Source organism: Idiotropiscis lumnitzeri, unplaced genomic scaffold (assembly GCF_059441095.1).
Source record: "Idiotropiscis lumnitzeri isolate Australia: NSW breed Sydney's pygmy pipehorse unplaced genomic scaffold, RoL_Ilum_1.0 HiC_scaffold_30, whole genome shotgun sequence".
In the NCBI taxonomy this organism is placed as follows: domain Eukaryota; kingdom Metazoa; phylum Chordata; class Actinopteri; order Syngnathiformes; family Syngnathidae; genus Idiotropiscis; species Idiotropiscis lumnitzeri.
The window spans coordinates 2,413,186-2,485,274 of NW_028283568.1; the positions used below are offsets into that span (position 1 = coordinate 2,413,186).

General features: G+C 44.5%; 2 protein-coding genes and 1 long non-coding RNA gene across 3 annotated transcripts; 1 reads left to right on the forward strand and 2 right to left on the reverse strand.

Moving 5' to 3' along the window:
* Positions 1-1,337: 1,337 nt before the first annotated feature.
* LOC148315954 (uncharacterized) lies at positions 1,338-4,380 on the reverse strand. Its single transcript, XR_015840492.1, has 4 exons — positions 4,291-4,380; positions 3,513-3,632; positions 2,749-2,912; positions 1,338-1,520 (listed from the first exon to the last, which is right to left on the reverse strand). It is a non-coding gene; the product is annotated as an uncharacterized LOC148315954 (long non-coding RNA).
* A 467-nt stretch (positions 4,381-4,847) lies between these two features.
* LOC148315955 (uncharacterized) lies at positions 4,848-9,529 on the forward strand. Its single transcript, XM_088287130.1, has 5 exons — positions 4,848-4,961; positions 5,288-5,380; positions 5,704-5,787; positions 6,673-8,308; positions 8,913-9,529. The coding sequence occupies exons 1-5, from the start codon at positions 4,896-4,898 to the stop codon at positions 9,104-9,106; spliced, it is 2,073 nt and encodes a 690-aa protein (XP_088143256.1). The 5' UTR covers positions 4,848-4,895; the 3' UTR covers positions 9,107-9,529.
* Positions 9,530-10,353: 824 nt separating this feature from the next.
* On the reverse strand, positions 10,354-12,679 carry LOC148315956 (uncharacterized). The gene is made up of 2 exons (XM_088287129.1): positions 11,274-12,679; positions 10,354-10,686 (listed from the first exon to the last, which is right to left on the reverse strand). The coding sequence occupies exons 1-2, from the start codon at positions 12,102-12,104 to the stop codon at positions 10,354-10,356; spliced, it is 1,164 nt and encodes a 387-aa protein (XP_088143255.1). The 5' UTR covers positions 12,105-12,679.
* Positions 12,680-72,089: the final 59,410 nt, after the last annotated feature.

Below are 72,089 nucleotides of genomic sequence, written 5' to 3' on the forward strand. Positions count from 1 at the left end.
GAAAACTAAAAAAAGGGTTTTAGTCCAGTTTTAATCGACGGAAACGCAAAAAAAGTTTTACCCTAGTTTTCGTCAATTTATTCACAAAGGTTTTAGTCCAAGCGGCACGGTGGCCCAACTGGTTAGCAGGATGGCCTCACAATATTGAGGTCGTAGGTACGATTCTGGCTCCGGCCTTCCTGCGTGGGTTTCCTCTGGGTAATTCGGTTTCCTCCCATATTCTTAAAACATGCATGGCAAGTTGCTTGGACACTCTAATTGCCCCTAGGCATGAGTGTGAGCGTGGATGGTTGTTCGTCTATGTATGCCATGCGATTGGCTGGACACCAATTCAAGGGTGTACCTCGCCTACTGCCGAAGACAGCTGGGATCGGCTCCAACACCCCCCGCGACCCTAGTGAGGAGAAGCGGTACAGATAACGGATGGATGGATGGATGGGTTTAAGTCCATTTGAGTTAAAACAAGGCATTCAAGGTTTCCACCCAATAACAAAGACTTTTGGATGGACTACAAAGGATTCTTCATTACAAACAGAAAAAAGTGGCAACAGTGGAATCAATGCTCACTGCTCCAAAATAAGCAGAGAAGCAAAACATTTTGTTGGGCAACTGTTGTGGCTTTATTTCACTAAAAGCAACATAAAATAATTTATGAACCACATGCTAACAATTTTGTCTCGTCAACGAAAAAAATTCATGTACATCACGTCATGTTTTCGTCATAAAAGAACCTCGTTTAGCTTGTCATCGTCATTAAAAAAGGGGCGTTAACGAAGTATTTTCGTCATAGTCATCAGTGACGAAAACAACACTGGTTGTGACTGATATTTCAGTCCCAGGTTGTCTCCTGAACACCACCAATTGGGCAAGGGAGCGCAGGAAAGCCTGGGGTCTTCTATTTTTACAGTATAGAAAGGCTAAATATCAAATTGAAACAGTGTTTTATATCATGAATATACAGGGTTGGTGCTGGTTCTGGTAGGGAAACCACAACATAAAGATGTCCTTAATTAGTCCCACAATGGGGATATTTGCAATATGGCATATGATGGCCTAACAGGGCCACCGCCCAGAAAAGAGTAACGCAGAACTTTGTAATACTGTCACTCCCTGACCAGTTCGTTGTTCCTGAAGAGCCAAACTTTGACTCAGACCCACAAATTTGAATTACAGATAGTGGACAATGGAGAACTCCCCCAGTCAGTCAGCATGTTCAACTTCCATAGAAACCTCAACATACATTTATTAGATTGCCAAACTAATTGGAAACTACATCACCAGAACACCACAAGTGGGCTCTGTTATTGTACTTAAAGATGCATCTTACAAACCTGTGTTCTCCAAGGCCAGCTGGTCCATAGTCTTAAGTTATTTCTTCGCCAACATCAATGTCTCGGAGCGCAAACAGACAGAGGTGTGGTCTGTCCTCTGTTGTCTTCTTCTTCATTTTACAGTTGGGGTGCATGTGGTCATCATTAACCAGTCTTCCCAGACTGCCATCTTCTTGAGCGGCATCAACACTTAAAATAGATTTAAAAAAAAAAAACAATTATTCAATCAATGTCAGAAATTAATCTTTGAGACAATCTTGTGTACACAAAACATAAAAATAGGAAATCCACAATTTTTAAATCTTCTAAATCAAATCATACAAGAAATTTCTATTGGAATCAGACCCTATTAACAGCTTGTCTTTGAGACTTCATGGTCTATATTTTCATTTGTACAGATTCAACGCATGAATAAAAGTAATCACCGTATTTTCGCAGTCATAAGCAAACAAAGCGCCCTGTCAGTCGATGCGTCCATTAAATGGACAAAGTACCACTCACGTCCATCAGCCCTTGTCATCAACGAGCTGTTGGAAGTGCATGTTAGCACACCCTGCTGGGCAAAGAGTGAGTTGTCCATGCTTACAATCGACCGTGACAAATACACCATCTGACTATAATGTTTGGGTGATGGTGTTGGAAAAAGCTGGACAAAGGGCAGCTGTCCACAATGTTTTAGTCTGTCTTATCATTTATGTTATTGCAAGCAAGAAACGTCCCAGGTTTAGACAACAGACAAAAAGTCCAAAGCATAACAGCACATCTCTTTAAACAGCCATGCAAATCTCTCTAAACAGCTATGGGATTGTGGGTCTCTGCTCCCAGAATGCATTGCTTGAATTAGCTAAGGCTGAGTGGCTTTTGTATTATTTTCATTTTTTTTGGGTATATTGATGGCATGAGAGATACATGTTTGTGTTAATCTTATTTCTATGTTTCATTGTTTGCTTGTATGATGAGTTTTTTATTTTTTGTGTGTGGTGAGCAGCCAAGTCCCTCCCCTGACGTTGCTTTGTAGGCTATTGCCAATGCACCTAATATTGGCCTGAGCCATTGTCAGCTATTGTCAATAGAGACTTGGCGTCTGCTGCAACAATGGGGTGATTGCTCATGTTATTGGGGCATAGTAGGCTGCTATCGGCTGTGTCAGTGTGGGCAGCTCTGCCAAGTTCATGCTATGCTAACAGCAGCTGTGCTATCGTCTTGTCAGGCGGTGCGTCCAGTATATGTTACAAAGACAGAAATAGCGGCCTCAACAGGTGTTGCGCCCTTTGACACGGCGCGTCTTTTGGGTGCGAAAATACGGTATACATTTTTGCTTAGAGAATGATTTTTCCCCTAACACTTATGGGATGAGTATGTGTTTATTTTTTTAAATAAAAACAAAAATAAGATAACATCTCAATCTTTGCCTCACCTCCAAGTTTTTTCTTGCCGGCGGAAGTCAAACAAAAAGACAGTGCCTCTTCCATCCATCTTCCTGCGTTGAGATTTATCAGAATCTATCAATTTTCCTCTGTACTCCATAATAAAGAATAAAGTCGTCTTTCCTGAAAGGGGCCTTGGTAAATACTCCTCGACCTAGTTAACAGGGAAATCAAGATAGCTTCGTCATATTTTTAAGCACACAAATAAGGAGTCATCATATTCATTTGGGCCACTATACTAATGTAGGGTGGTTTGAAACATTGCTTCTTGTGAGGGATAGAGCAGAGCCCTTCTTTATGATTTTAAAGGAACAGACCAGCCAAAATTCATTTTCCAGCATTGCATTAGCCAGTATGTATTAGGACTGAAAGTACAAATGTCAATGGCACCTGGTTACGTAAAAAAAAAACTTTAAGATTATTTAGTTTCATAACAATGACATACACTGTATACACAGTCATATTGGATCGCGTCACGTGATCTCTGTGACGTATAACGTGCTTTACACTAGACTATCAATATCGGACTTGTTCACCGGTCTATTGTGGTATAAAAATGCCGGAGGGCGTCATCAAGTACAGCCTTAATTTAGATAGAACTCCTACCATCAGGTTTCACGCTCACTGAAATAACTTGAAACTGACAAAAGAAAAGGTCAAGACACTCTTAATGTAAAATAACCACTTAAAAAACGATGTCAGCTTGGTTATCAGAAAACAATAATATATCTTAGCAAAAGCGTTAACATCATACCTTTAAATGAGTTTATATACTTCGCTTCGAACTCTGCAGTCTTGTCCAGACCCTTGACTGCATGTTCAATAGTATCCTGCTTTGGGGACTTCCTGCATCTCAGGGAAGGCATTGTTTATTCTATAAAGAAAAAAGACAGTTTTGTGTTGAGAATTATTAATACTATAGGCTAAATGGAGTTTTAACAATATCAGTGTAAGAAAAATAAATTATAAATTAAAAAAATATCAATCCCTCCATCCCAATTAACGATTTCAACCATAATAGTTTATATTGAAGTTTAAACAACAGACAGACAGATTTATGCAGTGTGACTACAAAAATCTTACCAAAATTGCATTCACAGTAACCTTTGCTTTAAGAATCATGTAATTAACCAGTGAACATCGTGTCTTACACAAAAATTAATGACAGAAATTATCATGGTACTTGCATTCTGTTGTTCTATAACAAAAGTGCAAGCTGTTAGCTCCGCAAAGCTAACGCAACAAGCTAGCGTCCCTCGTGCTCACATTCAATGCAAACCTGACCACCGGATGAAAATACGCGTCGGTTTAGTTCTTTAAATGAGTAAAAGCACCATGACGTTTTATAATTATTCAATGCTTAACTGGAGCTCGTCAATTATGTCGATGTAGGAGCACATGTTTGCTAGGCCAGTGTTGTAGGCCCACATCCATGGTGCTACTTTGTATAGTGTTTTCCACACAACTATCTCTAACCATGAACAAATGCACTCGAGGCATGTTTTGAATAAAAACAAACGAAAAACACTTACCTCTCCGTTTCAACAGCAGTTCGAACTTCGAAGTGGTGATATTCTCCAGCGTTAAGCACCTGCTCGAACTGCGAATAGGTCAAATTCAACAGCGTCTTTTTTCTGTCTTAATAAGGACGCGATGAGAGGAGGAGCGCTTGCCTTTTCGTCAGCACGCCCCGCGCGGGTGGTGCTGCTTTATCACTCTCTATCTGTGCCCGCCCGCCGGCATGTCGATAGAAAAATAATATTCCTTCAAACATTACTTTCATCTTCTTAACGTTTTGTAGTGAATTTAACAGGTTCACCACTTTTTTCTACGGAGCCCCTCTGGTGCCACAGTATGAGAAAAAAATATTTTTTGCTAATCTGTACCCACAGTTTACTAAACTGTACCCACAGTTTACTAAACTGTACCCACAGTTTAGTAAACTGTACCCACAGTTTACTAATCTGTACCCACAGTTTACTAAACTGTACCCACAGTTTAGCTAATCTGTACCCACAGTTTACTAATCTGTACCCACAGTTTACTAATCTGTACCCACAGTTTACTAAACTGTACCCACAGTTTAGCTAATCTGTACCCACAGTTTAGCTAATGAGCTAGCGTTCACGCCCATGCCATGACGTCAAACGTTTGTGGGTGTTGCTTGATAGAGCAGTACCCACGCGGTCGTATATCTCTCAAGGTAAATTCTATTAGATGTTATATTGATAGTACGAGAGTATAGTGTGTTCTGCATCGCTTAAAGACTTGTAATTCCGTGATTTATGTTCACGCCCATGCCATTCCGTCAAATGTAAGTAAGGTGTACATCGCTCTAGTTCGTGACTGTTGCTTGATAGAGCAGTATTAGCAGCGAACGGCTACATTTAGCCTCCGTGTTTTCTATTCGTGCGTCACGTTTTAAACATTTTTCGCGCATTATTTCGCTCGCCACAAGTCACCCAATCATGACAACCGTCACCCTAGCCACGGTTTGATTTTATTGTCGTCTTTTTGGCGTATCAGCAGGCATCAGTGGTTTTAGTCGAGCCCTCGTCGGAGAAGTGTACAAACACTCACGAATCACCACAAGAGGAGACAAGTACGTCTCTGACATTCACTGTAAGTACATTGTCTAAAGTTACTTTTATTTCACGACAACAATTTGTTGTGTTTACTGCCGTGCTTGTTGTAAATTGCTTAATAACTCGCTTCTGGGCTATGTTGGGTTGCTAAATATGGCTGTATAATGAAACTGTGAAACGATGGAAACAATCATGCATTCTTATCTATTCATTTTGTCAGGATGACATGACATTTTTGTAAACGTGCAGAATCATATTTTCAAAGTACAATACTGTAGTTTTACTTTGCATCTTGTCTCTTTAATTGCCTTGAGACGATGTGTAATGCAGCAGTAGTGCCATTTTACTCCTCTGTTTCAGAAGATGGACTCGAATTTTCTAAAATTTCTCCAAGACCAGCGAAAGTTAGATGATAAAGTCATTGCCACCTTTATTGAGGAGAAGGTATGTACAACAGGCAATAACATGTCATTTAACCAATGTGGGTGTTTAAGGAAAACTGCTTCGGGCATATTATATGTTGTGAGACATGGTTGATCATAAAAAGAAAATTGTAATGATTCAAATTTTTCTATTCTTAATATCAATCTCAATAATCAAGTTTAATCCACCCAAATGGATTTGCATTTCTTTGGGGCAGGTTGTAATTCTAGTAGAAGCATTTAAGTGAAAATGAAGTACACACACATTGACAAAAGTGTTGTCTGTTCATGGAAAGAGGGAAACAACATATATAACAATCATAATACATAAAAATAAAAAGGAAAAATCACCATTCATAATCGGACATTGATTTTTTTAATTGTGGTTCATTGGAATTGTTAAAAAAAAATCAAAAATTTTGAAACAGGCCTTGACAAAAATTATGGTAGAAAACACATTTTGTTGCAGAACCTTTTGAGGAAATCACGACAATCAGATTATTTATGTAATGAAATTTCAATGAGATGTGGGCAGCTCTCATTTTGTCCCTGTCTCCATATGCAAACCACAGCAGTTGTTTTACGTTTGAAGGGTCCTGTCAAATATATATATATATATATATATATATATATATATATATATATATATATATATATATATATATATACAGTTCGAAATGGAGTAGGAAGAATTATAAACTGTGTTCCTACCCCTTTACACCATTTCTAATTCATATTTATGAATGATGTTTAGCGTAGTTAGTACACTATTGGAGGTTCAGCCAATCATTTTTCTACGTTGCTGTTCAAAATGCGTCTTACTTTCCATGTTTTAAAATGATTGCTGGTCATGTACTTTGTGTATTTTTAAAACTTGTTTCATTACCAATGTTCTATTTTTCCTCAGATTGATTGCTATGCTGTCAATGCGATGACAGACCAGCAGCTCACAGAATATGTTCCCAAAGCTGGAGACCGAATTGCAATACGCCAATACTGCAGAAGAGAAGTAGCTGCGCTTGAAGGAACCAACACAACAATATCCAAAGCAACTGAGTCTTTGATTTCAAAAATTCAACAAAGGCGGGGTTTTGACAATGGCCGCACAGATGAGCGGGTGAAAAAAATGTCTGGCAACACTAATGCTATGAAAGAACACCGCAACTACCAAATGGGCCTATTTGAAGAGACTCAGGACCGAATTGTGCAAGTTAGAGAGAGAAGAGGAGGAGGCACAAGACATTTAAAGGCCCTGAAGAATGCAACAATGTCAGAATTAATGGAAACAGGCAAAGCACTCTTTTTTCCAAATGGAAAATCAAAACTAGGGAGGGAAAGCGATTTTGAATTTCTAATACGGGACTTCACTGAAGAGATCATTTCACCACAAACAACATTAAATGAGCAGTATGAAAAGAGAAAGGTGAAAACATTACAGCTTTATTTGTCATGCAAAAGAGTTGGTGCTGATGCCCCTGCAAAAGTGCTTGATGAGCCACATGACACCGCTTCTGTGCATTTTACTGCATTGGAGGAAACAGCCAAGGTGCCTCCATTGGACAGTGAAATGGTGGGAGCAGTAGGTGGACTGTTAGAAAATGTTATTGCTGATGAAGAAATAGTCTTCAGACATTCATTTGCTGATTATGCCACTTATGATGTCGATGACACCCTCGACGACACCATCCCCATGGAGCTGTTGGTTGAAAATCCATCCCCAGGGCAAGAATCTCATCCACTTAAAGCAAGAAAACTTAAACTGCACAGGGGAAATGTTTTCCATGAATTAAATGCAGCCTTTCAAAACGGCACTGTAACTACTGATGAGCTGCTGGTGGAGATCGAGATGTTCCAACCCAATGGAGCAATGGAAAAGGGAGAAGATAATGGTGGTGTGTTACGTGATGCCTTAAGTGAATACTGGGAAACATTCTTCAGTAAATGCACTCATGGAAGCACAATGAAGATACCAATGACACGACACGACATGAAAGACGAATGGGTTAACATTGCCAAAGTTATGGTCCTTGGATACAACATTGTGCAATATTTTCCCATAGCATTAGCCAAGCCCTTTATTTTGTATTGTCTCGGCGTTGACCTGATGGAGAATGACCTGCTTTCGGCATTTTTAGACACAATTCCCTCTGAAGAAAAACAAGTGGCTGAACAAGCGATGATTGATTTTTTGTCTATCGCTGGATCTGAGGAGTGGATGGATTTCCTCGAAACTCACGAGGTTAAAGTTATTGTCAATAAGGGGAACGTGAAGAAGACTTTAATTGAGGTGGCACATAAGGAACTGGTTCAAGATCCCGCCTATATTGCTGAGTGCTGGTCCAGTATATTGAAGGAACTGAAATTACCATTGGGAGGCCTGGATGAAGTATATGGTAGCCTTACCCCAACACCAAGAAGAGTAATCGCCATGTTACAGCATGAGGGCCTCAACATGAGAGAAATGCAGAGTTTTGAATTTCTGAAAAAATTCATCAGGAGTTGCAACGAACGTCGGCTCAAGAAATTTCTTCGATTTTGTACTGGTAATCTTTCACATCTTTACGATTAATCCTAATTCTGTCATTTGTTTTCACTTGTCAAATTTGATATATATATATATATATATGTATATGTATACATATGGATATATATATGTATATGTGTGTGTGTGTATATATGCCAAAAGAAATGTGCCCTCAGCTGACTTTGAAACACGGGGGGCAAAATTTTTGATTTGTGGGCCACAATGGGTTCTCTTGACAGAGGGGCCGGACCAGCAACACTTGGATGGAGTGTTTTGGTAACCTCACTTTATCTGAGAAAGAAAATACATATCGTATATGGAGAAAATATATGCTCTAATTTTAAATGAAAATGAATGAAAACATTGCAACAAAATATCTGTCTTAGGGTGTGTCTCCTAGTGGGGACACTTATCAGAATTACGGGGAAAATAAAACATGAACAAGGTTTATTTATTTAATTTTTTCAACTTCGGCAGGCCTGATGTAAACGTTTAATAAATACACAGCTATTGAAGGCAATGATTAGAGAGCCTTCATTTGAGGTGATAGACACGAGTGTTCTAGTATAGAGTTGGTGGTGGTATGTGGTTCTAAACTAATATTTTATTTTTGTTTTCCAAAGGTGCAGATCTTTTAGTGGCTGAGAAGATCCATGTGCGATTCTTTGAGGCTGAGAACCTATTTACACGAAGACCAATGTCCCATACATGTGGCTGTGTTCTGGAGGTGGCCAACAACTATGGGTCGTACCCTGAGTTGTCTGAGGAATTTGGGAATGTACTTGATGCCAACATGTGGGTGATGGACATAATTTAGTGTCTGTTCTGCAAAATCTATTCCCATATACTCTTAGAGGGTTTGGCGGCTGTTTTGTCTGGAATTTGTTCATAATGGTATTTTATAATGTAGTTGCATGGTCTGATTCATGGGGGCCAGATTTACTGTTTTATGCCGGTATTTCATACTCTTGGACTGCAAGTCGAGTTGTTTATATTTACTGACTATTGAGTGAGTCATTGTTTGCATAGTTGATTCTTTGCAAAATTAGGAAGCAATTTTGTTGTGGTAAGACACAATTTTGTTGCCTATGGTTGTTATGCAACAGCTTTAAGACATGTGTTTTTTTTTTTGGTTTTTATAAAATTGCTCCACTGCTTGTATTGCAAGCAGATAGTTGTGTCGCTGGGGTCGACTACGATGTCTTGTTTTACACAAATTTTATAAAAATTAAATGTGCAACTGCTCCTATCTGAATTTTTTTCTCAGTTAAGACAGTGACATTCACTCAGCTCTCAGACAGACTGTATGTAGGAGACATTATTTGCTGAATTGAGTACCCAAATCTCAAGTCTACAGTTATCAAGTTGTCACCTTGTTGCTGTCTGATTTGACAGTGTGCATTTGTGTGAATTTGACCACTTCGCTTCACATAAATAGTTTCCACAAATACATTTAAGGATTGAATAGCAGTTTCAACTCAAGATACTTTGGCGACCTGAAAATGTAGAAGACAATCAATTTTACTTTTAGAATTTATTTGAATCACACACATGTATTTTAGCGAGCTTGAATGTGGCTTTTTAAATACCAATCAAAGATCTTTACATGTTGGCTCAATGCATGTCAATATGCGGAGGAGTTTGCAGCAATTTATTTATTTTACAAAACCATAAATCAGCAACAGTTAATTTGGGTAGAACCATCAAGCAAATTACAAAATATATGTACAGTATATATCAAATGAATTTCAACAATTCTCTGTACATTTCCCATGTATGTACAAGAATGGGTGCACACACAGTCACAATAAGTGTACAAAAAAAAATTCTAAGTAAAATTACACATGTTGTAAAACACTTGATAAAATCCATAATGAGCAGAATGCTTCAAACTTAAAACAATTTGTCATTTAGTTATGTGAGGGCTCCATATAAACAGCAGTTGAGGTGTGGCGAGGGGGCACACACACCATTAGGGGGTAAGACAGGGCACATTGATTAATGGTGTGATACGTTATGGATTGTAAAAGGACTTTGAAGCCTTTTACACCTGGACTACATCCATTAAAGACCTAAGAGTGTTATTAGCTCCTCTCTCAAGTTGAGGTAGTTGGCCGTGGCGATATATCCATCCACTGGGACTTGGAGGTTGTTCTGTGACATTATGTGTGTACACAGAGTGAACACATCAGCATCACAAGCAACATCATTGCGGTGGATGCAGTCACCTTCACACCTCAAAAAATCCTCCTCAGTCACTTGGCACAAAAAGTCCTCTGTGCCATACAGCTCCGGGACCAAGAACATGACATCAGGCCGACCATGAGGGACACGCTCATTCTTGGATGGACGAATCAGATGGCTGTTCCACACCTCCTTGACTGCATCCAACTCATCCTGCAGGTGATACAAAAACAATTTACATAAATGTTTTAAGAAACATATTAACTGAAAATATAAACTTTTTCGAAGACTAATCTCAGCTCATTGTGCAAACACAGATGCATTCACGTGGAAGTCACCAAAATATGAAAGTGGCATGGAGAAAGTGAAGGAAAATACTGGCATTAAGTAGTTCAAATATTATCTGATCATCCATCCATTCACTGAGGTCAAATTTATCTGTAGCGTACTTCTGTGTCTGTGTCTATATGGAGGTAGAATTAAAACAAAGTATGGTAACCATAACTGAAAAAATGCATGTTACAGTAAGGTTTGGTATGTTTGCAGTTACCACTGACCATTGGGTCCTCAACTTTTTACCAAGGTAGGCAAAACGAATGCACTGCAGTGTGAAAGCAAGGTGGACATAAATCATCTACAATGTCACGGAAAATGTCTGGATTTTTTTTTTTTTGTAAGGTTCTGAAAACTTTAAAAGCAAAGTTGTATTCATGAGAAGAAAATATAAAAATGCATTTATAACTTGACCATGATATGGCAAAAATTATTCAATAAAGTGCTTGTGAAGTGTTACTACTTGCCTGTATTAAACCAAGAAAGCAAAATAACATGAGGTTCTTGTCCAAGAAGTCACCATCAAAATGTCCTTCATCTTTAAGTCTGTGGAAGAGGTCCAGCCAGAATTCCACACACTCTCGACGGAGAAAGCCCCACCAACTCTCTATTCTTTGATTTGATGTGCTTCTTCCAACAACAAAGCTTTTGCCACCAGCATGCACATCAGTGTGGGTCCGACGAAGTAATTGCTGCATATCACGGATGGAACTGTTTTCTGTCCCCATGTCTGTTCTCACGATGCGCGCACATCCACCTAATTCATTAATAGTTTCAAGAAAGTAGCCACTGATGACTTTTGGATTACTGCTTGTGTGGTAAGCATTCAGCCACAGAATTCGCCTTGAAAATCCATCGATGGCTCCATTGATGCAAATGCCAAATGGCTTTAATTTGTCGTATGAGTCGACATGCCATACAAAATTTGGACCCTTGGCAAAGTATGCTCGCCTGTGCAGTCTTCTTCTCCTTCTAAATGTCGTGCCCTCCGGGTCCATTGCGGAAAGGAGCAGCCGTACATCTTCCTTTCGTACATGCAGTCCTCTGTCTTTACATTTGGTGTACATCCACCGGTAGCCATGCAACGCTCCAGAGCCCTGTAGCTCCTCTCTGATGAATTCCACAACTGTCTCTGGGTGGTCATAATGGATTCGGCGGAACAATCCATGCTTCTTAAGAATTCGTTTGAGGGACCTCAAACTCAGAACAATCCTGTGTTTGGAGCCCAGCACACATAGTATGTGTTTGTAGCTCAGGCCCAAATGAAAATAGAACTCAATGAGCTGAAGTTGGTCCATGATCTCATGCGTGCATTCTGTAGGTGGAGCAAAATAGAATTATGTTTTGATTTCTGATTACATCGTGGAATAGATAGAATATGTGATCAAATTATTAATTAAAATATTAATTACATTTAAATATGTTTACATACGTTAAAAACAATAGTTGTAATATCATATTAACATAAACCTCATGGCGTGGCAGCTATTAAAGCAATACTTTTAGCTAGGAAAAACACGGGAGAAAACGGCAGTAACCACAAACTATTATCATTACACAAAAATAACCGCAGAAAAGGTACTTACAGTGTTTGAAACCCCAAAGACGTAATTGTATCCTCTTGTAATGCGACCGAGTGAGTGTCTCCTTCTCCAGCGAGGACTGGATGATTGCTTGCGCCGGGCGATTGCTTAAAAACGCAGCGAATGTTCAAAACATGACGCACGAAAAATGAAAAGAAACGCGCTGGCTAATTGTAGCCGTTCGCTGCTAAAACTGCTATATGAACTAGGAACTAGAGCAATATTACCATCATATAATATGAGGGAACGAAAGTGAAAGTAAATCACACCATGCCGATTCGACAGAACACTACACTTCACTCTAATACTATCAATAAAAAAACAAATTGAATTTACCTCGACGTGTATACGACGGACCGTGAGCTCATTTGCTGAATTGTGGGTACTGCTCTATCAAGCAACACCCACAAACGTTTGACGTCATGGCATGGGCGTGAACGCTAGCTCATTAGCTAAACTGTGGGTACAGATTAGCTAAACTGTGGGTACAGTTTAGTAAACTGTGGGTACAGATTAGCTAAACTGTGGGTACAGTTTAGTAAACTGTGGGTACAGTTTAGTAAACTGTGGGTACAGATTAGTAAACTGTGGGTAAAGTTTAGTAAACTGTGGGTACAGATTAGCAAAAAATATTTTTTTCTCATACTGTGGCACCAGAGGGGCTCCGTATTTTTCAAATACACCAATGGAAAACAGGTCTTAATTGAGGAAATATACAAAGAGCGTCTCACAAACACCTTATGATGAGCAATGTAATTTGATCACGTTTTTTGTCACTGCCTGGACGTCGGTTCACTGGCCTGGTGGCAGTGGCTTGTAGACACTGTCACTGAGTGGGAACGGATCTCAAGGTGGGTCAAACTAACCCAAGCAGTGGATCGGTCCGTTTTTTAAATTTATTAATTTTTTTATTTTATGTATTTATTTATTATTTAATACAAGGGCTTCGGCTCACTACCAGTGGGCGGGACCAAAGAATTTGGGTTTCCTTTGAGCTAGGAGGCAGTCAAAGGCAGTCCAATCCCCGGCAACATAAAGCGCCTAGCTCTGGGGACATGGAATGTCATTTCTCTGGTAGGGAATGAACCCGAGCTGGTGTGTGACTAGACCAGTGGTTCTCAATTATTTCCTGTCATGCCCCCCCTACCAAGAAGAAAACAATTCGCACCCCCCCCCACCACAATTTTTTTTTACATTTCGTACTAATGTACATGTTCTTTGCATATTAATGTTAGATTGTCAATAAAATATCTTACCTTAACAAAGCTAAATTGATAAAAAAAAATATCATTTTGAGAACGACTATTGTGAGGATCTCGAAACTCAGTACTCTGTGGTGCTAATATTGATGAGATGATAAATATGTTGAAGCCACAGAACAAAAAGATTAGATATTGTTTGGAAATTAATGACGTACATAACAAAGGAATATCAGCCTTGATTGGAGTACATTACTGCATTTAAATTTTTAATAAAAATGAAACAATTATTGATGTTATGACCACTATGAAGAATTTAAAAAAACAATATATAGGGATAATTATAGTTTTCATTTTGTTATGTTTAGTCTGTTCATGTTGCATTATTTTTATGACAAAGATGATGGTTAATCGTAGGTTTGTTGCCCAAATGTACCGTTACAACCTGATTAATGTTGAGAATGACGAACTCAAACTGGACACTAAAACGTAAAAACACATGGACTTCTTGCCCCTGTCCACACACGTGCACACACACACACACCATACACGAAGATCCGGGAGGTAAGGACGGCTGTCCTCTCCTACAACGAGGCAAGGGCCTCCACCAAGTCACCCCAGGGACAAGTTTTATTCCCTGATGGTCATCAAATTATGAGGATCTCATTCTACGCCGGAAGGGAGGAGGGGAATTTTTCCCTAATGTGAGGTTTTCGCTCCTCCACTGATGATCACACTGTTGTATGATTTCATTATGATGATCTGTCTTAAAGCCGTAAGGACATGATTTTTAAATCCACAACAGGGGGGAAATGTAAGATGGGCTGAGGATAGGTAATCAGTTTGTGTATTCATAATCATGTTTTTATACACTCATTAATGTTTAACACACACAGAGACACTTACTTGTTATTTTAACACACACACACACAGACACCGTATCCTGAAGATGTGTTTAGTTAAACTGACCTTGGGTTATGATTTTCTGCCTGCTGGAGTCCCTGGTGATTAGTTATTGATGCTTTAGTTAAACTGACCTTTATACCGTGAGTTATTGATGTTTTCTGTCTCTTGGTGATTAGTTGTTGATGCTTTTCTGTCTTCTGGTGATTAGTTATTGATGAGTTAGTTTCAATAAAAAGGCAGAACGGAGGGTGAGAGTCAGAGGGTGTGCGGGATTGAACTGGCAAGACGGCTGTTTCGCCTCCTGGCTCCCTCTCCCATTCTGAATGGCACAAAACGAAAACTTTAGTAAGTTATTTCAGTCTAAAAAAGGCGTCAGGGCATTTTTAAACCGGACAGTAAGTCGTCACTGTCTTGGTTCCTTTTTGTGCCTTGACCCATCCCGGAATTATTGAAAGGATGCAGTCCTATTTACAGGCCCCAGTGACACCCCAGGTTTCTGTTGTTTGTACGAGGGCGCTTAATAGGTACTGCTATTCACAATCGTCTTAGGCTGTTTCTTTGCAGAAGTTTATGGACAATGTGTAGTGCTGTAGGATGCAGTCTAGAGCATTCTTGACATTGAAGCTTTTGTTTCCAGCAACTGCTAATGCGACCGTGCATCAAACATGCAAAACACAGACCCTTGCTCCTCAAGAAGTCAATCTTATCCTTGTGATGCTTTCTCCTAAATTCCTTACAAATTGTGAGACTGTTGCTCTCCATTACAATTAGCACATGGTTTGGCAATAGCATCCACTGAAACAGGTTCTGCCTTTGGCGTGGTGGTTTTGTTGTTTTCCATCTTGGCGGGCACAATGACTGTTGTGAAGACTTTCTTTGATTTTGGTGTTTCTGTGATTTTGTTTTCTGTTTTATAGAATCTTTCGTGCTTGTCAACAAAGTCAACAAAATCCTTAAACTTCACTCTTCTATTTGTTCTTTCTTGGAGATTGCAGGCAAATTTTCTCCAAGATTCTATAAGTCTGTATGGAAGTTTGTTTGCCAATGCCTTTATATTAGCCATGTTGTCCAAGTCCTCCATGTAATTAACATCTGCCATTATGTTCAAACAGCCCATAAGGAATAATGTGAAAGACTGAAGTGCAACACCATCTTCAGACTTGATTGTTGGCCAATCCATGGCTTCCTTTAAATATGCTTCTGCTATCATGAAGTCATCACCATAAAACTCCTTCAAGATTTGTTTTGCTTTGGTATATCCTGTCAGAGGTTCCATATGGATGCAGCTCTTCACCAACTCATGTGGTTGTTCACTAGTATACTGCAGCTAAAATTGAAGATGATCACGGTTATCACTTGTACGGCCTTCAATCCCATGTTCAATGGCACCTATACAGGTTTTATAATGCAGAGGGTCGCCTTTAAACGTAGGAATGGAAAGTTCGGGAAGTAGCGATGCTTTTTGACTCTTTGCTAAGTATTCTGCGACACTGGCTTTCTGTGAGATTGCTTGGCAAAGGCCATCAAGCACATGTCCCTGTTGTTCTCTACTTTCTGTCTGATGTGGAAATCTAGCCATTGGAATAGTCGAAGTGGGAGCATTTCAGGTCAACACTGCTTGTTGCTCTGATAGGCTGTGATGGTAATTGAATGTTTTTCCTTGTTTAAATTGTAACACACTCATCAGGAATGTGGATACCATCCTCCTGGGTATTTTCATATCTTCTCAAGACATCCAATTTAGCATCAGACTCAGGGAGTGCCGTTTGTATTGCATGCATTTCCTTCTTTGCCTTAATTGCAGCTTCTTCTTGCTCAAGTGCCAACCTTTGTTGTAAATCAGCAGCCTTTGCCTTTAAACATGCTCGTTCCATTTGAGCCTTTAATTTAATTGAAGACGTTGACAGAAGTGAGCTTCTGTCTGTTAGATTCTTTACTTCTACTTCTATGGGTGTAGTTAGTTGATGCAGATCTACTATCATCAGGTGATATTTGTTTATTGCATCCTTCCTCTGCACGTTTCAAAACGTCCTTCTTCCATTGCTCACATTTCCATTAATTACATTTTTTGGATCAAACCAGTTATTTTGGTCATCGGCAAAATCCTCTTCAGTCTTTAAATTTTGCACACCGGAATTGAGGTCCACAAATTCTTGCTCCATGCCGCTAAAGCAAACACGAAGCTCAGTTTTTTACAGCGTCAACATTTGCATCATCCTCCATCAATTGTTCAATTTGACGTTGCATGGAGGTCAATTGAGCAAATTTGCACCTGCGTGCCTGCATCCGTTTAGGCTTGTGATCTTCTACAGCTTTTCTCCGTCATTTTTAATGTCCGCTTTCCACTGTCTTGTTCCTCCATGTCAATCCACAATCAAGCAAACAAAAACGTCAAACTGACTGTAGCGTCTCAATTTGTAGGTCAGCTGAATGACGATCAAAGTTTTAAGCAGTTTACTCACGCACCTGTTACGTGCACGTCCTTGTTAACTCGCGATGCTTGTCAAGTATGGACGCATGCTAACAGCTAGCAGCTCATTGTCCCGACTGGAAAGTTGCTCCTTAGCTGTGATGTGCCTAGGGTTACACTATCTATCATTAACAAACACAGCCAGCCCTCCTCTTTCCTCTTACCGCTTTCCAGTGCCCTGTCCGCAAGTAGTATTTGGAAGCCGTCAAATTCCACGACGGTGTCCGGCGTTAGGTCTGTTAGCCATGAATCCGTGAACATCAGCAAGCTAGCTCATTGGAAGTTCCTCTTGTGCCGCGTTAGCGCTGTTAGCTCGTCCATTTTCTTGGGAAGGTATCTAACATTTCCCATAAAAACGGACAGGAGGACGGGGTGGTCACGCCTCCTCTTTGCCTGGCGTTTCGCCCCCGCGCGACATCCCCCGTCTCTTCCTCCTCAACTCGTGGGGGATATCGGGTCTCGCTCCGGGAGTCGGCACGGGGTTAGCACGAAGTGCTAACAGCTGATCTCTTGTGTAAACGATTGATCCGTAGCTCCCAGTGACATCTCCGGACACGATCACGCAAAAAACAGCCCCCAGCAGCAATAAAACCACCGCAATTTGGATGTCCATTGCTGCGATGAGGTAAAATAAATAAAACTGGGTAAAGGGAAAAACACGCGAAAAAGGCTCAAATAGTGAGCCGTGCTGCTTTAGCAGGTAGCCACTCGCGTGGTGACGGAACCGTAAAAACAAATGTGGTCCCATCAAAATCTGATGGGATATTTAAAAATAAAAGCGTGAAAATTTGCTTATTTGTCTGTCGTCACCAATGATTAAAAAAATTAAAATCATTACAAAATCCTCAAGCTATCGTGATACCAGACAAGTTCTGCGGGACACCAGACCACCCCAGTTGTCCACAAAAAGTGGTCACTTCAAAATTTTATGTGGCATTTAAAAATAAAAAAATCACCTGAAATATGCACTGTGATCAACACTGATTTAAAAGAAAAATCTTTAAAAAATATCCTCAAACTATCGTGATACCAAACCAGGATTGGGGATACTAGACCACACCAGCTGTCCACCAAAAGTGGTCACATCAAAATGTGATGTGGCACTTCAAAATAAAAGTAGCCTGAAATTCGCTTATTTCACGGTCATCACCACTGAGTTAAAAAAAAAATAGCTCGAGCTATCGTGATACCAGACCAGTTTTGTGGGACACGAGACTACCCCAGCTGTCCATAAAAAGTGGTCCCATCGAAATCTAATTTGTAATTTCAAACTAAAAGTTGCCTGAAATCTGCACATTTCACTGTCATCAACACTGATTTTAAAATAATCATTTCAAAATACCCTCGAGCTATCGTGATATCAGACCCATTTTGGGGGACACTAGACAACCCCAGTTGTCCATCAAATGCGGTCCCACCAAAATGTGATACGGCATTTCAAAATAAAAGTAGCCTTAAATCAGCATACATCACTGTTATCAGGCCTGACTAAAATATCATGACAAAATATCCTCCAGCTATCATGATACCAGACAAGACATATTTCACTGTCATCACCATTGATTTAAAAAAATTAATTAAAAACTAGAGCTGCGAGCAGCTATAAAGGGCCCTCGCCACCCGGACAACGTTGGGGTACTGGCACGTTGGAAATGTGAAATATTTCCGAGAAATAACGTGAGGAATCTTCAAGAGGAATTTGCTTGTAGTTAAAGTTAGAGCAGCTTTTGTTTTCAAAGCCTCGTCAATGTTTGAAGTAAATTTGTTGGCAGGCACTACAGGTGCATCAAATCAAAGACTAATAGACTGAAAAACATTTTCTTTCCGAGAGCCATCACCATTCTGAACTCTCACACACATGCACACACACACGACCACCCTTACCTTGCTGAACAGCGACGTATTGTGTTGTATTTCTCCAATTTCATACTATTTTCCATCACAATATTTATTCTCTTATTTATCTAATTTATATATTTGATTAAATTATTGTTGTATTGCACTGGAGAGGGAAGCTCCCTAATCTTGTTGCACACTGTACAATGACAATAAAAGGATTTCGGATTCTGATAAATTTAGAATGGCCGACTTCCTGTTCAATTTAGCATACGGCTCCATGAGACTTTTTATTAGGTCTTGGCTTTGTACACACTTCATCAAATTTTCAGTTTGGTGAAACAGAGATATGGGGCTGTTTTTTTTTGTTGTTTTTTTTTTCTAGGGGGCGATAGCGAGCCATTTTTAAACAACTGTACGACAAAATAATAAAATATTGTGAATATTGAATCAACTCCCGGTTGAGTGGACGCTGGCACGTTTGGCTGCCACTGCTCACCGGTAACTCTCAGAAATTTTTTGGATCCGCTTGTTGTACCTGCTTTAGCAGTTTACAATCCCTCCAGTTACAGTGATTTTATTTATTATTATCTGTATGTTGAGCGATCCCGATTCTCATGAATGCCACCCACCGATTGCATAGTCGCTGACGCGTCTACTGTGGCTAAAGTTTAGCTTACCTATCAAAGTTAGCACCTGTCTGCCATGTGGACCCGCAGGCCAGTCTGCTTCTCGCACTTCTGCCTGTTCCTGTCATGTCATCAACCTGTGTCAGGACAACTTCAATCCACTGCCGCTGAACTCCGCTGGATTTACCGACACATGCCCGAGGGAAACGCACCACCACCACTGCTCCTCCTCCCGAACATCGCTCGTCGACCCTTGAAGGATTGTATGGCAATTACCGGCATTTTAAACATTTATGGGACAGAATGTCAATTATTTAATTTAGCAGGTTTATATTTACTGAATATGCTATGATCGCAAAATTCCGGACGAACTGGCGAGGCTGCCCGGCTCACCGTGGCTTGTCATCGGGACCGGGAGGCAGCGCAGGCGACGCAGAGAGAGGAAGCAGAAGCGGGGCTGCAGGTCCGGTGTCTTACAACGGCTGCGACGGCAGCCCCATAGGCAACCACTGCCGAGTCTGTACCTCACCAACGCCAGATCCGTGGTCCACAAAATCGACGACCTGGGATTACAAATCCTGGGAAACCGCTATGTGCGAGACAGCAGTGTGATCGTCGTCACGGAATCCTGGCTGCACGCAGACGTCCCCGATGCTAGCATCCAGCTGGCCGGGCGCTCGCTACATCGCGCGGATCGGACAAGGGACACCGGTAAGAGAAGGGGCGGGGTGGCTCTGTGTTTACGTGCATGAGAACTGGTGCGGCGATAGCACGATCGTCGAGAAGCACTCTTCCCCCGACATCGAGTTCATGTCCGTTAAATGCCGGCCTTATTTTCTCCCGAGGGAGCTAACGGTCGTGATTGTCACAGCTGTTTACATCCCTCCCGACGCTAGCACTAGCACGGCGCTCTCGCTACTCGCGTGCGTCATCAATAAACATCAGCGGGCCCACCCTGATGGCGTTCACGTAGTAGCGGGAGACTTTAATAAGGCCAATTTAAAGACTGTACTCCCAGAGTTTCACCAGCATGTCAAGTGCCCAACGAGGGGAGACAACACTCTCGACCATGTGTACTCGAACATCAAGCACGCATACAGGGCCCTCCCACTCGCCCCCCTCGGCCAGTCAGACCACCTGTCCTTGCAGCTCGCACCTGCATACACCCCTCTCAGGCGCAGATTCAGGCCCACCACAAAGACTGTGAAAACCTGGCGTGACGGCGCCATGAGTGAATTACAGGACTGCTTTCAAGACACAAACTGGGGCCTCTTTGATCATCAGGACCTTGATGTCTACACACATTGTGTAGTGGACTACATCAAGTTCTGCATGGAAACTGTGTCCCTACACAGGACTATACGGACCTTCCCAAATGCGAAGCCCTGGATGTCCAGCAGGGTTCGCTCTCTCCTCAAGGCCCGTGACGCTGCCTTCAGGTCAGGCGACAAAGCCCAGTACAGGGTGGCTCGTGCTGACCTGAGCAAAGGCATCAAGCTAGCCAAGGCAACCTACAAGGGGAGGCTGGAGGCCCACCTTGCCAGTAACAGACCACGGGAGGTGTGGCAGGGTCTACGGAGCATCACCAACTTCCGTGGCAGCAGCACGACCTCTGCAGACCCGAGTGCATCGCTGGCAGAGGAGCTTAACTGCTTCTTTGCTCGCTTTGACTCGCCCCAACCGTCACACCCCCGCACTTCATGCTCCAACTCCCCCCCACTCACCGTAGAGGAACACGATGTGAGGCGCGCGCTCCTGGCTGTTAACCCCAGGAAAGCTACTGGACCCGACGGAATACCAGGCAAGGTCCTCAAAACATGTGCCCACCAACTGTCACATGTATTCTGCAGGATCTTCAACCGCTCCCTGGCTCAAGCAGTCATCCCCTCCTGCTTGAAAACTTCCACCATTATTCCTGTCCCCAAAAAGTCACCAGCCGTCCACCTGAATGACTACCGTCCTGTTGCTCTCACACCAGTCATCATGAAGTGCTTCGAGAGGCTGGTTCTCCAGCACATCAGGGACTGCCTTCCTCCCACTCTGGACCCCTACCAGTTTGCATACTGGGCTAACAGATCCACTGAGGACGCCATCAACACTGCTCTGCATGTTGTGCTGGGCCACCTGGAACAACAGCAGAGCTATGCAAGGATGCTCTTTGTGGACTACAGCTTGGCATTCAACACAATCATCCCAGACATCCTCGTCGCCAAACTTGACATTCTCGGCCTCCCTGCCCTCACACGCATCTGGATTAAGGACTTTCTGACCAACAGACCCCAGACTGTGTTGCTCGGCCCCTACACGTCCTCCACCTGCATGCTGAGCACCGGTTCCCCTCAAGGATGCGTGCTGAGCCCTCTCCTATACGCCCTCTACACCTACGACTGCAGCCCGGCCCACGGCAACAACACCATCGTCAAGTTTGCTGACGACGCGACAGTGGTCGGTCTGATCTCGGAAGGTGACGAGACAGCCTACAGAGAGGAGGTAAAGAGACTGACAGCTTGGTGCAAGGACAACAGACTGCACCTTAACACTGCAAAAACAAAGGAGATTGTCGTCGACTTCAGGAGGAACAAGACGGTGCCGCCCCCCCTCTGCATCGAAGGCGTGTGTGTGGAGAGGGTCCACACGTTCAAGTTCCTGGGAGTACAGATCTCCGACGACCTTTCTTGGACTCACAACACCACAGCAGTGGTAAAGAAGGTCCACCAGCGTCTGCACTTCCTGAGAGTCCTCAGGAAATTCAACCTGGACAGGAAGCTGCTGCTAGCCTTCTACCACTCGTCCATTGAGAGCCTGTTGACGTACTGTGTCTCCACCTGGTACAGCGGCTGCACTGAGGCGGACAGAGTGAGGCTCCAGAGGACAGTCAAAACAGCTCAAAGGATTATTGGCTGCCCTCTCCCCTCACTGTCGGACATCTACACCGCCCGGTGCCTCAGAAGGGCTCTCAACATCGTCAAAGACAATACCCACCCAAACTCACACCTGTTCGACCTGTTGCCCTCTGGCAGGCGCTACAGATGCATCAAATCGAGGACCAATAGACTGAGAAACAGTTGCTTTCCGAGAGCCATCTCCATTCTGAACTCTCACACACACACGAGAACACCCTTACCTTGCAGAACAGCATCGTGATGTGTTTTTATATACCCTATTCTGTACTAAATTCCATTGCACTCTCTTATTTATTAATCTAATTTATATATTTGTCTGTCTTATTGTTGTATTGCACTGGAGAGGGGAGCCTTCTAATCTCGTTGCACACTTGAGTACAATGACAATAAAGGGATTTCTAATTCTAATTCTAATTCTACTACGCATAGGAATGACTGATTGTAGTCATGGTCTTTACTGATTTATGATATTATTTTCACATGCTAAAGTTATATTACTTAGTTTATAAATGTGTGAACATAGTATTTTCATGACCTACACTCACATTCACATCATACATATTCAGTCTGCACATTACAAACTGATGACAAGCCAGACAGCACTTCATGGACAAATATGACAAAGCACATTCTCCACATAGGACATAGAGATGCAAACATACCAAATTGGGCACTGGATTTAGTTTTAAAATCGCTGCATTGGCTCCCCGTGTGTTTCAGGATTGATTTTAAGGTTCTTCAATTAGTTTTTAAATGCCTTAACGGTCTTGGGCCATCCTCGCGGACCCTGAGGTCCTCTGGCACCGGCCTGTTAATTATTCCTCGGGTGAGGACTGGAACACATGGCGAGGCTGCATTCAGCCATTCTGGTCCTCGTCTATGGAATAGCCTGCCGGAGGACATCAGGTCCGCAGAGACTGTTGATATTTTTAAAAGGAGGCTCAAGACCAGACCTGGGCATTGCACGGCCCGCGGGCCACATCCGGCCCGCCGGGTGGCACTGACTGGCCCGTATGACAGACCTGGGCATTGTATGGCCCGGGCCACATACCTTTGGTTGACTCTGACCGCGAGTGTAAGGTTAATTGGAAATTTCAAAATAAACATACTTTTTAATTTCACCTCATTCATGGGCGAAAGCTGCACTGCTTTTATTCTGAAATTGTTTTTTTTTTTTATTCCCGCACAATGTGCGTCGCACATAATGACGTAATGCGTTTATCAAGACATGCGCGCGATTGAATCACAACAAGACAACGTTCGCCCTCAAAAATGTCCGCTCAGGCTACAAAAAGAAAGGTAGATGCCGAATGTAGAATTTTCAACAAAAATTGGACAGCGAAGTATTTATTTACTGAAGTTAGAGGTAAAGCTGTGTGTTTAGTTTGCGGGGAGCAGATCGCCGTGTTGAAGGACTACAATTTGAGTCGGCACTACCAGACGAAACATGCAGAGAAATATAAAAACGGCACCAGATAACAATGAACTGGGACACTTTTTCTCAAAATCACAGTTCAGTGACAGTCAATATGTTGTATCTTGCTTAATGTTTGGTGCAAAAAGACAATATTGTGATGTCTTTAAAATGCTCAGAACCTTTACACAACTATCCAACAGTATATGGAACTCAAAATGTGTTTTGAAGTGAATGTGACAGAATATGTTTACTAATATGAGTCACAAATAGTAAAAAATGTTAATATTTTGTCTACCATTGTGTTGAGAAATTTGAATGAATACATTTTTGTAAGGCAACCTCATTTTTTCAGTTTATTTGGTATTTAGTTTCATTGCTTAACTTTAATGCCAGCTTGTCAAAACAGTGCTATTTACTGCTTTTTAAAAAAGAAATACAATTAATATTATACAGAATTGAGTTCAGCCTTTTGGCCCGGCCCTCCACAATATTTTATGTTTCTTATGTGGCCCCATGGAAAAAATAATTGCCCACCCCTGCTCAAGACTCACCTTTTTTGTTTGGGTTTTAAATAATTTATCTTAGTCTTTTAATTCAGGATTGTCATTTTATATATTATCATTGTCTTTAATTTTTTTTAGCTTCTTTGTCTTTTAGTATCATCATTTTTCTTATATATTTTAGCTCCGTCGTTTTATATTATTGTCTTTTAATTTTTAGCTTCTTCTCTGTCTTTTAGTATCATAATTTTTCTTATATATTTTAGCTTCGTCTTTTTATATTATTGTCCTTTAATTTTTAGCTTCTTTTTTGTTTAGCATTATCATTTTCTTTTATATATTTTAGCTCCAGTGTTTCCTCAAGGGGGGCCTCCGCGCTGGGAGGTGTGGCTGGCCTTCTCACAGGGGGCTTCATCCCGGAGGCTCCTTAGGCCCGGCGGACCGGGGCCCTCTGCACTATGTGTAGGGTCTACCCCGGTCAGTCTGGGCTAGGGGTCTGTGTGTTGGCGCAGCTCCCTGTGGGCGTGAGCCGTCATCCCTCTCAGCGCGGATGACCTACCCTGGGTACATTTTCTCATATGGTTTCTCTGTGCCTTACCCTGTCTTTCTACTAAGATGGTTTATTAAGTTGTGTGAATGCGAGTGTTCTGTGTGTGTGCGAGTTCAGGCGTGTATGTGGATGTGTCTTGTGTTTATGTTGAGTGGGTGGAATGGGTTTTAGTTTTTCGTTGTAATTTGGATGTTTTTATTGTACAGCACTTTGAGCCGCATTTTATGTATGAAAAGTGCTCTTATAAATAAAATTTGATTGATTGATTGGAGGGTTCAAGGGGACGCCATTGCAAAAACACATTCTGAAAGACATAATTTGATTTTGGAGCACACATACATGCACACTGACAAGATTACAGGGGAATACCAGCAGGAGAGACGGAGAGACTGCCCGCCGGAGAAGGCCAGCCGTGGAATACCAGTCTTGGGGACCAGCTGGGAATCAACCATCCAGACAATGATTAATCTGGAGAGGACCTTCCCTTGGACGTAGACCCGTGCCGGGGGAAGAATGTGAGGCTGGGCTGAGATAACGCACGACTCTTTTCGACTGTGCTTGCCCGAGTACATTTTCTCATGAGATTAAGAAAAAGCCGCTCAGTACTATTTCCTGAACCTCCGCCCTATTTCCTACCTACCATTCATTTCAAAAGTCCTAGATAATGTAGTCGCCACTCAACTCCACTCTCATCTCACCTGCAATAACCCTTTCAGTCCGGTTTCCGTGCACTTCACAGCACTGAATCAACTCTACTCAAGGTCACCTCTGCTCTCCTCATTGCAGCTGACTCAGATTCATTCTCCATTGTCATCCTTCTTAACCTGACTGCGGCCTTTGACACCATCTCACACACCATCCTTCTCAAAAGACTTTCTTCCATCGGCATCACCCACACCGCCCTCAACTGGTTCCATTCATACTTCAAAGACCGCACTCAGTTCATCCAGCTTAAATATTTCTCATCAAAGTCCCTCCCAGTCACCTCAGGTTTGCCCCAAGGCTCGGTCCTGGCCCCCCTATTATTTATCATATACCTCCTTCCCCTTGGCAGAATTTTCCGAAAATTCAATATCGCTTTCCATTGCTTCGCGGATGACACCCAGCTCTAGTTCTCCTGCAAACCCAGCATATCACTCCCTCCCACCTCCGTCACCTCCTGTCTATCTGAAATCAATGACTGGTTTTCTAATAATTTCATGAGGCTTAACAGCGACAAAACAGAAGTTATTCTTTTCAGTACAAAATCAATACAATCCAAAGTTGGCAGTTTTCCCATTCCTGTTGGCCCCTCCATTGTTTTCCCATCCCCTCAGGTCAAGAGTCTGGGTGTCATCCTTGACAGCACTCTATCTTTCCATAAGCATAATAACACAACCCGGTCAGCCTACTTCCATCTGCACAATATCAGTCAACACCGCCCCTCCCTTTTTCCCTCATCCACTTCTATTCTGGTCCAAGTCGAGTCAAGTCAATTTTATGTGTATAGCCCTTAATCACAGACAGTCTCAAAGGGCTTTACATAACCACAATCAACATCCACTGATCTTAACCCCCAGGAGGGCAAGGAAAAACTCAAAACCCCATTGGGGGAAAAGTGAGAAAACTTGAGAAGGGACCACAGATGGGGGGGAAACCCCCTTCCAGGATGACCAGGCTGCTTTGGATGCCAAGTGGGCAACATTTGACACATACAATGATGCTATACAATGTTAGATGAGATAATGTGAGAGTCAATTAAATGAAGTGCTGCAGGAAGATGACTTTAGTGGAGTGGGTCCTCATCCAGGACCGTAATCGCCATGGCAGCATATCCGAGGTTGAGCCTTTGATCTTGAAATAGTCAGTTTGGGGTAAATTCAGAACAGCCACTTCCAAGTGAATCACCATCACCTAATTCCCAAGCTGTGGAATTGGGAACAGAAAAAAAAGAACAGAAATAGTAAACAGGCCAACAAGTAGTTCAACGAAGTGCTGAAATATAGGGAAATCAGAAGAGGTGCTGCATGAAGACGACTTCGGCAGAGCAGGTCCCTCCCCGGTTGGTCAGTGCCGTAATCTTCATAGCAGGTCACCATCACCTAATTCCCAAGCAGGGGAAGAGGGGGCAGAAAAGAGGAGAAGCGGCAGTAAACAGGCCAACAAATAATTAAATTAGATGCTAAAGTATATAAATAAATGTCGCGCTGCAGGAAGACGACATCACTGGAACAGGTGCATGCCCAGTTTGTCAATGCCTTAAACTTCCTAGTGGGTCACCGTCACCTAATCCCCCAGCCGGGGAAAAGGGGGCAGAAAAGATAAGATAAGAGAAAAAGCGGCAGTAAACAGGCCAACAAATAGTTCAACTAAATGCACAAGAGTATAAATGCGTCTTTAATAGTGTTTTGAACATTTCTACTGAGGTGGCGCCTCTAATACCTGAGGGTAGTACATTCCAAAGCATTGGTGCCCGAATAGAGAACGCTCTAGAACCTGTGGACTTCTTTTTGGCTCGCGGGATCACTAAAAGACCAGCATTTTGTGAGCGAAGGTTTCGGGACGGAACATATGGTACCACGAGGTCAACGAGATAGGAAGGTGCTAAGCCATGCAATATTTTATAGGCAAGTAGCAGAACTTTAAAATCACATCTCAAGTGGACCGGAAGCCAATTCAAATTGGCAAGTATCGGGGTAATATGATCAAACTTTCTCGTTCTAGTCAAGAGTCTAGCTGCTGCATTTTGAACTAACTTTTAATACTAGACATGGGGAGACCCGAGAGCAAAACGTTACAATAGTCGAGGCGAGACGTAACAAACGCATGGATTAAGATTTTTGCATCACAAGTTGATAGAATTGGGCGAATTTTAGCAATGTTACGCAGATGAACAAATGCAGTTCTAGTAATATTTTTAATGTGCATTTGAAACGACATAGTTGTGTCAAATATAAGACCGAGATTTTTTGTTGAATCCTTTTGGGCAATTTATCGATACTCATAGTGGTGTCTTTGAAAAAGGTACAGATGACGCGCTGGTCCAATGATCAGCATCTCGGTTTTATCTGAGTTAAGACGCAAAATATTGAAAGACATTCATAGTTTAATTTCGGCAAGGCATGCCTCTAATTTATAGCAATCACACGGATTCGTTATATCCAACGGCATGTATAATTGCGTATCATCAGCATAACAATGAAAACTAATGTGATATTTCCGTATAATATCACCAAGCGGTAGCATCTAGTACCAATCCCTGCGGAACTCCGCGTGTGATCTTACAAAGATCAGAAGACGCATTGCCATGAATTACACGGTGCGTCGTCTCCGACAGATACGAATTAATCCAAGAAAGCGCTGAACCTGAAATGCCAACACAAGTTTCAAGGCGTTTTAATAATATGTTATGATCAAGTGTCAAAAGCGGCGCCAAGATCGAGTAAGAGTAATACAGTGAACCCTCGGTTATCGCGGTTAATGGGGACCTCGTAGCGGTCGCTGCTCGGGCCCTAATAATAATTTCTACAAAAACAATAGGGACCTCGCCGCCGTCGCAGCTCGGGCCCTAATAACAATTTCTAGAAAAACAATAGGGACATCGCAGCGGCCACTGCTCGGGCCCTAATAATAATAATAAAAATAATAATGATTTCGACAAAAACAATGGGGACCTCGTAGCGGTCGCTGCTCGGGCCCTAATAATAATTTCTACAAAAACAATAGGGACCTTGCCGCGGTCGCTGCTCGGGCCCCAATAATAATTTCTACACAAAGTCCATTGTGGTGACCCGCCCCCTTTTAAGTAAATTCAAAGTGGCCGACTTCCTGTAAAACCTAGCTCATTGCTCCAAGAGACTTTTTTGTAGGTCTTGGTCTTATACATACAGTGAACCCTCGCTACTTCGCGGTTCACCTTTCGTGGGTTCAGTGCTTCGCGGGTCTAAAAAATATTCGGGGGCATTGTAGTTTCGCCGAGCGGCACGACAGGGCGCTGGAGCGGTTAGGCGGCCGGCGTGCGCCGAAGAAGAGCATGGGCGAAGAGGAGAGTGGACGAAGAAGAGCACGTTCCCCCGGACACGATCGGTGGCGACGTTTCGCGCGGTTCGGACCGTACCAGAGCTCCGGCCGGCGTGCGTGGCAGTTAAGCCGTAGAGGAGCACCTTCCTGTTAAGGATGTTTCTATCAAAACAAGCCTGAACAAATGAATCAACCAGCCAAGATTGTCTGTCATTTACGCGCGGGGCAGCCCTCGAACTCCGAGGCGAAGCCAGCGTGTTCGACTGCACACATGGTTTTTATTTGCATCAGCATAAGCAATTTGAATATGCAATACATACAGAATGGAAAACTTGACATTTGACTCCATCCCACTTGCCCACCCTCTTCCTGCCTATTCTAACGGTTTCAGCTTACAAGACACCTTTTGTTCATACTTCTGCTTATTCTAACAGCAAAAGTTCACTCTGAACTTCATTTGACCTGTCTAGTGTATTTTCACAAGGCTTAACGTGTTGAACTTATTTTATGGCCATGACGATATTGTTGCTTTAGAAATACCAAGCCTTGTGTTGGACCTCCCTAAATGCAGAAGTTACAGCCTTAAGAGGCCTCGGGCCCCAACATTATCTACGAAGGGTTAAAGAGGTCATCAACACCCCAAGGGAGGTGTTTACAGAAAAGGGTTCTGGCGTTGGGGAGTCACATTCGCGAGGAGGCCGTACCTGGCACCCGTAGCTGTCGAAAGTTTAATTAGAGGCCAGAAAGATACGAATGCATGTGCAACAAAGGGGGCCTGTAAGATTAGTTATAGTTTGAAACTTGCTAAGATGACAAACTAAACAACAAAACTAACAGATGAACATACAAACTTAAATTTCTTTAACATATCCCTCCTGTTTATCAAGTTTCAAATCTCATCATCAAAGGCTGTCGCTTGAGGGGGGAGAAAAACTACCCAAAAACTCAAAAATTCTTGGAGAAAAGGGTAGAAACCCATGCCCCGAACGAGAAGCCCAAAAAAATAATAACAATTAAAAGATAATAAAGCAAAGCTAATGCAGTTTTTGGTCCAATACATGTATGTACAAAATAAACCCGGAACATCAAACATTCACAACTGCAACTCTTTTCTGTGATGCAAGTTACATGAATCAGTGACCTTGAGCGTTTTTTCAGAGGCTGCAGGTTTTATTTGATGTGCGTGTAGTCAGCAGTCTGCGCCTGTGCAACTCGTCTGCGTTTGACGTTGTCCTGGTCTCGAGGTTGTGCGCTGACCAGGCACAGCCCTGCAAGGAAGTAGATGATGCATCTGGTCGACAGGGCAGTGCCCAGTTGCTGTTCGGCGGCTTGCTCCATCCTTCCGAGAGGGGTGTGTTTGCCACGGAAAACCCTCTTTCCAACTGTGGTCTTTTGTTGGTACATTGGAGTGTACGTGGTGGAGATCCTCTCCAAGGGACTTGCGTCGCTCAGCCTTCAGCAGGGACCGGAGAAGCTTGCACTGCGACTGATGGTTCCAGCCGCCACGCCCCTCGACCTTTGCTGCCGTCGGGGTCACTGCAATCACCTGATGAGGGCCGTCCCAGCGTTCACTGTCCCAACGAGGTCGTTTCAGCACCTTGAGGAAGAGTTGGTCTCCCACATGGACGTGGTTTATCTGTGGATCAAAACACACTGGCCAGTAATTGTGGTCAAACATGTCTTTCATGTGGACTGGGACAGATGTGCCAGTCGCTGGTGGTTCTGATGAACCTGAGAGTCTATGTGTGAGGCCATATAGGATAAAAAGGGGATAGTGTCCTTCCTTCGGCTGGCACTATCCTCATTGCTGTGATTGAAACACAGTCTGGCCATTGTCTCTTTTTTTTTTCTTTGTCTTGATAAGTCAGTTCCATTCGTGCGTTCCACAAGTCCTGCAGACTGTATGCAAAATGACGCTTTGAGTCAATTTTGCAACAACTGTCCCACTTGTTACAAACATTATTCACAAAATGCATCATTTTCACTTTAAATCACTCTTGAAATTCCAAATGTCAGGATAATTCGATTACACAACACTTTTTCCAACTGTTTTAACATCATCATGTGTTGTTGGAAACAACGTAATCCATTTTGAAAACACATTAATTATAACCAAACAATATTGCAACCCAAACAACTAACACTTTGTCTAAAAAAAAGTTTTTTGTTGAAAAGTCTATATGTGGGAACAATTTCATATCATACTTCCCCCTGTTGACACACATGTGTCACTCATGTTACTCCTCTACTCCTCAGCAATGTTTGCACCTTTTTTCTCCCAATGTGTGCATTCAATTAGTGGTGTATTTTTCCCTGGCGTGAGATCAAATTGTCAAGTTGATTTGCTGCGTGTGTGTGTGTGTGTGTGTGTGCATTACCCCTTGCTGCATTGTCAGCGAGGCAGTATTCAATTGTAATCGTTTCATTTTCTGTTCAGAAAATTTTGCATTTACAAATACTTATTTAGACGTGCTTTATGCACAACTTTTCTTTCATCTTTTGTGATTTTTTAAAACGCCGTTTGCCCAATGTCGACAGAACACATAAACATATATCTTGGCAGTCAGTCCAAATTGTAAAATGTTTTTTAGAAAACATCTTACAATTCTGGATCAGCACAGAAGTTTCTGCTGCTTGTCCTGCACATACAGATTTTAATATCCCTTGAAACAAAATGCTTTGTTAAAAAAAAAATTCCCACCCCTTTGCGGCCGTCAAAAAACTGTCTCTCCAGTCGGGAGAAAGGTGTCCAAGAGGTCAGGTCGCTGTTTGGTGGTAATTTGGACTCGGCTTCCACAGTCGTGTGGTGTGCCTTCTACTGGTGCGGGAAAAAGTGACGCTGGGCTGAGCGCACCTTATCAGTGTAATGTGACAATTAGGTCGCCGTGCAATGTGAATGTGGTGGGTGAAGGCTGCTTGATCCAATTGTTGTGACTAATATGCAAGTGATTTCATGAGCCCTGCGCGTCTGCAGCCACACAAGGTCATGAAACCATTTTTTGCAGTCACTGTTTGCTCAAATGGCTCATAGTAATTTGGTAGTGCTAATACATCTTAATCAATGAGTTCACACTTGACAAGTTCAAAAGCTTGTCAACCTCAAGTGTTCAAACATTTTTTTTTTCCTCAAATGTCATTGGCTTGTCATAAATGATGTCCAGCAATAGTCGTGTGATTTCTAAGTACTTTGCAATCCATGCCTGGCAATAATTGCGTACACCTATAAGGGACATCATTTACTTCTTTGTTATTGGTTTTAGGGCTCGGGCAACGCCTTCTTTTTGCTTGTCACCAAAAATGCGCCCCTTTTCAGTCAAAATGCGGCCTAAATATGTGACTTCCTTTTTTAACAGCTGCATCTCATCGGTTCAGTTTGATGACGCATTAAGTAATTCTCGAGGTCAAACATATGTTTAATATCTTCCTCAATGTCCTCACTGTTGTCACTGTCAGAGGGGGAATCCAGAGGTTTGGACATCAACTCGCAGTCCGAAGCCCCACTGGGGTCCCGGCCTAGTCATTCATTTTCCCAATCGTACACTTCCTTAAAACAAGTTCTCAAACCCTTCATTCATTATGTAAATTACTCGTCTTCTCCTTGGCCGCCCTCGTGTGCAAGCCTATCCTAGACGCTCACAGCAGAAAAAGAAGGGAGGGGGGGGGGCCTCACTGTTCATACGCCAATCACGCGGTCCCCAGGCAACCAAGCTGCCAGGGGTTACGCCCCCTACCAAAGGCTCCAGTTTACTGGCCACTCCTCCCTGCCAATTTACGAGCAGGCAATCTCAAGCCAATGGCAACAGCTCCTTCCCCCTAAACTTTCCGCTCGTTCCAATTCACTTACGCTTTCCTTCTGGCATCTGCCCAACCTACTTTACCTCTCAGTCATCTCCAACCCCCTCTTAACTTTCCGCTCATCCTATTTCACTTACGCTTTTCCTTCTCAACCTACCTTGCCTCTCAGTTAGAGAACCAAATTCTGCCCCCGCACCTCAGGTTTGACACCACTTAAAATTCAAAATCAGGAAACACCTATGCTTTTGCAAAGATTCCTCATGTTCACTTTCAAAACCTTCATTCCATCTTTCATAACACCTACTTCTCTCTTTCAATTCATGCAACCAACTCAGTGTCTTACATCCCTCAACCACATAGGTTCTAATTCTGTTACTCTATACAGTTTTCCACTTGCAAATCTGCCTATGACACCTTTCTCACTTGCCCTATCATTTGGACTTCATCAATCCTTTCTATGGAACATTAATTGTTCCTTTCCCTTTTCTACACATTCTTTTTCTTTCTTTACACATTCCTTTTCTTTTCTTATTAACTTCCAATCTCTACACTGCAAAGTTTCCCTGGACTTTACTATACTACCCAATACCCCAATTTTAGAAAATTGGACCAGTTTGTCAACACCTAGGGTGTTCTAAAAACTGGTTTCTCATCAGTAGGACAGCAACTCAATTTTCCTGTTGTGGCAATTCTCACTTCAACTTTTTCAGGTGGAGATTTCTTGTCTATTACATCCACAACAGTCTGCTGTTTATAATCCTACTGTATTACATGGGATAAAATACCAAGTGGTATTAGTAATCCCCAATCGCACACACTCCAGCTCACTGACTCAACCCCCACCCTTTCTCTTCTTTGTTCTCACACACACACATAGTCAGACTCAGACATATACACGGGCCCACAAAACAACACACACAGTTCTCAACATTGAACAGCTACAAACGAGAAGCTAATCAATATTTTTCAATTTCAACTAACCTACATTTTTCCTTTATTTCAAATTCGGAAAGTTGACAGTTAACTTCCTTCATCAATTCTGCCGCCATTTCTGACAGTCTTAATTGTTATGGTGTCTAGTTATGGTTCCTCAGTGTTGAGAAAAATTCAAATTGCCTGACTTTGGGTTGAATACCAAGCTTCTACTCCCAATTTGGAGCGGGTATTCCTGGGTGTTTTTACTCACAACCCTCGGTCAGTTTTAGATTTCTCAAACGTTGGACATTCATACAATACACATACACACTCACAGATTGATCAGTTCTGTGTCTGTGAAAATAGATAAACTATTTTCGTCTTCTATAAATAACAAACGTTGTACTATCACTTCCAAATATAGTAATAATTACATCTGTGCTCTACCAGAAATAAGGACCCCTAAATCTGTCTTCCAGAAAAAACAACAGTTAATTCTGTACTATCCGAGCAGATATAATCAACTACACTTGTACTCTCTACCAGACAAGGAATGCCTTAATCTGCCTTCCAGAATAAACAACAGTTAATTCTGTACTGTCCGAGTCTTCCAACAAGTCTTCCAAAATAGCAAAGTTAAATCTGTATTTCTTCCAGAAAATAGCTAAGCTAAGATGTACTATCTCTTCGGGTAAAGGAACTCCCTGAAACCCTACTATCCTTCAAAAACCCCAAAAAGTTTTTTACTATCTGTTGTATACAACCACTGACCTGTGACAATCTCTCCGCTGGTCGAGACACTCGCGGTTCATGGATGAAGTCTGTGTTCTCTCCGGTGGAGGATGGCCGAGGACCGGCCTCCTGGAAGAGAGGACTTTTCACGATGGCGCCGTTTTCAGTCGTCGTCAATCGTCCACCGCAGATCACACGTTTTCATCCGGCATTCGAAGGACCAAGTAATGTTAAGGATGTTTCTATCAAAACAAGCCTGAACAAATGAATCAACCAGCCAAGATTGTCTGTCATTTCCGCGCTGGGCAGCCCTCGAACTCCGAGGCGAAGCCAGCGTGTTCGACTGCACACATGTTTTTTATTTGCATCAGCATAAGCAATTTGAATATGCAATACATACAGAATGGAAAACTTGACATTTGACTCCATCCCACTTGCCCACCCTCTTCCTGCCTATTCTAACGGTTTCAGCTTACAAGACACCTTTTGTTCATACTTCTGCTTATTCTAACAGCAAAAGGGAGCATGTTCACTCTGAACTTCATTTGACCTGTGTAGTGTATTTTCACAAGGCTTAACATGTTGAACTTATTTTATGGCCATGACGATATTGTTGCTTTAGAAATACCAAGCCTTGTGTTGGACCTCCCTAAATGCATAAGTTACAGCCTTAAGAGGCCTCGGGCCCCAACATTATCTACGAAGGGTTAAAGGGGTCATCAACACCCCAAGGGAGGTGTTTACAGAAAAGGGTTCTGGCGTTGGGGAGTCACATTCGCGATGAGGCCGTACCTGGCACCCGTAGCTGTCGAAAGTTTAATTAGAGGCCAGAAAGATACGAATGCATGTGCAACAAAGGGGGCCTGTAAGATTAGTTATAGTTTGAAACTTGCTAAGATGACAAACTAAACAACAAAACTAACAGATGAACATACAAACTTAAATTTCTTTAACACTTCCCCGGGCACGGGCGGTGCCAAGCGACCCCTAAGTTTAACCAAATGGAAGCTCCGGAGGAGGAGGGCATGCTCGCGTCACAGTAAGCCGAAGAGGAGCACCTTCCCCGGGCACGGGCGGTTCCAAGCGGCCCCTAAGTTTAACCGAATGGAAGCTCCGGAGGAGGAGGGCATGCTCGCGTCACAGTAAGCCGAAGAGGAGCACCTTCCCCGGGCACGGGCGGTTCCAAGCGGCCCCTACGTTTAACTGAATGGAAGCTCCGGAGGAGGAGGGCATGCTCGCGTCACAGTAAGCCGAAGAGGAGCACCTTCCCCGGGCACGGGCGGTGCCAAGCGGCCCCTAAGTTTAACCGAATGGAAGTTCCGGGGGAGGAGGTCGGGCGTGTGTCACAGTTAAGCCGAATTGGAGCACCTCTTCCGCCCGGGCACGAGCGGAGCGCGAGGCTGTCCGTTATGAAAGAATAAATAAATAAAGAATGCCACCTTTTTTTCACAGGGCACACCGGACGGCGTACCATCAGGTTAAAGTCGGAGTAATTAAATAAATACAAAAAGAATGGCTGGGGAATAAAAAAATAATACGTTTTAATAATAATTTGGTTTTTTTGTTATAACATGAATTTCACTCTCTCTCTCTCTCTCTCTCCCCGTATATATATATATATATATATAAATATAAATATTTATATATTTATTATATATATTGTATATTTTTTTAAGCATTTTTGAAGGTGCGCCGCTACTTCGCGGATTTTCAGTTTTCGCGGGTGGTCTCGGTCCCCATTAACCGCGATAACCGAGGGTTCACTGTACTCCATAAAATTTACAAAAAGCGAGGTGAAACACTCAACCAGGGCTGCTTTTTTGAACATTTCTCGAGGGCCATGGCGAGCCATTTCAAAAAAGCTGCACAACTAACGTATAAAATATTGATAAATTTGCTCTGCCTGATGTGTGTGTCAAGTTTCACGAGTTGTCGTTCATATTTAGAACCTCATAATCAGCGTTGTTTTATTGCCGAACCGTGCAATGCCACTCCCACAACTTTTCACGAAAAAGGATGAATTTCGTATTGTGACATCCTCATGGCCGAAACAGTCCTCCGAGTATATATGAGGGCGACCTTGTTGAGTTGCACGGAGAAAAACATCCAAGAAAATAACTTGTATTAGCTTTTACCAGTTGGTGGCGCTACTACTACGATGAAAAATAAGTTGGTAGATGTCTTCAGGGCTGAAGTATCCTCAAATGTGTACAACTTCGAGAAGATAGGATCATCTGAGTCATGTTGCCGGAGCTTTTGTTGCCACAAAGTACAATCGGACTTTTCAGCACCGTAATAGCCACGCCTTTTGCCAAAACGTCACAAACTCGGCAGAGAGTAAGATCATTGTCTTGAGTCTTTTCTGACTAATTTTCAGTCGGATTCGTCAAAAGGGCACCGTGCAGTACGTGAAAATTAAAATAAAAACAAATTTTTGATTCCACTTGGCGGCGCTGTGTGTATAACAAAATAATAACATTAAGATGTCTTCAGGTCGGGACATTTTATTTACAGGTGAAGGTTTGGATTTTTAGGAGCATGTGCAGGGGAGTTATTAAGCATTCATTTATTTGTATTAGGTTCATTTTGTCTTCTTATTATTGATATTTGACTGATTCATTAAAAGCAGACAATTATGTTTTAGGTAAATTTTTTACCTGACATGTTTCGGCGAGTCTTTCGCCTTCTTCAGAGTGTCGCATGATGGTGTCTTGAGACCCGTCTTTATCAGCTGATGTTCCATGAGGGTGTGACTTACCTGTCAAAAAAATTAAAAATCAGAGCAGTAAAAGAATAAGCACAACATGAACATTACAAATCAGCAATCACTGACCACTGCAAAAGGGAAAACCACATCATGGACCGGGAGAAGGGCAGGGTCATCCGCACCGAAGAGAACAAACAACAGCGCTGGATCAGAGAGGCCATTGAGATCTGCAAGCGAGGCATAAAAACCATGAACAGAGACAAGGGAGCCTTTATCCTCTCGACCACCTGGAGCAGCATCTTGGCGGAGTGAACGGACAGCGGGGGGTGTGACTTGCCTTCATTCTTGTGACAGGTAAGTCACGCCCTCATTGAACATCAGCTGATAAAGACGGGTCACAATACACCATCATGTGACACTCTGAAGAAGGCGAAAGACTTTCGTATTGTGACATCCTCAAGGCCTAAACACTCATCCGAGCAAATATAAGGTAGATTTTGTGAACCTGCCCGGAGAAAAACATCAACGAAAATAATTTGTATTTGTTTTAACCAGTTGGTGGCGCTACCACTGCGATCAAAAATAAGTTGGCAGCCGTCTTCAGGGCCTGAATATCCTCAAATGTGAAAAATTTCGAGAAGATGGATCATCTGAATCATTTTGCAGGAACTTTTGTTGCCACGGAGAATAATCAGACTCTGCGGCACCGCAATAGCCACGCCCTTCGAAGGAAAGTCACAAAAATAGGGATAGCGTAAGATCAATGTCTTGAGTCTTTTCTAGCCAATTTTCAATCGGATTCGTTAAAAGGGCACCGTGCAGTACGTCAAAATGTAAAAAATGATATTGATTGGCGCAAGGTGTATAACAGAATATAAACATATAGATGTCTTCAGGTAGCGACTCTTTATGTACATGTGAAGTTTTGGATTTTTAGCAGCATGTGCATGAGAGTTATTAAGCATTTTGTCCATTGCGGCGAAGGAAATCTTAAGTGAAAACTTTGAAGCCCCGCCCCCGTCATATAGTATTTCGGAAACAAAAGATTTTAGCCCCAGTGTTTGTCCCAGGTCTTAAGATGCTACAGACAGAATTTTAAGGCAATCAGATTAAGCCTTTAGGATCAGGGTGCAAAAGAATGACCCCTGTAAACATGCAAAAAAGGGCAAAAGTCGGACTTTCAAAAATTCATAACTCACTTCCTGTTCATATTAGACGTTAAAATATCAAATTTTTCGCCATGCCCGATGAGACTGCCAAGTTTGGTGAGTTTTTGTGCATGTTTCGGGGGTCAAAAATGCGATCGAACAATCGGAAAAATAATAATAATAATAATTTCAACAAAAACAATAGCGACTTCGCAGCGGTTGCTGCTCAGGCCCTAATAATAATAATATTATTAATAATAAAAGTAATAATATTTTCTACAAAAACATTAGGGACCTCGCAGCCGTCGCAGCTCGGGCCCTAATAACAATTTCTAGAAAAACGATAGGGACCTCGCAGCGGTCACTGCTCGGGCCCTAATAATAATAATAATAATAATAATTTCCACAAAAACAATGGGGACCTCGTAGCGGTTGCTGCTCGGGCCCCAATAATAATTTCTACACAAAGTCCATTGTGGTGACCCGCCCCTTTTAAGTAAATTCAAAATGGCCGACTTCCTGTAAAACCTAGCTCATTGCTCCAAGAGACTTTTTTGTAGGTCTTGGTCTTATACATACAGTGAACCCTCGCTACTTCGCGGTTCACCTTTCGCGGGTTCAGTGCTTCGCGGGTATAAAAAATATTCGGGAACATTGTAGTTTCGCCGAGCGGCACGACGGGCGCTGGAGCGGTTAGACGGCCGGCGTGCGCCGAAGAAGAGCGTGGGCGAAGAGGAGAGTGGACGAAGAAGAGCACGTTCCCCCGGACACGATCGGTGGCGACGTTTCACGCGGTTCGGACCGTACCAGGGCTCCGGCCGGCGTGCGTGGCAGTTAAGCCGTAGAGGAGCACCGTCCCCGGGCACGGGCGGTGCCAAGCGGCCCCTAAGTTTAACCGAATGGAAGCTCTGGAGGAGGAGGGCATGCTCGCGTCACAGTAAGCCGAAGAGGAGCACCTTCCCCGGGCACGGGCGGTTCCAAGCGGCCCCTAAGTTTAACCAAATGGAAGCTCCGGAGGAGGAGGGCATACTCGCGTCACAGTAAGCCGAAGAGGAGCACCTTCGCCGGGCACGGGCGGTTCCAAGCGGCCCCTAAGTTTAACCGAATGGAAGCTCCGGAGGAGGCGGGCATGCTCGCGTCACAGTAAGCCGAAGAGGAGCACCTTCCCCGGGCACGGGCGGTGCCAAGCGGCCCCTAAGTTTAACCGAATGGAAGCTCCGGGGGAGGAGGGCGGGCGTGTGTCACAGTTAAGCCGAATTGGAACACCTCTTCCGCCCGGGCACGAACGGAGCGCGAAGCTGTCAGTTATGAATGAATAAATGAATAAATAAATAAATAAATAAAGAATGCCACCTTTCATTTCACAGGGAACACCGGACGGCGTACCAGCAGGTAAAAGTCGGAGTAATTGTCACGATCGTGCCTTTGTGTTGCAGCCGAGTGGGCGTGGTCGACGGCGCGTTGCTCGGCAACGCGGCCACGAGCGGACGCGTTCGCGAGACGGCCCAGCTGCAACCCATCATGCCTTGATTACGGACTATTTAAGCCTCCGACACGCAAACCTGCGTGTCGGATTATTGACCTACTTGCTCTCGCCTTGTGCCTTGCTACAGTCTTTGCCAACTTTGCTCCGTGTATTTGTCGTGTATGTTGTTACCTTGTTTATTTCTACAGCTACGTTTCGGCTCGCTTTGTGTTTTTTCGATGATTGGATTTAACCTTACCCTTTGGAGGAAGGACATTCTTGTTTTCGGTTTTCTTGCATTGCAAGCTCCTTTTGTTACTCGTTTTGCTTTTCCTGGGGGAAGATTGTTCCCCCAGCGTTTCCCGTTCACGTCTCCCGACGTCTGTAAGTATAGACCCTCTATTATTATTGATAGCAACCCTCCTTGCCTATCGCCTGCCAATTGTTTTTTGCCGGCCACAATAAATATTGTTCCTACCAAATTTTCCCTTGTCTGCGCTTTAAGGATCCACCCACACCGCTTCCCAGCCCCGGCTGGGGAGCGATCCTCACAGAATAATCCGACCATGGATTCTGCAGACAAGGAGAAAATTTTTCATGCCTTGACCAGCCAAGGACGCCTAGTGGGCCAACAGGCGACCGAGCTCGCGACCCTGCGCGTCGCGGTCGGCCAACTGGTCCAGCAACTCATGAGCCTAGGGGCCCGACTGAGTACCCCAGTTCACCCTGCCTCGCCGGTTCCCAACCCGGTCGATCCCCCTTCCGGGGCTCCGCCCCCAGGTTACCCGGTTAAGGAGCCTAACCTGGCTCATCCCGACCGCTACGGCGGAGAGCCTGGCCTTTGCGGCCCATTTATTCATCATTGTAGGCTGATTTTTGACCAGCAGCCCCGAACCTATGCGCTAGACAGCTCAAAAGTAGCATTTATGATGAGCCTCCTGACTGGTCAAGCGAGTGCATGGGCCATGGCCGTGAGCAACACGCGTCCCGAGATCAGCTCCTCGTTCCCCGCCTTTCTGAACGAGTTCCAGCGAGTGTTCCACCACCCGATCCGCGGGAAGGAGGCCGGAGCGGAATTACTGGACTGTATCCAGGGGGCACGGTCAGTTGCCGAGTACTCGATCACCTTCCGCACCCGAGCAGCGGAGAGTGGATTCGACGACTGCGCCCTGAGGTCCGTTTTCCGGAGGGGTCTGAACCCGGCCCTCAAGGACGAGCTGGCAGCCCGCGACGACGCCGAGACGCTGGAGGAGCTGATCACCCTGGCGATTCGTCTGGACAACCGCCTTCGAGAGCGTCGTCGAGAGCGAGGGGTGGAGCAGCGCCACGCCGAGCCGCCACGATTCCGGTTACCCGAACCTGCGCCCGCCGACGAGCCCATGCAGATGGGGGCCAGCCGCCTGGCGTCGCGGGAGCACCCTCGAGAGCAGGCGAGGGAGCAGCGCCGCTCGACCCATCCTCACACTCGGTCTCCCGGGTGGCCGCCCGTCGACGAGCCCAGGGGGGCGCCTCCGCGCCGTCCGGACCTACGAGAGAGGCAGCGCCGGCGCAGCACAGGGGCGTGCTTCTACTGCGGTCAACAGGGACACAGAGTAGCAGAGTGCGCGGAGATGGCCGACCGCCTAGAGTCATCCCCTCGTCGCCCCGCTCACTGCGAGTCCGCGGGGCGCACCTCCGCGGCTCCAGGTCCCCGGCAAGAACAGCCCGCCAGCGCGGCGGAGGGACAGGACAGTGCCGGGACCACCCTGAGACTTGAGATGGACGGAGAAATCACAGGGCTTAACGGGAGTGTTAAAGTTTGCGCGCTGATTGACTCCGGGGCCGATGACTGCTTTATAGACGCGGGTTTAGTGGCCCAACTCGGTTGTGAGGTCACCGAGCTCCACAAATCGGAGAAACTTTATGACCTCGATGGTCGCGTGCTGGCCGACATCCGACGGCTAACCGAACCTCTTACGCTGAAGTTGTCAGGCAACCACATCGAAGGCGTTCGTTTTTTGTCATGCCCGCCAGGTCCGCCCCAGTCGTATTGGGAATCCCATGGCTAACCGCACACAACCCGGTCATCGACTGGAGCCGGCTCTCCCTCCAGAATTGGAGCCCTTTTTGCTACGCGCACTGCCTACGGTCAGCCGGAGAGGGCGTGCGGCCCCGGGCGGCCCCCGAGGTAGAAATCGAGCTTGAAAACGTGCCTAGCGTTTACCACGACCTCCGCGCCGTTTTTAGCAAAGAAAAAGCCAAATCACTTCCGCCGCACCGCCCATACGACTGCGCGATCGACCTAGTGCCCGACCCCGTCCTGCCGTCGGTACGGTTGTACAAGGTCTCGCAACCCGAGCAGGCGGCGATGAAGGATTACATAACGGAATCCCTCGCGGCGGGATTGATACGACCATCCACGTCTCCGGTAGGAGCCGGGCTCTTCTTTGTAGAAAAGAAAGATAAATCCCTCCGCCCCTGCGTCGATTACAAGGAACTAAACGCGATCACTGTTAAAAATCGCTACCCACTGGCCCTCCTGGACTCGGCCTTCGCTCCTCTGCAATCCGCGACAGTCTTTTCAAAATTAGACCTCCGCAGCGCGTACCACCTGGTCCGCATTAGAGAAGGGGATGAGTGGAAGACCGCGTTTAAAACCCCACTGGGACATTTTGAGTACCTTTGTCATGCCCTTTGGGTTATCAAATGCACCCGCGGTGTTCCAAGCTCTCATTAATGACGTCCTCAGGGATATGCTCAATGTTTGTTGTTTTGTCTACCTGGACGATATCCTTATTTTCTCTCGGTCCCTAAAAGAACACCACCTCCACGTGCGATCCATTTTACAACGACTCCTAGAAAACAAATTATACGTTAAGGCAGAAAAATGTGAATTCCACAAAACCTCGGTTTCGTTCCTAGGATTCATAGTAGAAAACGGGCAATTAAAGGCCGACCCGGCCAAGACGCGCGCCGTCGTGGAGTGGCCGGTGCCCACTACACGCAAACAGCTGCAGAGATTCCTAGGGTTCGCGAATTTCTATCGCCGCTTCATCAAAGACTATAGCCGCCGGGCGCTGCCGCTCACTCGCCTCACCTCGACGAAGATTCGTTTCGCCTGGGACAGGGAAGCCGAGGGGGCGTTCGCGGATTTAAAAAAGGCATTCACAAACCCTCCCGTATTGCACCACCCTAACACCGATCTTCCTTTTGTTGTAGAGGTGGACGCCTCTGATTCGGGAGTGGGGGCCGTCCTGTCGCAGCGGTCCCCGGTCGACCAACGTCTGCACCCCTGCGCCTTTTTCTCTCGCCGCCTCTCCCCAGCGGAGGCCAACTACGATGTGGGCAACCGAGAACTCCTGGCCGTGATCCTGGCCCTGCAGGAATGGCGGCACTGGCTGGAGGGCACCCAGGAGCCATTCATCATTTTTACGGACCACAAGAACCTGTCATACATCCGCCACATGAAAAGACTGAACCCCCGGCTGGCGCGGTGGGCCTTGATCCTCAGCCGCTTCAATTATACCATGACTTACCGGCCGGGGGCACGCAACACCAAACCCGACGCACTGTCACGCATCCACGACGCCTGGGAAGACGAAGAGGGGCCGGCGAGCGTGGTGCCCAGTCATCGCTTGGTGGGGGGCCTGCAATGGGAGATCGAGCGGCGAATCCGAGAAGCCCAGGAGGAAAGTGGGGCGCCAACGGAGTGTCCTCCCGGGCGCCTGTTCGTGCCGACTCGAGACCGGGCGGAGGTGATCCAGTGGGGCCATGCCTCCAAGTTGGCCTGCCACCCGGGCATACGCCGCACCCTGGGCCTGATCGCCCAACGCTTTTGGTGGCCGTCGCTCAAAAGAGACGTGACGGCGTACATACAAGCATGTCCACAATGCGCTGCCAGCAAGGCATCGCACCAGCCCCCGGCGGGCCTACTGCACCCGCTTCCCGTTCCGGCGCGCCCCTGGTCCAACATTTCACCGGACTTTGTCACTGGCCTGCCCGTTTCCCGCGGGCAAACGGTCGTCTTGACCATAGTGGACCGCTTCTCCAAGGCCGCCCATTTCGTTGCGCTACCCAAGCTCCCGACAGCCCTCGAAACAGCCAACCTGCTGGTCCAACACGTGGTTCGACTCCATGGCATCCCGGACGACTTGGTGTCCGACCGAGGCCCGCAGTTCGTCTCCCAGGTATGGAAGAAATTCTGCCAGTGCCTCGGGGCTACATCCAGTCTCTCCTCAGGCTACCACCCGCAGACCAACGGGCAATCGGAGCGCGCCAATCAGGACCTTGAGTCCGCGCTCCGCTGCGTCTGCATGGACCAGCCGGCCACCTGGGTCGATCATCTGCCATGGATCGAGTACGCTCACAATACTCTGATCTCCTCAGCCACAGGTCGATCACCATTCCAGACCGCCTACGGGTACCAACCTCCGCTGTTTCCGTCCCAACCCGGTTCTGAAGAGGTACCCTCGGTCCAGCAGCACCTAAAGCGAGCCCACCGGGCATGGAAAGAGGCTCGGGCCGCCCTGTCACGCACCACGCAGCGGAACCGGCGCATCGCTGACCGTCGCCGCCGTCCAGCCCCGGGCTACAAGATCGGCGACAAGGTATGGCTGTCCACACGAGACCTTAATCTGGCTGGATCATCCCGCAAGCTAGGGCCACGTTACGTGGGCCCGTTCGAAGTCGCAGCCATCATCAACCCGGTCTCGGTCCGCCTCAAATTACCCCCCACCATGAAGATACACCCCGTGTTCCACGTGTCTTTCATCAAGCCGGCCCCTACCTGCCCGCTGGTGCCGCCCGCCGCCCCGCCACCGCCTCCTAGGATCATTGACGGCGACCCAGTCTACACGGTAAAGGAGATCTTGGACTCCAGGCGCAGGGGAAGGGGGACTCAGTACCTGGTCGACTGGGAGGGCTATGGCCCAGAAGAACGGCAATGGATCCCTCGCTCCTGGATCATGTGTCCATCTCTACTACGAGATTACCACAACGCCCACCCAACGAAACCAGGTAGTACGCCAAGGGGCGTCCGTTAAGGGGGGGGTACTGTCACGATCGTGCCTTTGTGTTGCAGCCGAGTGGGCGTGGTCGACGGCGCGTTGCTCGGCAACGCGGCCACGAGCGGACGCGTTCGCGAGACGGCCCAGCTGCAACCCATCATGCCTTGATTACGGACTATTTAAGCCTCCGACACGCAAACCTGCGTGTCGGATTATTGACCTACTTGCTCTCGCCTTGTGCCTTGCTACAGTCTTTGCCAACTTTGCTCCGTGTATTTGTCGTGTATGTTGTTACCTTGTTTATTTCTACAGCTACGTTTCGGCTCGCTTTGTGTTTTTTCGATGATTGGATTTAACCTTACCCTTTGGAGGAAGGACATTCTTGTTTTCGGTTTTCTTGCATTGCAAGCTCCTTTTGTTACTCGTTTTGCTTTTCCTGGGGGAAGATTGTTCCCCCAGCGTTTTCCGTTCACGTCTCCCGACGTCTGTAAGTATAGACCCTCTATTATTATTGATAGCAACCCTCCTTGCCTATCGCCTGCCAATTGTTTTTTGCCGGCCACAATAAATATTGTTCCTACCAAATTTTCCCTTGTCTGCGCTTTAAGGATCCACCCACACCGCTTCCCAGCCCCGGCTGGGGAGCGATCCTCACAGTAATTAAATAAATACAAAAAGAATGGCTGGGGAATAAAAAAATAATACGTTTTAATAATAATTTGGTTTTTTTGTTATAAAATGAATTTCACTCTCTCTCTCCCCGTATATATATATATATATATATATATATTTATTATATATATTGTATATTTTTTTTAAGCATTTTTGAAGGTGCGCCGCTACTTCGCGGATTTTCAGTTTTCGCGGGTGGTCTCGGTCCCCATTAACCGCGATAACCGAGGGTTCACTGTACTCCATAAAATTTACAAAAAGCGAGGTGAAACACTCAACCAGAGCTGCTTTTTTTTAACATTTCTCGAGGGCCATGGCGAGCCATTTCAAAAAAGCTGCACAACTAACGTATAAAATATTGATAAATTTGCTCGGCCTGATGTGTGTGTAAAGTTTCACGAGTTGTCGTTCATATTTAGAACCTCATAATCAGCGTTGTTTTATTGCCGAACAGTGCAATGCCACTCCCACAACTTTTCACGAAAAAGGATGAATTTCGTATTGTGACATCCTCATGGCCGAAACAGTCCTCCGAGCATATATGAGGGCGACCTTGTTGAGTTGCACGGAGAAAAACATCCAAGAAAATAACTTGTATTAGCTTTTACCAGTTGGTGGCGCTACTACTACGATGAAAAATAAGTTGGTAGATGTCTTCAGGGCTGAAGTATCCTCAAATGTGTACAACTTCGAGAAGATAGGATCATCTGAGTCATGTTGCCGGAGCTTTTGTTGCCACAGAGTACAATCTGACTTTTCAGCACCGTAATAGCCACGCCTTTTGCCAAAACGTCACAAAATTCGGCAGAGAGTAAGATCATTGTCTTGAGTCTTTTCTGACTAATTTTCAGTCGGATTCGTCAAAAGGGCACCGTGCAGTATGTGAAAATTAAAATAAAAACACATTTTTGATTCCACTTGGCGGCGCTGTGTGTATAACAAAATAATAACATTAAGATGTCTTCAGGTCGGGACGTTTTATTTACAGGTGAAGGTTTGGATTTTTAGGAGCATGTGCAGGGGAGTTATTAAGCATTCATTTATTTGTATTAGGTTCATTTTGTCTTCTTATTATTGATATTTGACTGATTCATTAAAAGCAGACAATTATGTTTGAGGTTAATTTTTTACCTGACATGTTTCGGCGAGTCTTTCGCCTTCTTCAGAGTGTCGCATGATGGTGTCTTGAGACCCGTCTTTATCAGCTGATGTTCCATGAGGGTGTGACTTACCTGTCAAAAAAATTAAAAATCAGAGCAGTAAAAGAACAAGCACAACATGAACATTACAAATCAGCAATCACTGACCACTGCAAAAGGGAAAACCACATCATGGACCGGGAGAAGGGCAGGGTCATCCGCACCGAAGAGAACAAACAACAGCGCTGGATCAGAGAGGCCATTGAGATCTGCAAGCGAGGCATAAAAACCATGAACAGAGACAAGGGAGCCTTCATCCTCTCTACCACCTGGAGCAGCATCTTGGCAGAGTGAACGGACAGCGGGGGGCGTGACTTGCCTTCATTCTTGTGACAGGTAAGTCACGCCCTCATGGAACATCAGCTGATAAAGACGGGTCACAAGACACCATCATGTGACACTCTGAAGAAGGCGAAAGACTTTCGTATTGTGACATCCTCAAGGCCTAAACACTCATCCGAGCAAATATAAGGTAGATTTTGTTAACCTGCCCGGAGAAAAACATAAACGAAAATAATTTGTATTTGTTTTAACCAGTTGGTGGCGCTACCACTGCGATCAAAAATAAGTTGGCAGCCGTCTTCAGGGCCTGAATATCCTCAAATGTGAAAAATTTCGAGAAGATGGATCATCTGAATCATTTTGCAGGAACTTTTGTTGCCACGGAGATTAATCAGACTCTGCGGCACCGTAATAGCCACGCCCTTCGAAGGAAAGTCACAAAAATAGGGATAGAGTAAGATCAATGTCTTGAGTCTTTTCTAGCCAATTTTCAATCGGATTCGTTAAAAGGGCACCGTGCAGTACGTCAAAATGTAAAAAATGATATTGATTGGCGCAAGGTGTATAACTGAATATAAACATATAGATGAATTCAGGTACCGACTCTTTATGTACATGTGAAGTTTTGGATTTTTAGCTGCATGTGCAGGAGAGTTATTAAGCATTTTGTCCATTGCGGCGAAGGAAATCTTAAGTGAAAACTTCGAAGCCCCGCCCCCGTTCATATAGTATTTCGGAAACAAAAAATTTTAGCCCCAGTGTTTGTCCCAGGTCTTAAGATGCTACAGACAGAATTTTAAGGCAATCAGATGAAGCCTTTAGGATCAGGGTGCAAAAGAATGACCCCTGTAAACATGCAAAAAAGGGCAAAAGTCGGACTTTCAAAAATTCATAACTCACTTCCTGTTCATATTAGACGTTAAAATATCAAATTTTTCGCCATGCCCGATGAGACTGCCAAGTTTGGTGAATTTTTGTGCATGTTTCGGGGGTCAAAAATGCGATCGAACAATCGGAAAAATAATAATAAGAATAATTTCTACAAAAACAATAGGGACTTCGCAGCGGTCGCTGCTCAGGCCCTAATAATAATAATAATAATAATAATAACAGTAATAATATTTTCTACAAAAACAATAGGGACCTCGCAGCCGTCGCAGCTCGGGCCCTAATAACAATAGGGACCTCGCAGCGGTCACTGCTCGGGCCCTAATAATAATAATAATAATAATTTCCACAAAAACAATGGGGACCTCGTAGCGGTCGCTGCTCGGGCCCTAATAATAATTTCTACATAAACAATAGGGACCTCGCCGCGGTCGCTGCTCGGGCCCCAATAATAATTTCTACACAAAGTCCATTGTGGTGACCCACCCCCTTTTAAGTAAATTCAAAATGGCCGACTTCCTGTAAAACCTATCTCATTGCTCCAAGAGACTTTTTTGTAGGTCTTGGTCTTATACATACAGTGAACCCTCGCTACTTCGCGGTTCACCTTTCGCGGGTTCAGTGCTTCGCGGGTATAAAAAATATTCGGGGGCATTGTAGTTTCGCCGAGCGGCACGACGGGGCGCTGGAGCGGTTAGACGGCCGGCGTGCGCCGAAGAAGAGCGTGGGCGAAGAGGAGAGTGGACGAAGAAGAGCACGTTCCCCCGGACACGATCGGTGGCGACGTTTCGCGCGGTTCGGACCGTACCAGAGCTCCGGCCGGCGTGCGTGGCAGTTAAGCCGTAGAGGAGCACCTTCCCCGGGCACGGGCGGTTCCAAGCGGCCCCTAAGTTTAACCGAATGGAAGCTCCGGAGGAGGAGGGCATGCTCGCGTCACAGTAAGCCGAAGAGGAGCACCTTCCCCGGGCACGGGCGGTGCCAAGCGGCCCCTAAGTTTAACCGAATGGAAGCTCCGGGGGAGGAGGGCGGGTGTGTGTCACAGTTAAGCCGAATTGGAGCACCTCTTCCGCCCGGGCACGAGCGGAGCGCGAAGCTGTCAGTTATGAATGTATAAAAGAATAAATAAATAAATAAATAAAGAATGCCACCTTTCATTTCACAGGGCACACCGGACGGCGTACCAGCAGGTAAAAGTCGGAGTAATTAAATAAATACAAAAAGAATGGCTGGGGAATAAAAAAATAATACGTTTTAATAATAATTTGTTTTTTTTGTTGTAACATGAATTTCACTCTCTCTCTCCCCGTATATATATATATATATATATATATATATATATATTTATTATATATATTGTATATTTTTTTAAGCATTTTTGAAGGTGCGCCGCTACTTCGCGGATTTTCAGTTTTCGCGGGTGGTCTCTGTCCCCATTAACCGCGATAACCGAGGATTCACTGTACTCCATAAAATTTACAAAAAGCGAGGTGAAACACTCAACCAGGGCTGCTTTTTTTAACATTTCTCGAGGGCCATGGCGAGCCATTTCAAAAAAGCTGCACAACTAACGTATAAAATATTGATAAATTTGCTCGGCCTGATGTGTGTGTAAAGTTTCACGAGTTGTTGTTCATATTTAGAACCTCATAATCAGCGTTGTTTTATTGCCGAACAGTGCAATGCCACTCCCACAACTTTACAAGAAAAAGGACGAATTTCGTATTGTGACATCCTCATGGCCGAAACAGTCATCCGAGCATATATGAGGGCGACCTTGTTGAGTTGCACGGAGAAAAACATCCAAGAAAATAACTTGTATTAGCTTTTACCAGTTGGTGGCGCTACTACTACGATGAAAAATAAGTTGGTAGATGTCTTCAGGGCTGACGTATCCTCAAATGTGTACAACTTCGAGAAGATAGGATCATCTGAGTCATGTTGCCGGAGCTTTTATTGCCACAGAGTACAATCTGACTTTTCAGCACCGTAATAGCCACGCCTTTTGCCAAAACGTCACAAAATTCGGCAGAGAGTAAGATCATTGTCTTGAGTCTTTTCTGACTAATTTTCAGTCGGATTCGTCAAAAGGGCACCGTGCATAATGTGAAAATTTAAATAAAAACAAATTTTTGATTCCACTTGGCGGCGCTGTGTGTATAACAAAATAATAACATTAAGATGTCTTCAGGTCGGGACGTTTTATTTACAGGTGAAGGTTTGGATTTTTAGGAGCATGTGCAGGGGAGTTATTAAGCATTCGTTTATTTGTATTAGGTTCATTTTGTCTTCTTATTATTGATATTTGACTGATTCATTAAAAGCAGACAATTATGTTTTAGGTTAATTTTTTACCTGACATGTTTCGGCGAGTCTTTCGCCTTCTTCAGAGTGTCGCATGATGGTGTCTTGAGACCCGTCTTTATCAGCTGATGTTCCATGAGGGTGTGACTTACCTGTCAAAAAAATGAAAAATCAGAGCAGTAAAAGAACAAGCACAACATGAACATTACAAATCAGCAATCACTGACCACTGCAAAAGGGAAAACCACATCATGGACCGGGAGAAGGGCAGGGTCATCCGCACCGAAGAGAACAAACAACAGCGCTGGATCAGAGAGGCCATTGAGATCTGCAAGCGAGGCATAAAAACCATGAACAGAGACAAGGGAGCCTTCATCCTCTCTACCACCTGGAGCAGCATCTTGGCGGAGTGAACGGACAGCGGGGGGCGTGACTTGCCTTCATTCTTGTGAATGGTAAGTCACGCCCTCATGGAACATCAGCTGATAAAGACGGGCCACAAGACACCATCATGTGACACTCTGAAGAAGGCGAAAGACTTTCGTATTGTGACATCCTCAAGGCTTAAACACTCATCCGAGCAAATATAAGGTAGATTTTGTTAACCTGCCCGGAGAAAAACATCAACGAAAATAATTTGTATTTGTTTTAACCAGTTGTTGGCGCTACCACTGCGATCAAAAATAAGTTGGCAGCCGTCTTCAGGGCCTGAATATCCTCAAATGTGAAACATTTCAAGAAGATGGATCATCTGAATCATTTTGCAGGAACTTTTGTTGCCACGGAGAATAATCAGACTCTGCGGCACCGTAATAGCCACGCCCTTCGAAGGAAAGTCACAAAAATAGGGATAGAGTAAGATCAATGTCTTGAGTCTTTTCTAGCCAATTTTCAATCGGATTCGTTAAAAGGGCACCGTGCAGTACGTCAAAATGTAAAAAATGATATTGATTGGCGCAAGGTGTATAACTGAATATAAACATATAGATGTTTTCAGGTACCGACTCTTTATGTACATGTGAAGTTTTGGATTTTTAGCAGCATGTGCAAGAGAGTTATTAAGCATTTTGTCCATTGCGGCGAAGGAAATCTTAAGTGAAAACTTCGAAGCCCCGCCCCCGTCATATAGTATTTCGGAAACAAAAAATTTTAGCCCCAGTGTTTGTCCCAGGTCTTAAGATGCTACAGACAGAATTTTAAGGCAATCAGATGAAGCCTTTAGGATCAGGGTGCAAAAGAATGACCCCTGTAAACATGCAAAAAAGGGCAAAAGTCGGACTTTCAAAAATTCATAACTCACTTCCTATTCATATTAGACATTAAAATATCAAATTTTTCGCCATGCCCGATGAGACTGCCAAGTTTGGTGAATTTTTGTGCATGTTTCGGGGGTCAAAAATGCAATCGAACAATCGGAAAAATAATAATAATAATAATTTCTACAAAAACAATAGGGACTTCGCAGCGGTCGCTGCTCAGGCCCTAATAATAATAATAATAATAAGAGAAGATAAGATAAGATGTCCTTTATTAGTCCCACAATGGGGAAATTTGAAAGTAATAATATTTTCTACAAAAACAATAGGGACCTCGCAGCCGTCGCAGCTCGGGCCCTAATAACAATTTCTAGAAAAACAATAGGGACCTCGCAGCGGTCACTGCTCGGGCCCTAATAATAATAATAATAATAATTTCCACAAAAACAATGGGGACCTCGTAGCGGTCGCTGCTCGGGCCCTAATAATAATTTCTACATAAACAATAGGGACCTCGCCGCGGTCGCTGCTCGGGCCCCAATAATAATTTCTACACAAAGTCCATTGTGGTGACCCGCCCCCTTTTAATAAATTCAAAATGGCCGACTTCCTGTAAAACCTAGCTCATTGCTCCAAGAGACTTTTTTGTAGGTCTTGGTCTTATACATACAGTGAACCCTCGCTACTTCGCGGTTCACCTTTCGCGGGTTCAGTGCTTCGCGGGTATAAAAAATATTCGGGGACATTGTAGTTTCGCCGAGCGGCACGACGGGGCGCTGGAGCGGTTAGACGGCCGGCGTGCGCCGAAGAAGAGCGTGGGCGAAGAGGAGAGTGGACGAAGAAGAGCACGTTCCCCCGGACACGATCGGTGGCGACGTTTCGCGCGGTTCGGACCGTACCAGAGCTCCGGCCGGCGTGCGTGGCAGTTAAGCCGTAGAGGAGCACCTTCCCCGGGGCACGGGCGGTGCCAAGCGGCCCCTAAGTTTAACCGAATGGAAGCTCCGGAGGAGGAGGGCATGCTCGCGTCACAGTAAGCCGAAGAGGAGCACCTTCCCCGGGCACGGGCGGTTCCAAGCGGCCCCTAAGTTTAACCGAATGGAAGCTCCGGAGGAGGAGGGCATGCTCGCGACACAGTAAGCCGAAGAGGAGCACCTTCCCCGGGCACGGGCGGTGCCAAGCGGCCCCTAAGTTTAACCGAATGGAAGCTCCGGGGGAGGAGGGTGGGCGTGTGTCACAGTTAAGCCGAATTGGAGCACCTCTTCCGCCCGGGCACGAGCGGAGCGCGAAGCTGTCAGTTATGAATGAATAAATGAATAAATAAATAAATAAATAAAGAATGGCACCTTTCATTTCACAGGGCACACCAGACGGCGTACCAGCAGGTAAAAGTCTGAGTAATTAAATAAATACAAAAAGAATGGCTGGGGAATAAAAAAATAATACGTTTTAATAATAATTTGTTTTTTTTGTTATAACATGAATTTCACTCTCTCTCTCCCCGTATATATATATATATATATATATATATATATATATATATATATATATATATATTGTATTTTTTTTTTAAGCATTTTTGAAGGTGCGCCCCTACTTCGCGGATTTTCAGTTTTCGCGGGTGGTCTCGGTCCCCATTAACCGCGATAACCGAGGGTTCACTGTACTCCATAAAATTTACAAAAAGCGAGGTGAAACACTCAACCAGGGCTGCTCTGCATGTTGTGCTGGGCCACCTGGAACAACAGCGGAGCTATGCAAGGATGCTCTTTGTGGACTACAGCTCGGCATTCAACATGATCATCCCAGACATCCTCGTCGCCAAACTGGACACTCTCGGCCTCCCTGCCCTCACACGCATCTGGATTAAGGACTTTCTGACCAACAGACCCCAGACTGTGTTGCTCGGCCCCTACACGTCCTCCACCCTCATGCTGAGCACCGGTTCCCCCCAAGGATGCGTGCTGAGCCCTCTCCTGTACGCCCTCTACACCTACGACTGCAGCCCGGCCCACGGCAACAACACCATCGTCAAGTTTGCTGACGACACGACAGTGGTCGGTCTGATCTCGGAAGGTGACGAGACAGCCTACAGAGAGGAGGTAGGGAGACTGACAACTTGGTGCAAGGAGAACAGACTGCACCTTAACTCTGCTAAAACAAAGGAGATTGTCGTCGACTTCAGGAGGAACAAGACGCTGCCGCCCCCCCTCTGCATCGAAGGCGTGTGTGTGGAGAGGGTCCACACGTTCAAGTTCCTGGGAGTACAGATCTCCGATGACCTTTCTTGGAGTCACAACACCACAGCAGTGGTAAAGAAGGTCCGCCAACGTCTGCACTTCCTGAGAGTCCTCAGGAAATTCAACCTGGACAGGAAGCTGCTGCTGGCCTTCTACCACTCGTCCATCGAGAGCCTGCTGACGTACTGTGTCTCCACCTGGTACAGCGGCTGCACTGAGGCGGACAGAGTGAGGCTCCAGAGGACAGTCAAAACAGCGCAAAGGATTATTGGCTGCCCTCTCCCCTCGCTGTCGGACATCTACACCGCCCGGTGCCTCAGAAGGGCTCTCAACATCGTCAAAGACAATACCCACCCAAACTCACACCTGTTCGACCTGTTGCCCTCTGGCAGGCGCTACAGATGCATCAAATCAAGGACCAATAGACTGAGAAACAGTTTCTTTCCGAGAGCCATCTCCATACTGAACTCTCACACACACACGAGACCACCCTAACCTTGCAAAACAGCATTGTGATGTGTTTCTATATGCCCTATTTAGTACTGAATTCCATTGCACTGTCTTATTTATTTATCTAATTTATATATTGTCTGTATTATTGTTGTATTGCACTGGAGAGGGGAGCCCTCTAATCTCGTTGCACACTTGAGTACAATGACAATAAAGGGATTTCTATTTCTATTCTATTCTTTTTTTAACTTTTCTCGAGGGCCATGGCGAGCCATTTAAAAAAAGCTGCACAACTAACGTATAAAATATTGATAAATTTGCTCTGCCTGATGTGTGTGTAAAGTTTCACGAGTTGTCGTTCATATTTAGAACCTCATAATCAGCGTTGTTTTATTGCCGAACAGTGCAATGCCACTCCCACAACTTTTCACGAAAAAGGATGAATTTCGTATTGTGACATCCTCATGGCCGAAACAGTCATCCGAGCATATATGAGGGCGACCTTGTTGAGTTGCACGGAGAAAAACATCCAAGAAAATAACTTGTATTAGCTTTTACCAGTTGGTGGCGCTACTACTACGATGAAAAATAAGTTGGTAGATGTCTTCAGGGCTGAAGTATCCTCAAATGTGTACAACTTCGAGAAGATAGGATCATCTGAGTCATGTTGCCGGAGCTTTTGTTGCCACAAAGTACAATCGGATTTTTCAGCACCGTAATAGCCACGCCTTTTGCCAAAACGTCACAAAATTCGGCAGAGAGTAAGATCATTGTCTTGAGTCTTTTCTGACTAATTTTCAGTCGGATTCGTCAAAAGGGCACCGTGCAGTACGTGAAAATTAAAATAAAAACAAATTTTTGATTCCACTTGGCGGCGCTGTGTGTATAACAAAATAATAACATTAAGATGTCTTCAGGTCGGGACGTTTTATTTACAGGTGAAGGTTTGGATTTTTAGGAGCATGTGCAGGGGCGTTATTAAGCATTCATTTATTTGTATTAGGTTCATTTTGTCTTCTTATTATTGATATTTGACTGATTCATTAAAAGCAGACAATTATGTTTTAGGTTAATTTTTTACCTGACATGTTTCGGCGAGTCTTTCGCCTTCTTCAGAGTGTCGCATGATGGTGTCTTGAGACCCGTCTTTATCAGCTGATGTTCCATGAGGGTGTGACTTACCTGTCAAAAAAATGAAAAATCAGAGCAGTAAAAGAACAAGCACAACATGAACATTACAAATCAGCAATCACTGACCACTGCAAAAGGGAAAACCACATCATGGACCGGGAGAAGGGCAGGGTCATCCGCACCGAAGAGAACAAACAACAGCGCTGGATCAGAGAGGCCATTGAGATCTGCAAGCGAGGCATAAAAACCATGAACAGAGACAAGGGAGCCTTCATCCTCTCTACCACCTGGAGCAGCATCTTGGCGGAGTGAACGGACAGCGGGGGCGTGACTTGCCTTCATTCTTGTGACAGGTAAGTCACGCCCTCATGGAACATCAGCTGATAAAGACGGGCCACAAGACACCATCATGTGACACTCTGAAGAAGGCGAAAGACTTTCGTATTGTGACATCCTCAAGGCCTAAACACTCATCCGATCAAAAATAAGTTGGCAGCCGTCTTCAGGGCCTGAATATCCTCAAATGTGAAAATTTTCGAGAAGATGGATCATCTGAATCATTTTGCAGGAACTTTTGTTGCCACGGAGAATAATCAGACTCTGCGGCACCGTAATAGCCACGCCCTTCGAAGGAAAGTCACAAAAATAGGGATAGAGTAAGATCAATGTCTTGAGTCTTTTCTAGCCAATTTTCAATCGGATTCGTTAAAAGGGCACCGTGCAGGACGTCAAAATGTAAAAAATGATATTGATTGGCGCAAGGTGTATAACAGAATATAAACATATAGATGTCTTCAGGTACCGACTCTTTATGTACATGTGAAGTTTTGGATTTTTAGCAGCATGTGCAAGAGCGTTATTAAGCATTTTGTCCATTGCGGCGAAGGAAATCTTAAGTGAAAACTTCGAAGCCCCGCCCCCGTCATATAGTATTTTGGAAACAAAAAATTTTAGCCCCAGTGTTTGTCCCAGGTCTTAAGATGCTACAGACAGAATTTTAAGGCAATCAGATGAAGCCTTTAGGATCAGGGTGCAAAAGAATGACCCCTGTAAACATGCAAAAAAGGGCAAAAGTCGGACTTTCAAAAATTCATAACTCACTTCCTGTTCATATTAGACGTTTAAAATATCAAATTTCTCGCCATGCCCGATGAGACTGCCAAGTTTGGTGAGTTTTTGTGCATGTTTCGGGGGTCAAAAATGCAATCGAACAATCGGAAAAATAATAATAATAATAATTTCTACAAAAACAACAGGGACTTCGCAGTGGTCGCTGCTCAGGCCCTAATAATAATAATAATAATAATAATAAAAGTAATAATATTTTCTACAAAAACAATAGGGACCTCGCAGCCGTCGCAGCTCGGGCCCTAATAACAATTTCTAGAAAAACAATAGGGACCTCGCAGCGGTCACTGCTCGGGCCCTAATAATAATAATAATAATAATTTCCACAAAAACAATGGGGACCTCGTAGCGGTCGCTGCTCGGGCCCTAATAATATTTTCTACAAAAACAATAGGGACCTCGCAGCCGTCGCAGCTCGGGCCCTAATAACAATTTCTAGAAAAACAATAGGGACCTCGCAGCGGTCACTGCTCGGGCCCTAATAATAATAATAATAATAATTTCCACAAAAACAATGGGGACCTCGTAGCGGTCGCTGCTCGGGCCCTAATAATAATTTCTACATAAACAATAGGGACCTCGCCGCGGTCGCTGCTCGGGCCCCAATAATAATTTCTACACAAAGTCCATTGTGGTGACCCGCCCCCTTTTAATAAATTCAAAATGGCCGACTTCCTGTAAAACCTAGCTCATTGCTCCAAGAGACTTTTTTGTAGGTCTTGGTCTTATACATACAGTGAACCCTCGCTACTTCGCGGTTCACCTTTCGCGGGTTCAGTGCTTCGCGGGTATAAAAAATATTCGGGGACATTGTAGTTTCGCCGAGCGGCACGACGGGGCGCTGGAGCGGTTAGACGGCCGGCGTGCGCCGAAGAAGAGCGTGGGCGAAGAGGAGAGTGGACGAAGAAGAGCACGTTCCCCCGGACACGATCGGTGGCGACGTTTCGCGCGGTTCGGACCGTACCAGAGCTCCGGCCGGCGTGCGTGGCAGTTAAGCCGTAGAGGAGCACCTTCCCCGGGGCACGGGCGGTGCCAAGCGGCCCCTAAGTTTAACCGAATGGAAGCTCCGGAGGAGGAGGGCATGCTCGCGTCACAGTAAGCCGAAGAGGAGCACCTTCCCCGGGCACGGGCGGTTCCAAGCGGCCCCTAAGTTTAACCGAATGGAAGCTCCGGAGGAGGAGGGCATGCTCGCGACACAGTAAGCCGAAGAGGAGCACCTTCCCCGGGCACGGGCGGTGCCAAGCGGCCCCTAAGTTTAACCGAATGGAAGCTCCGGGGGAGGAGGGTGGGCGTGTGTCACAGTTAAGCCGAATTGGAGCACCTCTTCCGCCCGGGCACGAGCGGAGCGCGAAGCTGTCAGTTATGAATGAATAAATGAATAAATAAATAAATAAATAAAGAATGGCACCTTTCATTTCACAGGGCACACCAGACGGCGTACCAGCAGGTAAAAGTCTGAGTAATTAAATAAATACAAAAAGAATGGCTGGGGAATAAAAAAATAATACGTTTTAATAATAATTTGTTTTTTTTGTTATAACATGAATTTCACTCTCTCTCTCCCCGTATATATATATATATATATATATATATATATATATATATATATATATATATATATATATATATTGTATTTTTTTTTTAAGCATTTTTGAAGGTGCGCCCCTACTTCGCGGATTTTCAGTTTTCGCGGGTGGTCTCGGTCCCCATTAACCGCGATAACCGAGGGTTCACTGTACTCCATAAAATTTACAAAAAGCGAGGTGAAACACTCAACCAGGGCTGCTCTGCATGTTGTGCTGGGCCACCTGGAACAACAGCGGAGCTATGCAAGGATGCTCTTTGTGGACTACAGCTCGGCATTCAACATGATCATCCCAGACATCCTCGTCGCCAAACTGGACACTCTCGGCCTCCCTGCCCTCACACGCATCTGGATTAAGGACTTTCTGACCAACAGACCCCAGACTGTGTTGCTCGGCCCCTACACGTCCTCCACCCTCATGCTGAGCACCGGTTCCCCCCAAGGATGCGTGCTGAGCCCTCTCCTGTACGCCCTCTACACCTACGACTGCAGCCCGGCCCACGGCAACAACACCATCGTCAAGTTTGCTGACGACACGACAGTGGTCGGTCTGATCTCGGAAGGTGACGAGACAGCCTACAGAGAGGAGGTAGGGAGACTGACAACTTGGTGCAAGGAGAACAGACTGCACCTTAACTCTGCTAAAACAAAGGAGATTGTCGTCGACTTCAGGAGGAACAAGACGCTGCCGCCCCCCCTCTGCATCGAAGGCGTGTGTGTGGAGAGGGTCCACACGTTCAAGTTCCTGGGAGTACAGATCTCCGATGACCTTTCTTGGAGTCACAACACCACAGCAGTGGTAAAGAAGGTCCGCCAACGTCTGCACTTCCTGAGAGTCCTCAGGAAATTCAACCTGGACAGGAAGCTGCTGCTGGCCTTCTACCACTCGTCCATCGAGAGCCTGCTGACGTACTGTGTCTCCACCTGGTACAGCGGCTGCACTGAGGCGGACAGAGTGAGGCTCCAGAGGACAGTCAAAACAGCGCAAAGGATTATTGGCTGCCCTCTCCCCTCGCTGTCGGACATCTACACCGCCCGGTGCCTCAGAAGGGCTCTCAACATCGTCAAAGACAATACCCACCCAAACTCACACCTGTTCGACCTGTTGCCCTCTGGCAGGCGCTACAGATGCATCAAATCAAGGACCAATAGACTGAGAAACAGTTTCTTTCCGAGAGCCATCTCCATACTGAACTCTCACACACACACGAGACCACCCTAACCTTGCAAAACAGCATTGTGATGTGTTTCTATATGCCCTATTTAGTACTGAATTCCATTGCACTGTCTTATTTATTTATCTAATTTATATATTGTCTGTATTATTGTTGTATTGCACTGGAGAGGGGAGCCCTCTAATCTCGTTGCACACTTGAGTACAATGACAATAAAGGGATTTCTATTTCTATTCTATTCTTTTTTTAACTTTTCTCGAGGGCCATGGCGAGCCATTTAAAAAAAGCTGCACAACTAACGTATAAAATATTGATAAATTTGCTCTGCCTGATGTGTGTGTAAAGTTTCACGAGTTGTCGTTCATATTTAGAACCTCATAATCAGCGTTGTTTTATTGCCGAACAGTGCAATGCCACTCCCACAACTTTTCACGAAAAAGGATGAATTTCGTATTGTGACATCCTCATGGCCGAAACAGTCATCCGAGCATATATGAGGGCGACCTTGTTGAGTTGCACGGAGAAAAACATCCAAGAAAATAACTTGTATTAGCTTTTACCAGTTGGTGGCGCTACTACTACGATGAAAAATAAGTTGGTAGATGTCTTCAGGGCTGAAGTATCCTCAAATGTGTACAACTTCGAGAAGATAGGATCATCTGAGTCATGTTGCCGGAGCTTTTGTTGCCACAAAGTACAATCGGATTTTTCAGCACCGTAATAGCCACGCCTTTTGCCAAAACGTCACAAAATTCGGCAGAGAGTAAGATCATTGTCTTGAGTCTTTTCTGACTAATTTTCAGTCGGATTCGTCAAAAGGGCACCGTGCAGTACGTGAAAATTAAAATAAAAACAAATTTTTGATTCCACTTGGCGGCGCTGTGTGTATAACAAAATAATAACATTAAGATGTCTTCAGGTCGGGACGTTTTATTTACAGGTGAAGGTTTGGATTTTTAGGAGCATGTGCAGGGGCGTTATTAAGCATTCATTTATTTGTATTAGGTTCATTTTGTCTTCTTATTATTGATATTTGACTGATTCATTAAAAGCAGACAATTATGTTTTAGGTTAATTTTTTACCTGACATGTTTCGGCGAGTCTTTCGCCTTCTTCAGAGTGTCGCATGATGGTGTCTTGAGACCCGTCTTTATCAGCTGATGTTCCATGAGGGTGTGACTTACCTGTCAAAAAAATGAAAAATCAGAGCAGTAAAAGAACAAGCACAACATGAACATTACAAATCAGCAATCACTGACCACTGCAAAAGGGAAAACCACATCATGGACCGGGAGAAGGGCAGGGTCATCCGCACCGAAGAGAACAAACAACAGCGCTGGATCAGAGAGGCCATTGAGATCTGCAAGCGAGGCATAAAAACCATGAACAGAGACAAGGGAGCCTTCATCCTCTCTACCACCTGGAGCAGCATCTTGGCGGAGTGAACGGACAGCGGGGGCGTGACTTGCCTTCATTCTTGTGACAGGTAAGTCACGCCCTCATGGAACATCAGCTGATAAAGACGGGCCACAAGACACCATCATGTGACACTCTGAAGAAGGCGAAAGACTTTCGTATTGTGACATCCTCAAGGCCTAAACACTCATCCGATCAAAAATAAGTTGGCAGCCGTCTTCAGGGCCTGAATATCCTCAAATGTGAAAATTTTCGAGAAGATGGATCATCTGAATCATTTTGCAGGAACTTTTGTTGCCACGGAGAATAATCAGACTCTGCGGCACCGTAATAGCCACGCCCTTCGAAGGAAAGTCACAAAAATAGGGATAGAGTAAGATCAATGTCTTGAGTCTTTTCTAGCCAATTTTCAATCGGATTCGTTAAAAGGGCACCGTGCAGGACGTCAAAATGTAAAAAATGATATTGATTGGCGCAAGGTGTATAACAGAATATAAACATATAGATGTCTTCAGGTACCGACTCTTTATGTACATGTGAAGTTTTGGATTTTTAGCAGCATGTGCAAGAGCGTTATTAAGCATTTTGTCCATTGCGGCGAAGGAAATCTTAAGTGAAAACTTCGAAGCCCCGCCCCCGTCATATAGTATTTTGGAAACAAAAAATTTTAGCCCCAGTGTTTGTCCCAGGTCTTAAGATGCTACAGACAGAATTTTAAGGCAATCAGATGAAGCCTTTAGGATCAGGGTGCAAAAGAATGACCCCTGTAAACATGCAAAAAAGGGCAAAAGTCGGACTTTCAAAAATTCATAACTCACTTCCTGTTCATATTAGACGTTTAAAATATCAAATTTCTCGCCATGCCCGATGAGACTGCCAAGTTTGGTGAGTTTTTGTGCATGTTTCGGGGGTCAAAAATGCAATCGAACAATCGGAAAAATAATAATAATAATAATTTCTACAAAAACAACAGGGACTTCGCAGTGGTCGCTGCTCAGGCCCTAATAATAATAATAATAATAATAATAAAAGTAATAATATTTTCTACAAAAACAATAGGGACCTCGCAGCCGTCGCAGCTCGGGCCCTAATAACAATTTCTAGAAAAACAATAGGGACCTCGCAGCGGTCACTGCTCGGGCCCTAATAATAATAATAATAATAATTTCCACAAAAACAATGGGGACCTCGTAGCGGTCGCTGCTCGGGCCCTAATAATAATTTCTACAAAAACAATAGGGACATCGCCGCGGTCGCTGCTCGGGCCCCAATAATAATTTCTACACAAAGTCCATTGTGGTGACCCGCCCCCTTTTAAGTAAATTCAAAATGGCCGACTTCCTGTAAAACCTAGCTCATTGCTCCAAGAGACTTTTTTGTAGGTCTTGGTCTTATACATACAGTGAACCCTCGCTACTTGGCGGTTCACCTTTCGCGGGTTCAGTGCTTCGCGGGTCTAAAAAATATTCGGGGGCATTATAGTTTCGCCGAGCGGCACGACGGGGCGCTGGAGCGGTTAGACGGCCGGTGTGCGCCGAAGAAGAGCGTGGGCGAAGAGGAGAGTGGACGAAGAAGAGCACGTTCCCCCGGACACGATCGGTGGCGACGTTTCGCGCGGTTCGGACAGTACCAGAGCTCCGGCCGGCGTGCGTGGCAGTTAAGCCGTAGAGGAGAACCTTCCCAGGGCACGGGCGGTGCCAAGCGGCCCCTAAGTTTAACCGAATGGAAGCTCCGGAGGAGGAGGGCATGCTCGCGTCACAGTAAGCCGAAGAGGAGCACCTTCCCCGGGCACGGGCGGTTCCAAGCGGCCCCTAAGTTTAACTGAATGGAAGCTCCGGAGGAGGAGGGCATGCTCGCGTCACAGTAAGCCGAAGAGGAGCACCTTCCCCGGGCACGGGCGGTGCCAAGCGGCCCCTAAGTTTAACCGAATGGAAGCTCCGGGGGAGGAGGGCGGGTGTGTGTCACAGTTAAGCCGAATTGGAGCACCTCTTCCGCCCGGGCACGAGCGGAGCGCGAAGCTGTCAGTTATGAATGTATAGAAGAATAAATAAATAAATAAATAAAGAATGCCACCTTTCATTTCACAGGGCACACCGGACGGCGTACCAGCAGGTAAAAGTCGGAGTAATTAAATAAATACAAAAAGAATGGCTGGGGAATAAAAAAATAATACGTTTTAATAATAATTTGGTTTTTTTGTTATAACATGAATTTCACTCTCTCTCTCTCTCTCTCTCTCCCCCCGTATATATATATATATATATATATATATATATATATATATATATATATATATATATATATATATATATATATATATTATTATATATATTGTATTTTCTTTTAAGCATTTTTGAAGGTGCTCCGCTACTCCGCGGATTTTCAGTTTCCGCGGGTGGTCTCGGTCCCCATTAACCGCGATAACCGAGGGTTCACTGTACTCCATAAAATTTACAAAAAGCGAGGTGAAACACTCAACCAGGGCTGCTTTTTTGAACATTTCTCGAGGGCCATGGCGAGCCATTTCAAAAAAGCTGCACAACTAACGTATAAAATATTGATAAATTTGCTCTGCCTGATGTGTGTGTCAAGTTTCACGAGTTGTCGTTCATATTTAGAACCTCATAATCAGCGTTGTTTTATTGCCAAACAGTGCAATGCCACTCCCACAACTTTTCACGAAAAAGGATGAATTTCGTATTGTGACATCCTCATGGCCGAAACAGTCCTCCGAGCATATATGAGGGCGACCTTGTTGAGTTGCACGGAGAAAAACATCCAAGAAAATAACTTGTATTAGCTTTTACCAGTTGGTGGCGCTACTACTACGATGAAAAATAAGTTGGTAGATGTCTTCAGGGCTGAAGTATCCTCAAATGTGTACAACTTCGAGAAGATAGGATCATCTGAGTCATGTTGCCGGAGCTTTTGTTGCCACAAAGTACAATCGGACTTTTCAGCACCGTAATAGCCACGCCTTTTGCCAAAACGTCACAAAACTCGGCAGAGAGTAAGATCATTGTCTTGAGTCTTTTCTGACTAATTTTCAGTCGGATTCGTCAAAAGGGCACGTTGCAGTACGTGAAAATTAAAATAAAAACAAATTTTTGATTCCACTTGGCGGCGCTGTGTGTATAACAAAATAATAACATTAAGATGTCTTCAGGTCGGGACATTTTATTTACAGGTGAAGGTTTGGATTTTTAGGAGCATGTGCAGGGGAGTTATTAAGCATTCATTTATTTGTATTAGGTTCATTTTGTCTTCTTATTATTGATATTTGACAGATTCATTAAAAGCAGACAATTATGTTTTCGGTAAATTTTTTACCTGACATGTTTCGGCGAGTCTTTCGCCTTCTTCAGAGTGTCGCATGATGGTGTCTTGAGACCCGTCTTTATCAGCTGATGTTCCATGAGGGTGTGACTTACCTGTCAAAAAAATGAAAAATCAGAGCAGTAAAAGAACAAGCACAACATGAACACTACAAATCAGCAATCACTGACCACTGCAAAAGGGAAAACCACATCATGGACCGGGAGAAGGGCAGGGTCATCCGCACAGAAGAGAACAAACAACAGCGCTGGATCAGAGAGGCCATTGAGATCTGCAAGCGAGGCATCAAAACCATGAACAGAGACAAGGTTGCCTTCATCCTCTCTACCACCTGGACCAGCATCTTGGCGGAGTTAACGGACAGCGGGGGGCGTGACTTGCCTTCATTCTTGTGACAGGTAAGTCACGCCCTCATGGAACATCAGCTGATAAAGACGGGCCACAAGACACCATCATGTGACACTCTGAAGAAGGCGAAAGACTTTCGTATTGTGACATCCTCAAGGCCTAAACACTCATCCGAGCAAATATAAGGTAGATTTTGTGAACCTGCCCGGAGAAAAACATCAACGAAAATAATTTGTATTTGTTTTAACCAGTTGGTGGCGCTACCACTGCGATCAAAAATAAGTTGGCAGCCGTCTTCAGGGCCTGAATATCCTCAAATGTGAAAAATTTCGAGAAGATGGATCATCTGAATCATTTTGCAGGAACTTTTGTTGCCACGGAGAATAATCAGACTCTGCGGCACCGCAATAGCCACGCCCTTCGAAGGAAAGTCACAAAAATAGGGATAGCGTAAGATCAATGTCTTGAGTCTTTTCTAGCCAATTTTCAATCGGATTCGTTAAAAGGGCACCGTGCAGTACGTCAAAATGTAAAAAATGATATTGATTGGCGCAAGGTGTATAACAGAATATAAACATATAGATGTCTTCAGGTACCGACTCTTTATGTACATGTGAAGTTTTGGATTTTTAGCAGCATGTGCATGAGAGTTATTAAGCATTTTGTCCATTGCGGCGAAGGAAATCTTAAGTGAAAACTTTGAAGCCCCGCCCCCGTCATATAGTATTTCGGAAACAAAAGATTTTAGCCCCAGTGTTTGTCCCAGGTCTTAAGATGCTACAGACAGAATTTTAAGGCAATCAGATGAAGCCTTTAGGATAAGGGTGCAAAAGAATGACCCCTGTAAACATGCAAAAAAGGGCAAAAGTCGGACTTTCAAAAATTCATAACTCACTTCCTGTTCATATTAGACGTTAAAATATCAAATTTTTCACCATGCCCGATGAGACTGCCAAGTTTGGTGAGTTTTTGTGCATGTTTCGGGGGTCAAAAATGCGATCGAACAATCGGAAAAATAATAATAATAATAATTTCAACAAAAACAATAGCGACTTCGCAGCGGTCGCTGCTCAGGCCCTAATAATAATAATAATAATAAAAGTAATAATATTTTCTACAAAAACAATAGGGACCTCGCAGCCGTCGCAGCTCGGGCCCTAATAACAATTTCTAGAAAAACGATAGGGACCTCGCAGCGGTCACTGCTCGGGCCCTAATAATAATAATAATAATAATTTCCACAAAAACAATGGGGACCTCGTAGCGGTCGCTGCTCGGGCCCTAATAATAATTTCTACATAAACAATAGGGACCTCGCCGCGGTCGCTGCTCGGGCCCCAATAATAATTTCTACACAAAGTCCATTGTGGTGACCCGCCCCCTTTTAAGTAAATTCAAAATGGCCGACTTCCTGTAAAACCTAGCTTATTGCTCCAAGAGACTTTTTTGTAGGTCTTGGTCTTATACATACAGTGAACCCTCGCTACTTCGCGGTTCACCTTTCGCGGGTTCAGTGCTTCGCGGGTATAAAAAATATTCGGGGGCATTGTAGTTTCGCCGAGCGGCACGACGGGCGCTGGAGCGGTTAGACGGCCGGCGTGCGCCGAAGAAGAGCGTGGGCGAAGAGGAGAGTGGACGAAGAAGAGCACGTTCCCCCGGACACGATCGGTGGCGACGTTTCGCGCGGTTCGGACCGTACCAGGGCTCCGGCCGGCGTGCGTGGCAGTTAAGCCGTAGAGGAGCACCGTCCCCGGGCACGGGCGGTGCCAAGCGGCCCCTAAGTTTAACCGAATGGAAGCTCTGGAGGAGGAGGGCATGCTCGCGTCACAGTAAGCCGAAGAGGAGCACCTTCCCCGGGCACGGGCGGTTCCAAGCGGCCCCTAAGTTTAACCAAATGGAAGCTCCGGAGGAGGAGGGCATGCTCGCGTCACAGTAAGCCGAAGAGGAGCACCTTCGCCGGGCACGGGCGGTTCCAAGCGGCCCCTAAGTTTAACCGAATGGAAGCTCCGGAGGAGGCGGGCATGCTCGCGTCACAGTAAGCCGAAGAGGAGCACCTTCCCCGGGCACGGGCGGTGCTAAGCGGCCCCTAAGTTTAACCGAATGGAAGCTCCGGGGGAGGAGGGCGGGCGTGTGTCACAGTTAAGCCGAATTGGAACACCTCTTCCGCCCGGGCACGAACGGAGCGCGAAGCTGTCAGTTATGAATGAATAAATGAATAAATAAATAAATAAATAAAGAATGCCACCTTTCATTTCACAGGGAACACCGGACGGCGTACCAGCAGGTAAAAGTCGGAGTAATTAAATAAATACAAAAAGAATGGCTGGGGAATAAAAAAATAATACGTTTTAATAATAATTTGTTTTTTTTGTTATAACATGAATTTCACTCTCTCTCTCTCTCTCTCTCCCCGTATATATATATACATATATATATATGTATATATATACATATATATATATATATATATATACATATATATATATATATATATATATATATATACATATATATATATATATATATATATACATATATATATATACATATATATATATATATATATATATATATATTTATTATATATATTGTATTTTCTTTTAAGCATTTTTGAAGGTGCGCCGCTACTTCGCGGATTTTCAGTTTCCGCGGGTGGTCTCGGTCCCCATTAACCGCGATAACTGAGGGTTCACTGTACTCCATAAAATTTACAAAAAGCGAGGTGAAACACTCAACCAGGGCTGCTTTTTTGAACATTTCTCGAGGGCCATGGCGAGCCATTTCAAAAAAGCTGCACAACTAACGTATAAAATATTGATAAATTTGCTCTGCCTGATGTGTGTCTCAAGTTTCACGAGTTGTCGTTCATATTTAGAACCTCATAATCAGCGTTGTTTTATTGCCAAAAAGTGCAATGCCACTCCCACAACTTTTCACGAAAAAGGATGAATTTCGTATTGTGACATCCTCATGGCCGAAACAGTCCTCCGAGCATATATGAGGGCGACCTTGTTGAGTTGCACGGAGAAAAACATCCAAGAAAATAACTTGTATTAGCTTTTACCAGTTGGTGGCGCTACTACTACGATGAAAAATAAGTTGGTAGATGTCTTCAGGGCTGAAGTATCCTCAAATGTGTACAACTTCGAGAAGATAGGATCATCTGAGTCATGTTGCCGGAGCTTTTGTTGCCACAAAGTACAATCGGACTTTTCAGCACCGTAATTGCCACGCCTTTTGCCAAAACGTCACAAAACTCGGCAGAGAGTAAGATCATTGTCTTGAGTCTTTTCTGACTAATTTTCAGTCGGATTCGTCAAAAGGGCACCGTACAGTACGTGAAAATTAAAATAAAAACAAATTTTTGATTCCACTTGGCGGCGCTGTGTGTATAACAAAATAATAACATTAAGATGTCTTCAGGTCGGGACATTTTATTTACAGGTGAATGTTTGGATTTTTAGGAGCATGTGCAGGGGAGTTATTAAGCATTCATTTATTTGTATTAGGTTCATTTTGTCTTCTTATTATTGATATTTGACAGATTCATTAAAAGCAGACAATTATGTTTTCGGTAAAATTTTTTACCTGACATGTTTCGGCGAGTCTTTCGCCTTCTTCAGAGTGTCGCATGATGGTGTCTTGAGACCCGTCTTTATCAGCTGATGTTCCATGAGGGTGTGACTTACCTGTCAAAAAAATGAAAAATCAGAGCAGTAAAAGAACAAGCACAACATGAACATTACAAATCAGCAATCACTGACCACTGCAAAAGGGAAAACCACATCATGGACCGGGAGAAGGGCAGGGTCATCGGCACCGAAGAGAACAAACAACAGCGCTGGATCAGAGAGGCCATTGAGATCTGCAAGCAAGGCATAAAAACCATGAACAGAGACAAGGGAGCCTTCATCCTCTCTACCACCTGGACCAGCATCTTGGCGGAGTTCACGGACAGCGGGGGGCGTGACTTGCCTTCATTCTTGTGACAGGTAAGTCATGCCCTCATGGAACATCAGCTGATAAAGACGGGCCACAAGACACCATCATGTGACACTCTGAAGAAGGCGAAAGACTTTCGTATTGTGACATCCTCAAGGCCTAAACACTCATCCGAGCAAATATAAGGTAGATTTTGTTAACCTGCCCGGAGAAAAACATCAACGAAAATAATTTGTATTTGTTTTAACCAGTTGGTGGCGCTACCACTGCGATCAAAAATAAGTTGGCAGCCGTCTTCAGGGCCTGAATATCCTCAAATGTGAAAAATTTCGAGAAGATGGATCATCTGAATCATTTTGCAGGAACTTTTGTTGCCACGGAGAATAATCAGACTCTGCGGCACCGTAATAGCCACGCCCTTCGAAGGAAAGTCACAAAAATAGGGATAGAGTAAGATCAATGTCTTGAGTCTTTTCTAGCCAATTTTCAATCGGATTCGTTAAAAGGGCACCGTGCAGTACGTCAAAATGTAAAAAATGATATTGATTGGCGCAAGGTGTATAACTGAATATAAACATATAGATGTCTTCAGGTACCGACTCTTTATGTACATGTGAAGTTTTGGATTTTTAGCAGCATGTGCAAGAGAGTTATTAAGCATTTTGTCCATTGCGGCGAAGGAAATCTTAAGTGAAAACTTCGAAGCCCCGCCCCCGTCATATAGTATTTCGGAAACAAAAAATTTTAGTCCCAGTGTTTGTCCCAGGTCTTAAGATGCTACAGACAGAATTTTAAGGCAATCAGATGAAGCCTTTAGGATCAGGGTGCAAAAGAATGACCCCTGTAAACATGCAAAAAAGGGCAAAAGTCGGACTTTCAAAAATTCATAACTCACTTCCTGTTCATATTAGACGTTAAAATATAAAATTTTTCGCCATGCCCGATGAGACTGCCAAGTTTGGTGAATTTTTGTGCATGTTTCGGGGGACAAAAATGCAATCGAACAATCGGAAAAATAATAATAATAATAATTTCTACAAAAACAATAGGGACTTCGCAGCGGTCGCTGCTCAGGCCCTAATAATAATAATAATAATAATAATAATAAAAGTAATAATATTTTCTACAAAAACAGTAGGGACCTCGCAGCCGTCGCAGCTTGGGCCCTAATAACAATTTCTAGAAAAACAATAGGGACCTCGCAGCGGTCACTGCTCGGGCCCTAATAATAATAATAATAAAAATAATAATAATTTCCACAAAAACAATGGGGACCTCGTAGCGGTCGCTGCTCGGGCCCTAATAATAATTTCTACATAAACAATAGGGACCTCGCCGCGGTCGCTGCTCGGGCCCCAATAATAATTTCTACACAAAGTCCATTGTGGTGACCCGCCCCTTTTAAGTAAATTCAAAATGGCCGACTTCCTGTAAAACCTAGCTTATTGCTCCAAGAGACTTTTTTGTAGGTCTTGGTCTTATACATACGGTGAACCCTCGCTACTTCGCGGTTCACCTTTCGCGGGTTCAGTGCTTCGCGGGTATAAAAAATATTCGGGGGCATTGTAGTTTCGCCGAGCGGCACGACGGGCGCTGGAGCGGTTAGACGGCCGGCGTGCGCCGAAGAAGAGCGTGGGCGAAGAGGAGAGTGGACGAAGAAGAGCACGTTCCCCCGGACACGATCGGTGGCGACGTTTCGCGCGGTTCGGGCCGTACCAGAGCTCCGGCCGGCGTGCGTGGCAGTTAAGCCGTAGAGGAGCACCTTCCCCGGGCACGGGCGGTGCCAAGCGGCCCCTAAGTTTAACCGAATGGAAGCTCCGGAGGAGGAGGGCATGCTCGCGTCACAGTAAGCCAAAGAGGAGCACCTTCCCCCGGGCACGGGCGGTTCCAAGCGGCCCCTAAGTTTAACCGAATGGAAGCTCCGGAGGAGGCGGGCATGCTCGCGTCACAGTAAGCCGAAGAGGAGCACCTTCCCCGGGCACGGGCGGTGCCAAGCGGCCCCTAAGTTTAACCGAATGGAAGCTCCGGGGCAGGAGGGCGGGCGTGTGTCACAGTAAAGCCGAATTGGAACACCTCTTCCGCCCGGGCACGAACGGAGCGCGAAGCTGTCAGTTATGAATGAATAAATGAATAAATAAATAAATAAATAAAGAATGCCACCTTTCATTTCACAGGGCACACCGGACGGCGTACCAGCAGGTAAAAGTCGGAGTAATTAAATAAATACAAAAAGAATGGCTGGGGAATAAAAAAATAATACGTTTTAATAATAATTTGGTTTTTTTGTTATAACATGAATTTCACTCTCTCTCTCTGTCTATATATATATATATATATATATATATATATATATATATATATATATATATATATATATATATATTTATTATATATATTGTATTTTTTTTTAAGCATTTTTGAAGGTGCGCCGCTACTTCGCGGATTTTCAGTTTTCGCGGGTGGTCTCTGTCCCCATTAACCGCGATAACCGAGGGTTCACTGTACTCCATAAAATTTACAAAAAGCAAGGTGAAACACTCAACCAGGGCTGCTTTTTTTTAACATTTCTCGAGGGCCATGGCGAGCCATTTCAAAAAAGCTGCACAACTAACGTATAAAATATTGATAAATTTGCTCTGCCTGATGTGTGTGTAAAGTTTCACGAGTTGTCGTTCATATTTAGAACCTCATAATCAGCGTTGTTTTATTGCCGAACAGTGCAATGCCACTCCCACAACTTTTCACGAAAAAGGATGAATTTCGTATTGTGACATCCTCATGGCCGAAACAGTCATCCGAGCATATATGAGGGCGACCTTGTTGAGTTGCACGGAGAAAAACATCCAAGAAAATAACTTGTATTAGCTTTTACCAGTTGGTGGCGCTACTACTACGATGAAAAATAAGTTGGTAGATGTCTTCAGGGCTGAAGTATCCTCAAATGTGTACAACTTCGAGAAGATAGGATCATCTGAGTCATGTTGCCGGAGCTTTTGTTGCCACAAAGTACAATCGGATTTTTCAGCACCGTAATAGCCACGCCTTTTGCCAAAACGTCACAAAATTCGGCAGAGAGTAAGATCATTGTCTTGAGTCTTTTCTGACTAATTTTCAGTCGGATTCGTCAAAAGGGCACCGTGCAGTACGTGAAAATTAAAATAAAAACACATTTTTGATTCCACTTGGCGGCGCTGTGTGTATAACAAAATAATAACATTAAGATGTCTTCAGGTCGGGACATTTTATTTACAGGTGAATGTTTGGATTTTTAGGAGCATGTGCAGGGGAGTTATTAAGCATTCATTTATTTGTATTAGGTTCATTTTGTCTTCTTATTATTGATATTTGACTGATTCATTAAAAGCAGACAATTATGTTTTCGGTAAAATTTTTTACCTGACATGTTTCGGCGAGTCTTTCGCCTTCTTCAGAGTGTCGCATGATGGTGTCTTGAGACCCGTCTTTATCAGCTGATGTTCCATGAGGGTGTGACTTACCTGTCAAAAAAATGAAAAATCAGAGCAGTAAAAGTACAAGCACAACATGAACATTACAAATCAGCAATCACTGACCACTGCAAAAGGGAAAACCACATCATGGACCGGGAGAAGGGCAGGGTCATCGGCACCGAAGAGAACAAACAACAGCGCTGGATCAGAGAGGCCATTGAGATCTGCAAGCGAGGCATAAAAACCATGAACAGAGACAAGGGAGCCTTCATCCTCTCTACCACCTGGAGCAGCATCTTGGCGGAGTTAACGGACAGCGGGGGGCGTGACTTGCCTTCATTCTTGTGACAGGTAAGTCACGCCCTCATGGAACATCAGCTGATAAAGACGGGCCACAAGACACCATCATGTGACACTCTGAAGAAGGCGAAAGACTTTCGTATTGTGACATCCTCAAGGCCTAAACACTCATCCGATCAAAAATAAGTTGGCAGCCGTCTTCAGGGCCTGAATATCCTCAAATGTGAAAAATTTCGAGAAGATGGATCATCTGAATCATTTTGCAGGAACTTTTGTTGCCACGGAGATTAATCAGACTCTGCGGCACCGTAATAGCCACGCCCTTCGAAGGAAAGTCACAAAAATAGGGATAGAGTAAGATCAATGTCTTGAGTCTTTTCTAGCCAATTTTCAATCGGATTCGTTAAAAGGGCACCGTGCAGTACGTCAAAATGTAAAAAATGATATTG

Excerpts from the sequence above, each read along its gene's own strand:
- LOC148315955 (XM_088287130.1), top strand. The coding sequence starts at position 4,896 with ATGACGTCAAACGTTTGTGGGTGTTGCTTGATAGAGCAGTACCCACGC. Across the intron at positions 5,381-5,703 it reads GTACGTCTCTGACATTCACT|AAGATGGACTCGAATTTTCT; the intron begins GTAAGTACATTG and ends CCTCTGTTTCAG. Across the intron at positions 8,309-8,912 it reads ATTTCTTCGATTTTGTACTG|GTGCAGATCTTTTAGTGGCT; the intron begins GTAATCTTTCAC and ends TGTTTTCCAAAG.
- LOC148315956 (XM_088287129.1), bottom strand. The coding sequence starts at position 12,104 with ATGGACCAACTTCAGCTCATTGAGTTCTATTTTCATTTGGGCCTGAGC. Across the intron at positions 10,687-11,273 it reads GCTTTCTTGGTTTAATACAG|GATGAGTTGGATGCAGTCAA; the intron begins GCAAGTAGTAAC and ends TATCACCTGCAG.